General features: G+C 31.0%; 5 protein-coding genes across 11 annotated transcripts; 3 read left to right on the forward strand and 2 right to left on the reverse strand.

Moving 5' to 3' along the window:
* The first annotated feature begins 2,995 nt into the window (after positions 1–2,995).
* Positions 2,996–8,345, forward strand: LOC100785143 (cytokinin riboside 5'-monophosphate phosphoribohydrolase LOG1-like). Of its 2 annotated transcripts, none has more exons than XM_006595487.4 (7): positions 2,996–3,445; positions 3,925–4,022; positions 4,480–4,510; positions 4,597–4,696; positions 6,424–6,494; positions 7,197–7,343; positions 7,953–8,345. In XM_006595487.4, the coding sequence occupies exons 1-7, from the start codon at positions 3,314–3,316 to the stop codon at positions 8,016–8,018; spliced, it is 645 nt and encodes a 214-aa protein (XP_006595550.1). In that variant the 5' UTR covers positions 2,996–3,313; the 3' UTR covers positions 8,019–8,345. The 2 variants fall into 2 exon arrangements, with proteins under 2 accessions (XP_006595550.1, NP_001241594.1); NM_001254665.3 differs by having other exon boundaries at positions 3,179–3,445; positions 7,200–7,343.
* A 5,642-nt stretch (positions 8,346–13,987) lies between these two features.
* On the reverse strand, positions 13,988–17,426 carry LOC100305711 (putative disulfide-isomerase LQY1). Its single transcript, NM_001248705.2, has 5 exons — positions 17,145–17,426; positions 16,969–17,052; positions 16,802–16,853; positions 14,893–15,049; positions 13,988–14,356 (listed from the first exon to the last, which is right to left on the reverse strand). The coding sequence occupies exons 1-5, from the start codon at positions 17,301–17,303 to the stop codon at positions 14,335–14,337; spliced, it is 474 nt and encodes a 157-aa protein (NP_001235634.1). The 5' UTR covers positions 17,304–17,426; the 3' UTR covers positions 13,988–14,334.
* Positions 17,427–18,751: 1,325 nt separating this feature from the next.
* Positions 18,752–29,488, forward strand: LOC100783738 (NADPH:adrenodoxin oxidoreductase, mitochondrial). Of its 4 annotated transcripts, XM_014767183.3 has the most exons (16): positions 18,752–18,769; positions 18,994–19,042; positions 21,603–21,670; positions 24,072–24,196; positions 24,273–24,377; positions 25,020–25,133; positions 25,239–25,292; positions 25,469–25,585; positions 25,786–25,895; positions 25,981–26,054; positions 26,605–26,666; positions 26,919–27,117; positions 27,387–27,447; positions 27,711–27,778; positions 28,631–28,773; positions 28,943–29,488. In XM_014767183.3, the coding sequence occupies exons 4-16, from the start codon at positions 24,080–24,082 to the stop codon at positions 29,171–29,173; spliced, it is 1,455 nt and encodes a 484-aa protein (XP_014622669.1). In that variant the 5' UTR covers positions 18,752–18,769; positions 18,994–19,042; positions 21,603–21,670; positions 24,072–24,079; the 3' UTR covers positions 29,174–29,488. The 4 variants fall into 4 exon arrangements, with proteins under 4 accessions (XP_014622669.1, XP_006596560.1, XP_040864808.1 ...); XM_006596497.4 differs by lacking the exons at positions 18,752–18,769; positions 21,603–21,670 and having other exon boundaries at positions 19,003–19,042; XM_041008874.1 differs by lacking the exons at positions 18,752–18,769; positions 18,994–19,042; positions 21,603–21,670 and adding an exon at positions 23,618–23,976.
* Positions 29,489–34,125: 4,637 nt separating this feature from the next.
* Positions 34,126–36,946, forward strand: LOC100783207 (HVA22-like protein). The gene is made up of 7 exons (NM_001255366.3): positions 34,126–34,398; positions 34,950–34,990; positions 35,082–35,180; positions 35,383–35,439; positions 35,557–35,620; positions 35,716–35,925; positions 36,301–36,946. Exons 2-7 carry the CDS (start codon positions 34,959–34,961, stop codon positions 36,826–36,828), a joined length of 990 nt encoding a protein of 329 aa, NP_001242295.2. The 5' UTR covers positions 34,126–34,398; positions 34,950–34,958; the 3' UTR covers positions 36,829–36,946.
* A 5,000-nt stretch (positions 36,947–41,946) lies between these two features.
* Positions 41,947–47,546, reverse strand: LOC100788691 (tRNA (adenine(58)-N(1))-methyltransferase non-catalytic subunit trm6). Of its 3 annotated transcripts, XM_014767305.3 has the most exons (14): positions 47,251–47,391; positions 46,962–47,065; positions 46,631–46,697; positions 46,326–46,515; positions 46,000–46,081; positions 45,617–45,687; positions 45,073–45,114; positions 44,478–44,602; positions 44,123–44,216; positions 43,573–43,672; positions 43,323–43,495; positions 43,143–43,248; positions 42,456–42,542; positions 41,947–42,314 (listed from the first exon to the last, which is right to left on the reverse strand). In XM_014767305.3, exons 2-14 carry the CDS (start codon positions 46,986–46,988, stop codon positions 42,228–42,230), a joined length of 1,251 nt encoding a protein of 416 aa, XP_014622791.1. In that variant the 5' UTR covers positions 46,989–47,065; positions 47,251–47,391; the 3' UTR covers positions 41,947–42,227. The 3 variants fall into 3 exon arrangements, with proteins under 3 accessions (XP_014622791.1, XP_006596555.1, XP_006596554.1); XM_006596492.4 differs by lacking the exon at positions 46,631–46,697 and having other exon boundaries at positions 47,251–47,546; XM_006596491.4 differs by lacking the exon at positions 46,631–46,697 and having other exon boundaries at positions 46,326–46,539; positions 47,251–47,546.
* Positions 47,547–50,882: the final 3,336 nt, after the last annotated feature.

The following is a 50,882-nucleotide window of genomic DNA, read 5'->3' on the forward strand; positions in this document are numbered from 1 at the left end:
TTTTAATTTTTTTAATAAATTTTTAATTTTTGAATTTTGTAATTTAGATTTTAATAGATTTATAAAACATCAATTCATAAGATTTGAATTTTTTTATGGATTTACAAGGGTTCCATAAATTTTTAGAAAACATTCAAAATTATAAGAATCTATAAAAAAAATTGATAATCTACAAATTCTTCTTCCTCTCATAAAAATCCAACAAACCTTTAATATCCTTAATTTTTTTCATAAAGAATAAATGAGTCATGTGACCCTTTTTTATATCATATTCGATTCAACTTTTGAGCATGATAAATCTTATTCAATTGACAATTGAAAGAAGCCACTAAATTTGGTTTTCGTTATTACAATTATTTTCACAACAAATGATTTTTTTAAGACAGCAAAATAATGGACGGGTTATAATAAACAACATCCACAAATCATGAGGGAGGGCACACTCTAGGACAAGTGTACCATGAGGAATACAAGGTTCCTAGTTGAGTCTTGGCTTTGTATAATAACCAATTTCATGAATAAGTTTTGGCTTTGTATAATAACCAATTTCATGAATAAGTTTTAATAAATGAAATGAGTTTCAGATAATTTGATCTACCATTCTTAAAATGATACGTGTGCGGGCCTTTCTAGTGTTGAAATAAACTCACATTTGAATATATAATTGAGAATGATTGTATTTGTATTAATAATGAAAAGTTGAATAAGCCATAAGGAGTGTCATAAACAACTACATATATTAAAAAAAAAATAGAGTCCCCATGAGCCAAAACGTCTGCCTGTTCATAATACATAGCAAATGACTCTATTTTTGTTTTAATAATGAAAAGTTGTTACAAGAGTAAGAGAAAGGGAAAGCAACCTGTATATGACCGTGGTAAAAACATGTGATTGAAAATTATTAAGGTATTGAAAGTTATGAAATATTATATATGAATGTCTATATTACCTTTAAGAAAGAAAAAACAAATTATGAGTAATAAGAGAAAAAGAAACAAAAATCCAAGAAAGTCTCAAGTTTTTTGGAATTATTTGATGTATATTTTCTATTGAAAAATCACATAAAATCTACCAAAATACATACTAAAAAAAATCCATCAATTTTTTTTATATTTTTTTAAATTGTAAAAAATCTTAATTAAATATTATTAAATATCGTTGTATTCTTAATTTTTTAAAATAATTCTAAATAAATATTATAAGACTTATTTATGTCATTTAAATATCTTAATTAAATACCTTAAGACTTTTTTTATGAAAAAAAATTCTTTAAAATCCTTCAAAATCTAAATTGAATACACCCTTGTTTTTTTAAGTGTTGAAACTTGAAAGTATCTTAAATTTGAACATTTCAACTTTAATTTTTTTTGTAGTGTCATCATATTTTAATATTATAGATAAAAATTTTAAACTTAAGAGATATAATATCGTCTTATTTTGGTAAACTAGAAAGGTAAAGTTCTAGATTGAAACACTATTCTAAGGTAATGGAAACTGCGTCTGCGGCCTACTTGTGAGAAGAATGCATGTGTTTTTGACAAGGTTTAAATACGTGGAAGGCTATGAATGAAATTGAAAGCGAAATGTAATTAGATCAGTGCATCTTTTCTTTTCTCTTCAACTCTTTTCCTTTTTTCTACAAAATATTAAAACAAGGATCCAATCCCTAACTCTTTTGGAATAAATCATACCTCAGAATGAAAACAGAGGACCACAAATCCACAAAATGGAAGCATTTAACTTGGCAAGAAAATTGGAAAGAGTGATCCACACTCCTTAGCAACTGTGAAAAGATGGACTTTTATCCATTTGCCAGATGGATCATTTTTTTTAGTATGAGTTTAATATCATTTTATAAATAAAGTAAAGAAATATTCCTCAAACATTATATTCCAATATTATCCGGTTCAGTCCAATGAATATAGTTGGTAATATATGTTAAATTTGTAGAAAAAGAATTTTTAATTCTTACATAATACACTTTTGAAAAGGAATAATAAATTTTAAGTGTAACTTAAACTTTAAATGTGATTAAAACCCGATCAATGATTGATCTCATGATCGATCAAAAAATTAAAACTTAAGAGAATATCACGTGTACCATTGAAAAACCTAAGACTCTAATCACGTTGATTAAAAAATAAAATAAAATAAAAATATGTTATTCTATTCATATAAAAAATGACAGACCCATAACATGGTTAGTCACGGATGAGTTTAATATTAAAAAAAAAAAACACTCAGCTAGGTTTTAGAGATTGTTAAGTAGATTATATACTCTGACATATGAAGAAAAATAAGAAATTATTCATAATCATTTTTAAATTAAAAATTTGAATTAAATCTAATTAAAATTGCTCTTAACTCTCAATTTTTGCACAAAAGTGTACAAAGGCAAGTTGCATAAATTCCACACAGTTTATACTTAATTTCTCAAATTCAAAATTGAAATAGTTTTTTTGTTTCCAAAAGTAATAGTAATAAATGATGTTTCATTTTAACGTGATGATTTATGGATACTTGAACGGTCCAAACAACCAATAGGGGGCTTACACTAACTGTGATTAGGGTTTTGATTCTTATGTTTTCTTTTTTCTTTTTACAGAATTCTTATGTTTTCTTTGTTAGTAGATAATATGTACATTTGGCTATAAATCCTTGATAAAATTGGTGATCTTTCCTAATCTTGCAAGGGATATTTTCCGTCCTCAAGTTCACAGGACGTGTTAGGATCACCAGTTAAGGTATATATTATTCGTTTAGATGCTCGAAAGTCTACACAATTTTATTTTTGGCAGAAGATTGTTTAGTGTGGTTTATGGAAGAGGGGTATATAAATGCTTATTGATCTCGATTCTTAAATGATAAGAGACTTTGTGATTATTAAAAGTCTGGAACTGTTTGCATTTTTTAATTAAATTAGAAAAATGCAAAATACAAAATTCAAAAAGAAAAGAAAAATATAAGGATAGAGGAACTCAAATCAGTTTCATAAAATGAAGAATATGTCACGAGTGGAGATGACGATAAATTGAGAGAATGATGTAAGATATGATGCATTGCAGACATTGATATGCGATATTATTATCGTGTTTGTGTGTGGGAAGGGGGCATAGAAGATGGATCTGATTCTGAGATTTATTTATTTAAGAGATTATCTATCACTTTTGGTGCATTTGTTTTCAAAAAAAGATTGCTCCCTCTCCATTCTTCAATTCTTCTCTGATTAATTTTCAACTTCTCTTAGCTCATTCACCCACCCTCTAGCTATCCAAAATCAATAGATACAATTGTTCAGTTTTATTATTAATTTATGGAAATTGAACAGCAAGCCATGAAAATGATGAAGTCGTCTAGGTTCAGACGAATCTGTGTGTTCTGTGACACCAGCCATGGCAAGAACCCCAGCTACCAACACGCTGCAATCCAACTCGCCAAACAACTTGTAATGTCACAACATACACTTCTCTATTATTATTATTTCTCTCTTCTTCAATTCAGACAAAATCATTTTTTTTTTGTCTCCAATCATCACTTCTTCATTTATTTATTCTTTTTATCATTAGACCATATACTATTATACACAATGGAGATATAAATTGGATTAAATGATTAAGGAAAAAAAAATAGAGTCTCCTTCTAACAAAATTAACATTTTAACAACTAATATTAATCAATAAAAGAAGACTATCACACAACTTATTTTGTCACCAATCAATTCTCTTCAAACTATGTACCAAATCAGAGTAATTCCTTTGGCTAATTAAAATCTTTTATCAGTTGGAATATTAATTAGTAATCGGTAATCAGGGAACCCAATATGTATTTATAATAACCCTTAGATAATTGAAGGGTCATTAGTTAATTATTACTATGAGTTTAATTAATGAATTAGATTGATGACGAAATGAGGATTGGATGCAGGTGGAGAGGAACATCGACTTGGTTTATGGAGGAGGGAGTATTGGGTTGATGGGTTTAATCTCACAAGTTGTGTTTGATGGTGGACGCCACGTGTTAGGGTAAATATTCTTTCGCTGTCTGTTTCTTTCTGCACTTCTCATATGATGTTGAATGTGAAGAACCTTTCTTCCTTCTTATTTTTTTTTCGGATTCGCCAATCAAATCATATTTGTCTGTTTCAATTTTTATCTCTTTGAATCACACTTTTCCTTATCATAGTGATTCATTTTCTATTAGTGTCAAAGTTGTATCCTAAATGTATGAATGATCTCACTTCCCCATAAAAAAAATGATATGCCATGTATAATAAAAAAAAATTGTGACTCCAAATCAAAATAACATGAATTTTGTGTGTTAAAAAGCTTGTATCCACATAACATTTGAAATAAGGTATTTGCGATGCGATATGATTTAGTTTTTAAATAAAAAATTGTTGAAATTAAATATAAAAAAATATAATCGATTTGATTGAATTTTGAACATTCTTATCTCCTATTAATATTAATATTATTGCAGGGTCATTCCAACTACTCTTATGCCAATAGAGGTATTTTATTTTTAATAAATAATTAAATTGATGAATTAATTATAACTAGAAATGTGAATTGATGGATAAAAAAAATAAAAAAATAGATAACGGGGGAGAGTGTAGGAGAAGTGAGGGCAGTGTCGGGTATGCACCAACGCAAGGCAGAAATGGCGAGAGAAGCCGATGCATTTATTGCACTGCCAGGTTCATCTCTTTCTTTCTTTCTTTCTTCTCAATTATCTATCAATATGATGTGATTGCACAGATTCTCACCTTTTCTGCGATAACTACTATTCAATTTATCAATTTTGCCCACACATTCTTTCTTTCAACTGCCTACATCATATTATTTATTCTTTTCCTTCCTAAATATTAAGTAGGAATTGATATCTATATTTAAATAATAAAATCTATAAGGTATGGCCATATTGATATTTTTTATTTTTTATTTATATTTTTACATTTATTTTTCTTTCTCTTTCTCTATATATATTTTATTAGTATTTGTGTGATGAATGATATAAATTTTATGTTTTTATTTAAATATATTTAATTATAATTTATCTAGTTATTTATAAGATAAAAACTCTCAATAAAATCGTCACATGGAACTTTTTAAATTTTTTTATCTTTTAAAAATAATTTAATTTTATATTTCATTTAGTTTCCTATTAAAATTTTATTTTGATGTGTATATTCCTTAATTATAATATGTGGATATGTTTCTTAACCATCTCAAAGCATTTTATCCTTTCACCAGTACAAAAAGTTCCTGTTATGAATATTTCATGAATGATCAAGCTTCTCATCAATGACAGAGCCTGGATGATAAATACTTTTCTTATTCTTATTATTATTATTATTTACAAAAATAAATTTCTCAAATTCAAAAGGTGAAAGGTTAAAATTAAAAGTAATTGAAAGACTAATAATAACGAATGCAGACATAAAACGTAACTTAAAGGAAATTAAGTTGAACGTCGCACTGGTGACAAGTGCTGAGTTTGAACTGTTTATGTACAACTAATATATAGTAAATAAATTGGTTTGGCCTTCCTCTTCATCTAAGCTTAATTAAAAGCCTCGTATAATAATAATAATAATAATAATAATAATAATAATAATAATAAAAATCCTCTTCTCGCCTTCTATTTTTGAAGCACTTAAAAAATTAATATATTTATCAAAGTATTAGTCAATTTTTGTGGTCCCTTTTTATATTACGCACTGAATACTATAAGATAAATTCAATATCATTTTCTTAATAAAATTTATTTTACTGATTTCCTAAAATTTTAAACATGTATTATTTTTTCCCCTTTAGTGCTTGTTTAAACTTTTTTTTGGGGTTTTCTTTTTTTAAAAGAAAAAGCAGATCAAATATATTTTTTTGGAAAACTCTTAAAATAGCTAAGTAGATTAATTTTTATAAAAATAAAAATAAAAAACGAGTGATTTTTTTATAAAAGTAATAATTAGGCGAAGAAACTTAATTTAAAAAAATGACTTTTCTTTCTCTATCTTTTCTAAGATCTTCATCACTCTCTCCTTTCTCTTTCTCTCTGTCATCTGCACTTTTATTTTCTTTTAATAGTCTCTTTTAAGGAAAAAAAATTATAAAAATAGTCAAACAATTTAAATTTAAATTTTGAAGTTCTCATCATAATTTAAATAAAAAAAAAAATGGAGGCAAATATCTTTTGTTGTCCCGTGTTCCGCGCATAGAAAATAGCTTCTCAATATATCCTTATCAATAACGGATCATAACTACCAACTGTATGCTACAATTAATAAGATTCCTGCAGCGGTTCTGAAGTTTCAATTTATGCATTTTTATTGCATTTGCATATATAGTTATAGAAAAAGCCTTTAATGTACAAAAAAGAAAGAATATAATATACTGATTTTATTGAAAATTTGTATTCCTTTAGGTGGATATGGCACCCTGGAAGAACTACTTGAAGTGATCACCTGGGCTCAACTAGGAATCCACGATAAACCCGTAAGATATTGAAAATCAAATCCCTTCATGGGTTTTCTTTTTAGCATATTAAATATTAGTATTTAAGGAAGAGCTAGAAAATAGAAAGTGCAAATGTACCTAAAGTGACTAGACTAAAACTTTCATTATTATAAGTTCGTATCAAAGAAACATTACTGTAAGCTTGGGCACGTATCGAAAAGACTAAAACCCATTACAAATGTGACACACACTATAATCACTTTAATATATAATTTAAGGTTTAAATCTTTTTTCTTGTAATTCAGCATTTTTTTATAATTTTTTATTTTATTTTAATCCTTATAAAAAATTTATTTTATTTTTCATCCTTAAAATACTTTTGATGATATTTTTTCAAAGTGTTATATGAAGCATTTTCAAGAAGAAAAAAATAAGACAAACACAATAAGGATTAAAATAATTTTTTTCTTAAAAAAACACTAAATCATAACATAAAAAATATATATATATTTAAGTCTATAATTAAACCCTATGTGAAGGAATATTTTGATTTCTGACATGTCCTATCCTAGCTCTCACATCACATGTAAAATACAATAAATTAGTTTTGAAATTTTAAGTATTAACTAATATATGGCATATGTATATATTTATAATGGGTCGATGATGATAAAGAAAAGACAGAACTCAGGTCATAATCATTGGAAATGAATGATTAATGGGGAAAATGGGAAAATGAAGCAGGTGGGGTTGTTGAACGTTGATGGCTACTACAACTCGTTGCTGTCATTCATGGACAATGCTGTAGACCAAGGTTTCATTACACCCGCTGCCCGTCACATTATTGTCTCTGCCCAAACTGCCCAAGACCTCATTTCCAAGCTTGAGGTACCTACATATATAAATATAATACAATCAATTCCCAATTTTTTCCATTTTCAATCTCATACAGCCACATGCTCTAACTAAATTTATTGTTTTGCAAATCATACCTTCTTGAACTTCATTCAAATAGCTCACGATGTTATTTATGATAACACACATTCATACCTAACATAAGCATTTCATTGTTTTCCTTTTATTTTTCTTGTCATTTGATGTGACTTTATGTAAGAATTAGGAGAATAAAAAAAATGTAGGAGATAAAGAATAAGAATATATATGTTTCGATAAGTTTTTCATTGAACACTTAATTATAGGAAAAAAAATAATAAGATAAATAGAATTGAATTTCTCACATAACTTAAAAAACCAACTTATACATTATAATTTTTAAGAAATTAGATGAAAAAACTTATACCTTATGAGTTAATTTTAACTTATGGAATAATTAAGTTCAACTTATTTTATTATAATTCTTTTACTACAATTTTTTGTTCGTTTGTTTTTGTTTGTTATAATATCTATAGATGTGGCTAACATGTGATAATTAACATATATATCCAATTTGATTTGATGTGAGTTGTTTATTTGTTATCTTCTTGCTGATTTTACCAGGAATATGTCCCGAAGCACTGTGGCGTGGCACCAAAGCAAAGTTGGGAGATGAACCAACAGTTATAAACAGTTAACACTGCAAATTGCCAAATTCAGACACTTGAAGTTAACCAAGTCGAATCTACATATTTTCTCTGCCCCATTAGAAAATAGCTTTCTCAATACAAATCAAGCCTTATGGCTGACATTGTGTTATCGCGGATCGATCAGAATCTGATCTGTATGATCAAAGAACGTAACACCAGAAAACTTCCATCATTAATCGTCGGTGCTTATAGATTCTGTGCTATATAGTAAAGCTTGCTTCAGTCAAGTGATGGGTACTTTCTAAATAGCTATTTCAAACAATTATTCAGTTCTTAAATCGTTTAGCTATTTTTCTATTTTTGTTCGTTAACAAAGTACACCCGTTTATATAAACTTTTGTGTATGAATCACTTCTTACGCTTAAAAAGAAAATGTAATATGCAATCACTAGTGGAAAGCGCAATTTCTACATCAATAGAAATTCACATTCAAAAACGGTGCATAGACGATGCAAAATGTATAGTCGATGATAGATTAACGTTTCAACAACGTTCGTCAATTGCCCGATGTAGAAAGCCATAATATTCTAAATCGGTGCCAGCATAATGACCGATGTTGACTGGATCATTATGTAGGTATTGGATATTCAACACATGTTTAGGTTAAAATAAAAAGCACTTCCAAATTAAAAAATGACACACAAGCAAGAGTAAAATAGTTCTGACTCCCAAATCAGGAACAACAAACAGGGAACAAATTCAAACATACATGCAGTAACTCCCAAATCAAGAACAACAAACAAGGAACAAATTCAAATGCTCTAAGACTTCTAAAAGAACCTATAGTAGTTACAAAATTTGTAGAACACCAACACTATTTTACAAATCTATACTACATTGAAGCTGAGTTCACTTCACTGTTGTAAACCTAAAGTCTCTCTTGAACCAACAGTACCTCACTTAAGTAAAAAGCTACAAACTTGGTTTACCAGTCAAATAACGGGCACTCAGCAACTTGGTAGATGTTTGGCAAGCTACCAAAATGAAGTCCTCTGACTGTCATACACATTCTAAGAGTAAAAAATCTATGATCGAGATTAACTTAGACACATAAGTTTAATACATTATTCAATTGCTCAAAATCACTCGTACCATAGTTGAAAACAAACAGGCTCTTAGTTAAATTAAATGATAATCAATCAACAATAGGAACCCTGCCATACAATACCAAGGGAAACTACCAAAATGGACAAACATAACTATGCTTCAAAATCAGGGATGACACCAACCAAGAGAAATGCTTTAACCTACGACCCAACTACTGCAAAACGCGAACTCAATATACAAGAATTTATTCCTCGAGTTCATCTCTCTTTTAGAGTTTGGTTTTAACCTAACTCAGCATCAGAAGTTAGCTGAAGAGCTTACTTTGGCGAACACTTGCAGGGCGCGACACGAGCCACAGTCAGAAAGTCAGGAACACGTGTACGCGAAGCTCAGGGGGGTGCACCTATGATTCGTTGCCGGACGTCACGATGGTGTTAGAGTATACAGTGCCAAGTCAAGGAGAACACTGAGAGCTCGAGCTAGGGTTTTCGATTTAGGAATGAGAGTGCGACCTTTGGAATTTATTGTTTAATGTTTACGACGGTGTATACGTACACACGTCGTTGTATTTTACCATTTCTACCACGGGCTTTATAGATACACTGTCTTAGATAACTTAGAGGTAATTGCGAAAATACCTTGCCTAACCTACTAAGACGGTGCTGCAACCAAACGTCCTTGTATATGTATTATATTTACAAAAATGCCACCGCACAAGCTACTACAACGTTTATCATTTGACCGATGTTGATAGTGCGTTGTAAAAATATCTTTTTTTAGTAGTGAATGGATGTAAGTTAAGAATAGCCGATGAGTTTACAAAAGAACAATTTATTGGGTTGGATTCCCGCCTAATATATTTTTAATGAGGAATAAAGGATTTTAGGTCTGATTAAATCATGGATCGATAATTAATCTAATAATCAACTCAAATAACAGAAATTTACGAGAATACATTGGAGTCTCACAAAAAGTTGAAGACTCTTTTTCTTTTGTACATAAAAGGGTGAATTGGATGAACATTTATAAAGTTAAATATAAATTATCCACTAATAAGATCCTCAAATCAACAATGAGATTTAAACTCACATCTTTATGAGATATGAGTCTAATCCTTACTAATTAGATCAACTTTTGTTGATCAAGTAAATAGTTCTAATTATGATGATTAAAAAAACAATAACAAAAGTAATTTAAAACTACTGATAAAAGTTATTATAGTAATATTTTTAAAAATTCAAGAAATAGATGCTGTAACTTTTTTTTTTTTACAGCTGCTCTAACATATTGTTATACTATTTTGGTTAGTAGCTTACATCAAATGTGAATTGCAAAAATTAAATACTTATGGTAAATTATTTTCTGTCTCCCTGAGATATTTGACAACTTTTTATTAGGTTTTTGAACTAATTTTTTTAATTAGGTCTTTAAACTTATTTTTATTTTTTAATCAGGTCATTTTTTCCAACTATCATTAAAAAAAATTAATTGTTTGAGTTAGTTGTGTGAGTTTGTACTAAGCTAGGTTGCTGTAAGGTGGAGTTTGTGAAAAAAAAATACTTGAACTGAGTTGTAAAGGTCATAATACTAGTATGAAAAAGTGAAAATACCAACTTAGAGATGTAAGAATATTCAGTGTAAACCTACAAAGGTGACAATACTATATTTATGTTCTAATTAGGTCGTGGTGTTTTCCGTAACGACTGTTAGGCAACAGGATCCAATTCAAAAATAAACATCCCCAGCAATTCTATATATAAGATCCTATCAATTAATACACCCTTTAAGAAAATTGATTAATTTAATTAATAATATTAAATTTTTCAATAATTTATAATATTCTTCTAAAATTATCGTTAATATTTTTTAATTAATAATCTCTGTTTTTATTTCATTGTTTCTCACCTAACTATTATTCATCTTTTTCAATCCTAATGCGAGAGAGAAAGATATTATCTCCTTAATTTCTAAGATTTATTATTTTTTGACTAAAAAATTATTAATTGAAAGTATTTTAGGAAAATAATAATTAATATAAGATACAATTATAAAATAATCTTATAAAAAAAGATAAACAATTTTCTAAAAAAGAGCCTTATGCAGAGATAGAGGAAGTACAAGTGAAGGACCGAAATGAAAAAAATATAGTTCAGAACCTAATTAAAAATTATCAATTATTTAGGAACCTATGAAATAATTTAACCAATACTTATTGAATAAATTTGTCACTCAAAGATTTATATTATAAAATTAGATCCATGAACAAATTATCCGATCTTAGCCCAACCCAGATAAAGTGTTTTGCTTTTATGATAGAAATATACTGAGTAACACAATTTTATACACTCTTTTAAATATACTCGTACCTTATTATTTTTTTATGTTTCTAATTATAAAACCTCTTTTAAATTTTTTTTTGTTTTTTTAGAATTTTTTTAAATTTCTAGATATATTAATTATCCAATCTTGGTCGGAACACCTTATTACTAGTATTATTCAACAAGGTTAGCTGTTGACTTTAGGCATATCAAACTATTTTTGAATGAAAAATATAATGTTTTTTAAAAATATTGATTAAGGAATTTTTTTATTGAAAGACGAAAAATTATGTTGTTTATTATTTTTTTTATAATTTATACAATAAATATTTTTTTTAATTTCTTAATCAATAAGAATATTCCTTAGCTAATTAGCCACCCTTTTCACTCATCCGAAGTGAACACCACTGCAAAAGAAAGAATAGTTATGGATCAGCATCTGAATGTGGACTCGTAAATTAATTATTTTACGTAAGTTGCAACGATTAGTAGCGGGTTGTTAAAGACAACTTTCAATTAAAAGATTGATATGGAAAGGCAACGATTGTGACAAATTGAAATAAAGAAAAAATGAATTAGAGGGGGGGGTGCAATGTTGACATGATGAACTTCCATCGGTATTTATGAGCTTGGAATTCTGGATGAAATGAATAGACATTTGCTAGTATTATTAAGTTTATGATAGATGAATATTATCTTGTAATTATTGTAAGCCACTTCCATCATCATCCTTGTTTGTTTCATCTTTTTTGTTTTAAAAAAAATTATTCAAGTACTGAGTCAAAACTACATTTTTGTGTGCCTTATTCTAATCAACGAATGGTGACCATTGAATGATCGAACCCATTGCAATTTGTTCCTGTCCTATTGGTTCAAAATGCTTTGGATCGATAAAAGCTAGATCCAATTTCATTTTATACAAGCTGAACTCCAGTAATTATATATCTATAAAAACTGACATTAGTTAAGTGTGTAAAAATTAGAAAAAGCATATCTAAGGTTTCAAAGCTCTATTTATGACTCATAATAATATTTCTTATGTTATGAGGAGTGAAATGCATCTCTGAAATAAATCCTGCGACTATGCTGCTGTCTATTGTTAATGCTTTACTATTGTGATAATATTTCTTTTTATTCGTAAAAATTAAAGATAAATATTAAAAAATATGATGTCTAGCGTGGTTGAATAAATTAAGTGGTCTTTCATGGATCACTTTTATGGACTCTTGGAGCACACAATAATATCATACGCTGAATTATGCTCCTTTTCCCTAATCTTATTCCTCTTAAGCTCCACCACTATCCATGCCAGGTTCACACTCACTCCTAATAAAAAATGTGCTATTTGAATTAATCAATATTTTTATAAAATTAATAAGAAATGACTTTTTTTAAAAAGTTAAAATAAATATACTAATATTTTCAAAACATTTTTTTTAAATAAAAGTATTTTTTTATGAAAAATAGATGAAATAAATGAACCCTAAGCAATAAATAGCCTATTTAAATCTTAATTAATAAAATGTTTATTAAACGGCCATTTATCTGTACATTTGAATATTGATTTGTTGAAATAAGTTAAGAAAATGTTTTAATAATTTCTTTATGAAATTTAATAAAATAAATTAAAGAATTTATAATAAAATTTCATGAATTTAAATAAATTCATTAGATATCCTTGATTATAATAATAATTAAGACACCCTTTGCCCCACGACTTTCAATTCATTTTGTTCTATAGCTTTTTTTTCCTCTTTAATTTCTGGTTTTGGATAAGCATAAGCATGCTTGATAAGGTATATATATCCCATGGAAATAGGAATCACACGCTTTTTGTGAGCATCAGTCTTTCCATTTTCCCTTTTTCCCCTTTTCAAAAGATTAAAAGGAAGGCAAAAGAAACTAAAAACTATCTAAGCTTTGATAATAGCGACTTTTTTTATCAGCCAAATAATTGTATTAATAATAATAAATTGGTACCAGAAATACCTAATCCAAATACAGAATTAGCATAATTCTTTCCCCAGTGAGTGGAATGAAAGTGGTTACCACCTATTAACACACATGGAAGTTATAAATAAGACATAAAAGTGACGAAATTAGTATTGGTCGATGTCCCATCAAAAGTTTGTTTGTAATTGAACGAACCATTGCGTAGCTTTTTCCTTATGTAGACGTGTTAATGAACTATGATTCCAATCTTTTCCCCTTCAATTTTAAACAAATAAACTATTTTAGATGAAGTTCCATATGTACACAAGACTTAAAAATAGTAAGACCTATCCCACTTGTTTTATTATTGATCGTGAATCTACGAATTTTACGATTCATGATATGGTATGATTCGTGAATTATTATTGTTCAGGAATTCAATGGTTCAAAACTCTTTGGCACGGTGCAAGACCTATCCCACTTGTGCATGTTAGACTCTATCATGATTCAATAGGTGTAATTCAAACCCATACATAACAGCAGGTCTTGAAAGAGTATTTTAAACTTAATAAAAACGTAATAAAGACAAGAAATTGAAATAACGAAATTTTGATAGAATCTGTTGATGAAATATTTAAACTAACATGGCAGATAAAAAAAGAATATGTTTAACGCAAGTGATGAACTATCCTGAGTTCTTTACATAAGCATAGACCCGCAATAATTTATGAAACTTTACCAGACCTGTCCATTTTCTTACAACACGGGACATTGAACAATTGAATAAACTAATGCCTAGAAAATGTCAAAATTTTACACACATAAGCAACGAAAGTGAGTGGCCTAATATCACCGAATAAAATGTAAACCAAATGAAAGCATCAACATGATTTTGACAGTTTTATTTGTATTACGTGTGTACACAAATCAAAGAAATTACATGAGTACAATATCCTCACAATTAGAAACAAAATCGGCACCACTTATTCTTAGCTTGCCTCAGTCATCATCTTTGAACTCTCTGATAAATATGAAACAAAACAATGGTTGACAATACAATGGAGAAGACTTCAACAAACTTCTATAATTATCGTCAGTTTATAGCCAGATGTGATTTTACTAGAAGCTACACACTAACCTAAGCAATGCTCAAGTTTTTGTTAAAGAAACTTATATGATGCAGTAATTTAAGGTTTCTCATAATCATTGATCCTTTTAACCTCTTATATGCTGAATCATTCCTTATAGTCTCATTGCTATTGCAAAATGAGTGCTTATTGACAAAATTGTCATGGTATCACTAAATTTGTTCAATTGATAAAATTATAAACCAAACTTAGATGAAGTTCCTTATGTTCTTTTGGTACAGTTTACAATCAAAATTATAGTTTCTATTTGGTAATCTATGTAATAAAGATTTGCATTAAATGTCAACCTAAGCTAACGAGATGAATAATCTAATTCTGATTAGCGAGCAATACCGAAAGCACTAAAGAACTGTATATAAATTTTGTCTTAAATTACAAAGGGGAAAATTTAGTCTGCAGAATTCCATACCTGCGGTCAAGGTAACGAGGTTGAATTCCTGATCCCTGACAAGTTGTGCAAGTCAATGAACCAACAGCATCACAATTTATGCATCGAGACACCTCCTTCTCACCCCCACCGAGTTCAACTGTCACATTGCCACTTCCCAAGCAAAATCTGCATTTTTCTGGAAATAAAAGTGTAACAATTTCAAACAAGATTGGTCAAAAAAGACTCAACAATTAATTCTCAGTTTTAAAGGAAAGAAGTTTAAACTGGTAAATATATGAAATAGCATATCCCTAGCTAGCTGTATTGCTGAGACAATCAAATTGTCATAACTAGTGATTTCTTCTCTTCTTCATTCTTATTAATTCAGCACAGTTGAATTGTTTGCCTTTTTCATTCTTATGTTGTACAGTATAATTAATTGTAAATTTTCGCTCAGTCACTCATGGGGAAGACAAAGTGTCTCTGAGAGTTAATTTAAACTACCTAAACCTTAGTCATAAAAAAATTTAATTCCCAATGTGCATACATCTTATCTTTTGACTTGAAACTCTACAAATTCACACCATGGCACATAAAAAGATGACATACTTCAAGGAGATAATAATTATTACCTTAAAGTGCAACTATACAACTTCTTTGCATAAGCAAGGGTGAGCCTTGGCGCAGCAGTAAAGCTGCGCTTTGATGACTGACTGGTTGGTCATAGATTTGAATTTGGAAACAACCTCTTTGCATATGTAAAAATACACTAATTTAGTTTACTGTAACTATACAACCAAGTACTTCACTATCTAGAGTTGAACTGATTACATTTACAGCCTATTATCTGGCACAAATTATGTTGTATTTGGATTTGAGGGGAAAAAGTTCAGATTTTGTCTCATTGTAATAAATACTGATTGACAACATGGAAAACAATGTTGTTTTGTGTTAGCAATTTAATGGGCAGCAATTGGGGACATGCAAAGAGAATGGTGAGGCTCAACGCCCCAGATGCTATCCATTTCAATTTCCCTATCCACTTATAAGAACCTTGGGTCAACTACACCAAAAGAGAAAAGCTAGCAGTTGAGGCCAAGACTTTATAAATCTCATACTTTCAATATGGGACTTTATAATGCATCACCACCCACAACACTCATTTGTAGCCGAAAAACATGATGAAATGCTCTCATACCAATTGATAAGAATCTTGCAAGAACCACACCACAAAAAGCTACTTGCTGTAGTTGGAGAGCCTTAACACTGGAATTCCATATTAGTAGCACCCATTTGATATGGTCACACATCATACAACTCAAAGAATAGTAGAGGCGTTCCAATTCCATAGAAAACACCCATATGGAAATATAAGATGGGTTGAGTAGTTAAGGGAGAAGGAAAGAGGAAAAAGATCACAGGCTTGATTACCTCTGCTAACATAAACTAACAATACTAACAATTAACATTTGACAAAAGTAAATAGAAAACACCCATATTGATTGAAAAAGGATAAAAGATTATTTACAGTAGGTAAGTGCTCTCTCTATATAGAGCTTATTTCTAACAAGCTAGTATTAGCCTTAACACTTCCAATTTGAGACTCAAGTCTCACACCTTCCAATTGAATTCTAACACCCAAATGGGGGGCTCATAAGAGCTGCAATTAAGAAGTGTTTGGACCTCAGCAAGTGAGTGCCTCCACCTCCTAAGACCCAGGAGGCATTTGGAAGAACTTATATCAACCTTATGAAGTTAGCTCATTTTAGCAAGTTTCATGGTCAAAATTTTGACATAATCTCTTATGTGATAAGAACTTATTAACACTTGGAGGTATTTAGCTGAACGCATCCTCATTCTACTACAATTACTACTTGTGACCTGCTTTAATAATGGTCAACATGGAAAATTTTCCCTATAGAGAAAAATAAAAGATACTAATACTTACGAGAGCCAGATCCATTGCATGGGAAACAGGGCTGCGTGTTGTCTCGCTTAGCCTGCAACAAAGAGAAGCTGTAATCAAAACCCAACTAGAAATGCCAAAACATTAGATTAGATGATAATTAAAATAAGGTAAAATCAATGGTATAGCGTAAAGTCAAAACACTTCACAGCATTATCGATTTGGGTTTCATAGAACACTGGAATGCCAATCCCAACAGCCACACTAACAAGGCCTACACTTATAGCCACAACCTGAAATTAAAAACATTTACAATGTAATGTAACAATTCAATCTGACTAAAACAACAAAAAGAAAGAATATGATTCTTAAATAAAGAACCAACCGTGTTTTGATCAAGGTCCAAAGCTCTAATGCGTGGATAAGAAGTGGGTTTTTGTTGAATTCTATTTGTAGCTGATGATGATAGCTTGGATTTTAGAGGGCAACAAAGAAAAGAAGAATGCAACTTTGGCAGAGAAAGAGAAGGAGACAGTACTGTCATCTCTCACTCCCTTCACTTCGGTTTTCTGGTATCTGAACTCAACTCAAAAGGAATCGTTAAGAATGAGAAGTGAGGCAATGAAACTCCCAACAGCATCATCCAACCAAAAACCAGTGGCAGTAACTAACGACCACATAGTCATTGTCCCATCTTCCACGTGGATTTATCATCATCACCATGCATTCCAATTCCTTAGCGGAACTCGACTAGCCTTATCACCCCCAAAAGCCCATCATTTGTGGAAATTAAGCCCATGATCCAACTCCAACAAGCCCATCATTTTCTTTTGCCACACTTTAATAAGATTAAGAAAAATAAGTTCAAGTCTATAGTATTTTGTTTGAGTAAAGAGGTAACTTGATTTTCAGAATTATATTTTACTTATATTTTGAAAGTATTTTTTTATTGTTCAAAACACTACTCTTGTGTCCAATTAGCTCGTTTTAAAAAATTTGTTTATCTTTTTTCATAAGATCATTTTCTAATTTTTAAATGCATTAATTATTTTTTTCCTACTTATTTTAACTTAATTATTTTTTCTCCTAACATTCATGAGAAACAATTAGGCAGATAAAGATAAGAAAATGATAAATTCATAATGATAGTATAAATAATTAACATATTCAATGTAATTAATTAAATTAATTACTTTTTTTAGTGGGCAAGAATTAATTGAAAGAATCTTATAATTAGAGTGGGATGGAGGATCTAAACCACTTAAAGGAAAAAAATAAAATAAACATAATTTACAAGAATTAAAAAAATTACAAGAACAAAAAACAAAAAAAACTGATTACAATGACAAAAAAATATTTAAGCTCATAATTAATTATGGACTATATATTAACAAAAAAGAGTTAGTTTAGGCGTAAGTGCCTAACACCTTATTAATTCTTCAATTTTAATTTTGGGGCAGATAATTTTCCTAACTTTTTTTTTGTTAATATAGATGACTATTGTTATCACTTTCTTAAAAAAGAGTTAATTTAGGTACAACGTCTTATTAATCTTATGTTGTAATAAAATATCTTTGAATTGTAACAACTAAGTAGTAATAATATCAAGAAACTTTATGTTTTAATTTATTTTGTTTTTGGCTATCCTTGGCTCTTTATTATACATAACTAGATTTTTAATTCAATCAACAAGATCTAAATTTTTTAATAATTGAATTTTTTAAGATATGAAGATTTTTATGTTTGGAGGTTAATCTTATGAGTTTTGACTATGGAGATATCATATTTTTAGGAGAGAAAAAACTCTTAATTCTAAGATTTTTTGTTTCCTTTTAAAGACGCAGTCGGTCGTGCGTCTCTAGTTCGCGTGCTACCAGCAGTCATCCCGTGCCTGAGTTCGCGCGCTTCCAGCAGTCATCCCTCTCTAGTTCGACGTGGTGTGGCTGGGTTTTTTGGTGGCCTGAGTTCGCGCGCTACCAGGAGTCATCCCTTGCCTCCGTATTCACACAGGTAACGAAATGTCTTTACCTTCTATTGGTTCGCACAAACCCTGTTCGCAAACAAACAATTTTTAGTGTTTAGCTTGAATGTTAGGCCTGGGGTTTAGGCATATTCAAAATTTCTTAAAAGGCGCTACAAACTTAGTCTGGGGTTATTAGTACCATGAAGAAGGTATGCAACAAGGGTTTTGAATGGCTTTGACTGACTTGCATTTACTTTTCAATCTCCTGCAGCTCAATACTTAGCGAGGACAAAATAGCTGTAGAAAGTGCTTACTTTAAGGTAACCTCGATAGCTTGGTTTTATTATTGTTCTTTGGATTGAAATTTTTAGTTTTAGTCTTAGAAACATTGCCATTGTACCAAGTTTGTGTTTTTGTTGGCATTTTCATTCCCGTATAGTGATTCACTTAGTTAAGCATCTAAACCTAGGTCTTGAATGACATAGGGTCTTTTTGGTTTGTAATTGTCAGTCGTACCTCAACACTTTCAGGAACATTTTCCATATACTGATTCAGTATAAGCATGTACAGCTATGTCTTGAATGAATTAATGGTGTTTTTCGTTTGTAACTGTCAGTCCTATGTCAACACTTGCGGCTTAATTGACAGCATGGAAGCAACACTTGGTGCTTTTAGTTGAGTCTGATGGTTGTGGGAATTCTTACCCTATATGATATAGGGTCTTTTTGGTTTGTAATTGTCTGAATAAGCTGCCCTTTAGTATGCATTGAGAGTTTTTTGGGTAAGGCCACAAGGTGTGTTGAGACCCTTTGGATATGGGAGTGTTTGAAATGGGGCATACATAAGGAAGGTTGTATCAAAATATAGATTTTTTGTTTGTCATTAGAAAAAGCTGCAATTCGTACATGGTTATTGAAGTAGGAAAACCATTTAGACTGAACTCTGCTTTATGATTTTGTCATTGGCAGACAATAATGTTTGATGAATGACTGTGTTCCTACAACCACATTGTTGGTGCAGAAATCATAGAGGATTCCTAGAACCAGATTGTTATTTACTAGTAGTAGAAAGGTGGATCTAAAGTTATTCTACTTACATATCCCTATACTTTCGTCGGTCACTGTGAACTCCTAAGCCTACATATTCAGAAGACAAAGGACCCTATCCAGAGGCTGAGCATCAGCAATATAGGATTCCCTCGATCTGGTTCTTTATTAGATTCTGGATCAGAAATATAAGAGAAAATGAATGTATCTCTCTCCTTTTAGAAATTTTCAGTATTACCGAGTATTAATGCTACTTATTCTAAGTATTCATCTCAAATTTATTCTCAAACTCAATTACAATAAGTTTTCCTAAAAAATCATTAATTCTTAACACTTACTTGACTGAGATGCACACTAGATCCAGTTTAAGAGAATTATGATATCTCCGAGATTGCCTTACACATAAAATCAAAGCATCAGTCTAAGAAGTATCCACGTGTTATATATCTAAAAAAGACCTGACACACTCCATGGCCGTTGGTCTTGCCTAAAGGTTTCAATATCCTTAATTTCAGTAAATATATGTTGATTGCAAAAAAATCATATGAATTCCCCTGTAATCTACATTAATTTATGTGATGAGTTAAACCATTCTTCAGTCCAAATTAATTTGAATGTGACTTCATTAACAATAGGCTTTCCCAGCTCAAACAATTAAGACTTAGAGACAGAGTTTAGCTGAAGAGTTTAAAAATTAATAGGAAGGGAAAATAATTTAAAAAGAATCACTTTCCAACTGTTATCCTCAAAAAACCTAGTTTTTATTTTTCCAACTTAAGAGGTAGAATATATGGAACCTTGACGAGAAAAGAAAATGCTGACTTTGTTCTGTTATGTTGTTTCATATTCTAACTTTTAAAATCCTTTTAAACAAGGGAAATTATAGCTTTTAAACAAGGCTGAGTTAATTTTCTACTACACATTAATGTCTTATGCTACCAAATATCACTCCTACACTCACTTGCAATAAGGAACACTCAAAATCACTACTCACCAATCTTAAAGCAAGTTGCTAAATTGCTAATTATATGTATTGTGAAACTTTGAAGTTAGAATTTATAAGTAATTGCTAACTTTCTTTGCTACATTAGGAGCTAAATTCAACCTCATGTTGTTATTAGCTTCCAATATTGTTATGATTCTGAAATCTTTGAGTTGCTGGCCAAATCGTTCTTCTGCACCACCTTATTAGTTTGTCCACGTTTCCCATCACTGATGGATGACCCTGTTGGTGTTAGTCTAAACAACAATTATGTGAGTTCTATTTTATGGGAAAGAACTCCATATATATATGCAGAACATGAACCTAGCTAAGAAATATGTATGTAAAAAGTGCTTAAGTTGACCATATTTATACACCTTGTTCATACTTTAGAATAAGTAATTTAAATGATGCTCTCTCCTGTTCCAGGTTAGTAATAGTATAATATTAGTAATTAGATATTTTTGATAGTATTGTGTGCTTCAAAAGGAATTTAGGTGTAAGGTTTCTGAATAGGCAAGGCATGATGGGTAATGAATGACTAACAAGCAAGTGCAAGTGATGCTTGTTAGCTAATAATCAATTCCTATTTTTCTGTTGAAGCACATCATCATCCTATTTATCATTCTGCCTGCACCCTCATGCTTTCTTCCAAACACCCTCACTAGTCACTACTACATCCTACACACTGTCATTGTTATAGTTCATTGAAACAAGATTATGTATAATTTTAAAATTTGTAACTGAAAGGCAGGCGTTAAAGTTCCATCATTTATAAACAATTTTAAGAATCGAATATAACATATTGTAGTCAGTATGAACAACATCTGAGATCATGGTTTGTACCTTCAGGTATAATTGCTTCTGAAGGAAACTTTTATTCAGTGTTTCCCATATTGTGATCGGGCTTTTATTCAATTGTAAGTTTCTTCTTGACCTTACACCATACCTTCTGCTAAAGTAAATATGAAAAATTTAGTAAAATTTTCTTTTATAATTCAAAATGATCATATTAGACTGCATAATCATGTCTGACTTCCTGTCAGTTGAGTGCTACTCTAAAATCTGCACTTATTATGTAAATATTTTTCAAACTTTCAAATTATTAATTTGTCTGATCGCAACTATTTCACAAAGCCCAATTTTCACATCCAACTTAAGACTGATATATGACTAACTATCTTCATTCTTTCACATCAAAAGAAATTCCAAGAGATCCCTGAATTAAAATCCCATGACAACCATTGACTAAAAAAATAGAAGGCTAGATGCACATGGAAAGTGATGATCATAGTCCCCTTCAAGTATTGCAAATATAACCAGCAGCACTAATTACATACAAGAGGGCATCTTATATACCAATGACTTAGATAGACTGGACAACTTGACAATTACAAGAGTCAAGTGTGCAAGGTCACATTAGTTATGCATATGCCCATAACCAATGTAACACCTCTGCTCACTAGTTATGCTTCTTTTAGCCTCTTTAAAAGTTGTCACTCTAGTACTATCCACTATTTCATGGTAGAATGGTTAAATGCAAGGAAAACTAGGTTAAGAGATCTAGTTTAATGGACATGATAAAAAAATAATTAAGCAAGGAGATAAAATAAACTTACTGTACATTGATACCATGCATATTCTTCTCCATTTGGACCTCAAACAACATAAAATGGTTTTTGAATATTTTTAAATTTAATATATTTCACATAAAAGACCATCTTCTCTGTTTTACATTGTAAAATTTCTATCAGAACTTATTTACTTTAACTAGAAATCGAATTAGAAACTAATTCCCCTACTGCATACTTGAGCACATTTCCTCCCCCAACCTCCACCCCCAATACCATAATAGAGTACTGTATACAGCTGAATATGATAGATTACAAACATAAGAAGCCCCTACTTCAAATTCAAACAATTAGTAGGACAAACTAGGACTAACTAGATGTAACAAGCAAAATTAGTTTATTAATGTTTGACGTTATCAGTTTAGCTAGGCACAAAATGCTTGAGTGTCTCACATTCAGCAGATATATATATATATATATATATATATATATATATATATATATATGTATGTATATGTATACAGAAAAGGAGTACAAGAGAGTTCCTAGTCTACTGTAAACACTAAACAAGTAATACTAGATACAACAAAAGTCAGCTCTAAAGTCTGAACAGACATAATAAAACTTTTCCAACAAATATTCCACCTATAAATAATTCATCATTTTTAATATTAACACTGCTATTATTTGTTGTATCACTTTTAAGTTGTGTTTGTTGTTTAAGCAACCAATCCCTTTCTTTGATTTTCCTTCTCGTGGAATTAACATATGGACTAAAATAGTCTTGCTCTCTAACAATGTTCATAGTTATTCAGCCTTCATTTATTGCGTTAAAATAGACTCTGCCAAAGATATTAGTTTTTTTTTTTTACAGAACGGTGTAAAAGATTTTAGTTAGAGCATTTTTATCTTCATCAATTCAAAATATTGTTAATAATTTCTTGATTTAATAATCTTATACTTTTGAATTAAGTGCCAATTAAAACCACTTTTTCATCAATGCCAATTAAAACCACTGTTTCTCATAAAACCAATACCAAAACAACCTTCGATGCTTCACTTGACAGTTAGAACTTTGAGTTTGTCTGCAACTTAGTTACCTTCTTAGGACAAATGCGTGTTTTTCTGTCTGACCACTCCTTCGCAACCTTGATTAAGCTTGTTCAATGGGTTGGCCTTTGAGTATGCTCTCCTTCTACTCCTCATCATGTTCTGAATATTCAACTTTTAATTAGCCTTGTGTGTTGTGTCTCCTGAGTATACAATCAAAATCTGATATCATTTTAATTAACAAAGGGATTTTCATTGAGGAAACCTGAACCACTGCCGACCCTGTTTGTCTTCACTTAAGCCCCCCCAACCATCTCCTACTCTTCCTTCATTTCCAATCATGGAAGCATGCTGAGTCAAGAATTTCTGAACAAGCCATTAATTATACAACTAAAAAATAGTCATGGGTGGATTGTTGTTTATTCTTCATGAATTTTTGGGTCACAGTCAGGCCCAATTCAATTGGACTTGTAAGGCCTAAAATGTTAGCCCAAAACGATCTATCCACCATACCGATCCAGACCCGAAATGAATCAAGCCGGACCACCTCCGATGATGTTTTGTTTCTGTTTGTGAGAGACACAACATAACACAACATAGAAGAGGTGATTTCCGTCCCCAACAGTAAAACCTTCACTGCAGAAAAAACCGAAATTCCATTTGTGTATTTCTTTTCCCATATTCTTTTTTTCCCTCTCAGATAATAAAATGCAAAAACTGGGACTTTTGGGAGCTAGAAGGTGGCTCTGTAGGAGCATTTCTTCAAACCCATTGCGGGTGTGTGTTGTTGGAAGTGGCCCTGCTGGTTTCTACACCGCCGAGAAGGTAAAGCTCTATTCTTTATGCTTCAAATTTGAAAATGGATAACTCTAACCGAATTGGGTACTTGGTTGGTTCGTAGATGTTGAAGGCTCACCAACAAGCACATGTTGATATCATTGACAGGTTGTCCACGCCTTTTGGGTTGGTTCGCTCCGGTGTTGCACCCGATCACCCTGAAACCAAGGTCTATTCTTGTTTTTTGCACCTCAACTCCTAAATTGATTAGCACTAGTATAAAGAAGTTCTTAGTTAGATATTTTGGTGTTGTAGAGAACAAGATATAGAGTAAAAACCCCAGGTCACACTAGTCCCTAAAATGCAAAAAATTCAACCTAGTCCCTGAGAAGTGAGAGCCACACATGTTGTCAAACTGGATTGGTTGCATTTGTGCGAACCATGCACTCACACCATCCATAAATTGGATTCTGTTGGTTGAATAACGGACAGCTCAAATCTCGAGATAAAATATGAGCTGTCCAACCTTTTTCCAATGGTTCCAATACGCTGACTGCATAAATGTAATTCTCACCACTGCAGCAATATGGATCTCTGATGTCTATGTATTTGGTCTTGTGAGGGACTAATTTGTCTGGTGTGTCAGGACTAATATATCTAATATTTGTGGTTCTTAGGGACTAGAGTGGGTTTTTTGCATTTCTAGGATCTACGGTGTCTGCTGCCAATTTTTTCAAGGATGGATTTTGAGGTTTACTTGAAGAAATATTTCAAAACTTCAAATTTTACTTTTTTGGGTGCCGGGGGTTTCAGTACATTCTTTGGTGAGAGTAACACTGTTGAACTTAGTTTACCAGAAAACTTGCAACAGATTGTCATCAACCAGTTTTCAAGAGTGGCACATCATGAACGATGCTCATTTTTGGGGAATGTGACCCTTGGATCCAGCATTTCTCTCTCTGAATTACGCGATCTGTATCACGTGGTGAGGCTCTCTGGTTCTGGATTTTATGTGTTAATGGTAACATGCTGATGTAGATATTTGTCAGTTGTACCATCTTTTCAATAATCATTTTATGAACTTGAGCAGGTTGTCCTTGCATATGGTGCTGAAAGTGATAGAAGTCTTGGTATTCCAGGGGAGGTAAGCTTGATTTATTAAGCGCTTTTCGTGAATTTGCTAGAATTTTTGTTGTTTCATTGGTTTTGCCTGCGGTGTAAGCAATGGCTTAATGTTCTTTTATTTTGTGATGGCTATGCATTAACTGATAGTTTGAGTTACTCTTGTTTCATTTCTTTTAATATTCCTTTCCTTCTCAGAACTTGAAAGGGATACATTCAGCTAGAGAGTTTGTTTGGTGGTATAATGGGCACCCAGATGGACGAAATCTTGAGCCAGACCTAAAGAGCACTGATACAGCTGTAATCCTTGGCCAGGTAACTATACCTATTGTGCTCCTAGTTCCTATACTGCCCAAATTTTATAGTGAGACTTAGTTGAGCAATACTGTATTAGTTTCTTTCTAAGAAAAGACACCTGTGATGAATGTTAAGATTAAAGAACATACTTGTGCTGTGAAAATGAGTTTCCCGAATATATAGATATGACTTTTAACTTGGATTTTGTTTAATTTCAGGGAAATGTTGCTTTAGATGTTGCAAGGATTCTTTTACGACCTACTACAGAGTTAGCAACAACTGATATTGCCAGTCATGCATTGGCTACTTTAGAGGAGAGCTCTATCAGGTTTTTATTTGCATTATTTGAAGCAACCAGATAATCTTATTGATATTCCATATGTTCTTTGTTTGTAATATAAGCAATATTGCAGGGTGGTTTATTTGGTTGGAAGACGTGGTCCAGCCCAAGCAGCTTGTACTGCAAAAGAACTACGTGAAATTCTTGGTAACTTCTGCATCAACTCTTATACCAAGTTCAATATACCTGTCCATTTTTCTTATACATATCTGTTTGATGCACTGATTTGAGTTTGGTTTTGTTCTATGGAATTGTTCAGAAAAGGGGGCATGCCTTGGCTATATGATTACTCCACAATTTTATTAGACTTAAAAGTTCCCTTTATGAACTAATACTTCTTAATTTGCATCCCAATTGATCACCTAGCTTGTCAGTTTAGCTTCCAATTTTCCATTAATTTCCATGATTTCAGTCTTGTATGATTTCATTTCCAAATACATATTGATGCTTCTTACTTTGAACCTGTTTCTAGTTCCTCACAAGTCAACAATTTCAAACCATTTCCGACCTTAAGATTCGGTTTGAACTGAAAATGGAACACTAATCATGAATTTCCCCCTACTATCTGACATGTTATTATCAGCTTCTCATCTTAATCGGACTTCCAATTTATTTATCAATTGTCATATACTATGAGTTATATGCTATCCCTCTCTCACACATGATGCTAACTGAAGCGTTAACATTTATTTTACAGGTATTCATAATGTTGATATTTTCATTCAGGAATCTGATCTACTTTTAACCCCAGTTGATGAGGTATAAAATGAATATAATTTTAGTTCTTTTATCTCTGTTTTTCAATAAAATTTGCCCCCCAAAACATAAAATATAAGGATTACCCAAATACATGTTTTCTAAATTCTAATTACTGTTCTTTTAGTTTTATTTTCCTGTTTTTTATCTAAATTAAAAATGTTAACCTCTATTTTTTATAATTTAAAAAAACTTTGATTCCTTTTCACTAATGTTATCTATGATTCTATGTGTTGATGCTGTCACTTGGCAAAGGAAGAACTTAAGAGTAACCGAATACAGAGAAGAGTTCATGAGTTGCTCTCTAAGGCTGCTACCTCAAAACCTAAACATGCTTGTTTGAACCAACGTGAGCTCCATTTTGTCTTCTTCCGTAAGCCAAATAGTTTTCAAGAGTCGAAAGACAGAGCTGGCCATGTTTCTGGCATGCATTTTGAGAAGACAGTTCTTCAAGGTAACTTTTGTTTGTCCATTTTTACTTTATTACTTTGAAGTAAGAACCTTACAACATGGGCAATAATGTGAAGTATAATATTGTGAACAATTGTAAATTGTCATAATTTCTTGTATAAGTGCAGATATGTGCACTATTGGGCTTTTCTAAAATGTTAATATAAGCTATTCATGAAGCTTTGCTAAACACTAGCACATTTAAGTCCATAGTAGCCTATTCTTGTGCAATAAATTATTTATGATTGCTGATTAGTCAACCAAATATTGCAGGTGTTAGCCCTGGCAAACAGATTGCTGTTGGTGCTGGAGAATTTGAAGATATAAAATGCGGGTATCATCTTGCCTTGGAAATCATATACAGTTACTAAGATTCCTAGTTGTAAAAATTGTCATTGCTTGACATGAAATCGTTTCTGCTTGTAGCATTGTAATCAAAGATCCATTTTTTACAATACTCCATATCCATCATAAAGAAATTGATATATGCTCCTCAAATGACTGATTGCAGCCTCTGAAGATATTTATTCTTCTGTTGTTATTACAAAATGTTGAGGGTAATTAATGAGTATGGTGCAACTGGCTGGCTTTTTGTAGGATGGCACTTAAGAGCATTGGTTACAGATCAGTACCAGTTGATGGCTTACCTTTTGATCATAAGAAAGGTGAATGAATACTGGATGCTCTCAATTCATTCAGAAGTCTCCATTGTTTTAATTAATTCATGTTTCATATTTTCTGGTGGAGAAGCCATGTTTAAATCAATGCTTGTTTAAAAAATATGACTGATTCTAGAAAAATTTCTTCTGGTTTTTGAAAATGATCTGTGTAAGTAAAAACATAAAATGAAAATAGAAAACATTTTCTCAAACCAAACAGCCCTAGAGATTTGGAAATAAGTGATTTAGTTTTGTTGATCCTAGGGTTTTAATTGAAAAATGAAAAGGAAAACAAAAATAACATTTATAATATTTTTTTAAAGTTCTTTTAGATGAAGTTTATGCTCTCTTGAAATAGTCTTTGGCATTTTTTTTTTCATGACATGGTTTTGTTTAATATTAGTAGATCAGAAGTTTTTACATGACTGCAAAACAGTACATGGATTGCTTAACTCTTAACCTTAAAAAAAGAATTATAGATTCTAATGGAACTAGTGTGTTGAACTTGTGTATTTGTGTTTTTTAAGGGTGTTTCTAGTCAGGACTTGTAAATGGATTGTTTTGCTCTTTTGTGTTGATGTATTTTTATTTACTTTCTTTTCTATATTCTTCTCATTGTAGCTATAGGTTAAGTAATTTGGAGGATTCCTAACATTCCTTCTTCGTAGTCTCTCCTCTCCTTTTGTTAATAAATTATTCTTTATAAAAAAATTGAATTGGTGTTTTGAAGACATTGGCCAAGAAACATGATGTGTGGGTGTATGTAAATGTGTCATCTGAATTCTGACAGGAGCTCATAGTTGTATATATATATATATATATATATATATATATATATATATATTGGCTACCTTTCAGGTGTAGTTCCAAATGATAGAGGTCGAGTGTTGAGTGACCCTTCAGATCCTTCAGTTCTTGAAAAGGGCTTGTATGTATGTGGATGGCTGAAGAGAGGACCGACTGGAATTATTGCCACAAACCTCTATTGTGCAGAAGAAACTGTATGTATCTCTTGCTTTTTCTATTCATATTCTTCCATAGCAGTTAAACTGACAGAAGTAGCTAGATGATGATTAAATCAGTCATACTAAAATGTCTTCTTAATTGTTATACTTGTGCAATAATTTACTTATGTTAGTATTGTATTTTCTGCTGATATCCACATGATAGGTTTCGAGCATATCAGCAGACCTTGAAAAAGGAGGGTTGATTTGGTCATCAACCTTGCCCAAACCTGGCAGGGACGGACTTCTCCAGCTTCTGCATGATAGAAATATCAGAGTAGTTTCATTAAGTGATTGGGAAAAGATAGACTCTGAAGAAAGGAGGCTTGGAAGTTCAAGGAACAAACCTAGGGAAAAACTAGCCAGCTGGGATGAACTATACAAAACTACCTCATAATGAATCAATTATTTCACATGATACTTCATTATTTTAGCTTGATAAACATCTTATCGTACACCAAGAACAGTAAATAATTTATACACATTTGTTGGCGAAGTCATCCTCTTTATCTGTTGTAATGCCCCCACTTTATTTTGTTATATTATTTTTTAAAAGGAGAAATCCCTTTGAAGAGTTCTTTTAGTTTTAATTTTAAGTTCTAATCTTTGTCGTCATGCATACCTGCGGACAGAGGCATGAATTTTTGGATTGATCACAAATCATGTATCAAAGAACCTGTTGAGCAGTGATAATTGTATGGTTGTTGCCTCACTGAAACGCTCAATTGTTTATATACAGCTATTTATTATGTTTTAAGTTTCTCAGAATACTTTTAAGTACTGTTTAGCATTATGTAAGTAATAACACATCATTACGATAATTTACAATAATTTTTTTTATAAAATAAATCAAACATAATTTATCAGCAATGACCAAGATTGCTGATAAATTATCATAGTGTATTGTTGTCTCATGAGTCAATTATCAGCAATTACCAAGATTATACCTGACAAAATAGATAGTTTAGATTGCATTGAGATATACAAGGACATTGTTGGCTTATTAGATTGTTATAAGTATGGTTGTTAAAGCACAATATAAAATATTAAACTTTACTTAAAAAAACATAATGAAATTATGATTCTGTTATAAAGGAAGACAATTGCACAATAGAAGCATGATTCTGTTGTGCAATTGGAGTGAGATCAAATAACAAAATGGAAACATCATTACGTTGTGTTATCTCCAAAGCACAATGGTGTCTTTGTTGTGCAATTGTACAATAGAATTGTGCTTGCTTTTTTCATTTTTTTTCACCCTCCACCCCCATTGCACAAGGAAAACCTGATTCCATTGTATAATTTGTCAAGGGGTAGTTTTAGGATTTGGTTAAAGTGCACCCACATGAGTAGTGTCATTAGCAAAACTGGGGATGCCAATAGCAACTTTGGAGTAGTATTTGTTCCATTGAATTCGGTTTCTAACAGATTCGAAGTCCAGAAATGAACTTTCCCACTCCAACCCACATGAAATCGATTTTTCAACCCTCTCTGCCCAAAAACTCACCCAAAACATTTTTGTCGAATTAATTAGTCGGGTTCAGATTCACGTACACCCTTATTTTTATCACCATATTTATTTATGGTCATTATTTGAATATTCCACGCTATTTAAGTGAGAGATTGATCTAATTTGGAGAAATGAAACTGCTTAATTTAAAATTTGGGTCATGTAGGTTGAACTCTAACATTTTATTCAGGATCTCAGTCACATGATTTAAAGTTCGCCATTTAAAGTCTGTTTAGAACAGTTTTTAAAGAGAAATAGTAACTTTTTTTAAAAAAAAAATTTTAATCTAAAAGCGTGATAAAAATAATTGCTATTTTTAAAACGAGTTAAACTAAACATACACTAAATTAGTGTGTGATGTATCCATGAAAGAAAGAATATAAACATGTTTCTTTTCTGAGATTCTATACAAGGTAAAGCAAGAAAAACTGCGAACGAGTTATGCGTATAATAAAACGAAAAAGGTGGAAAGAGAGGATAGGCCTTATGTATATAAAAATGAGAGCGACAGGCTAACAAATAGACATAATTAGGTGGCACATGAGGGAATAACCAACATTGAACATTGATGTTGAACTTTGGCAATTGGTATCATGCTACATGATATCTATATTGAACATTCGCATGTCCCATATAACATGCAATGGAAATGGTCACTCAAACCTTTGAGAAACGCAGAATCCAAGGCTTTCCTTCTTTTTCTTTTTTTCATCCCCACTTTTTTTTTCCTCTTGATGAGGAAACATCAACTTATCCAATGTCCACATGGCTCCCTTTTCGTTGGGTTTTCTTTACCTTTTATAATGTATATATTATTAATTATACCCTTATAGTCATATCATCTTATAGGGTCCCTTTGCCTTTCTGAAATATACTTAGCCTTTTATTACATGAGAGTCTCTTTCTTCTAACCTTTTACTTTTGATGTCAATAAAATCTACCATGGTTTGTTGCTCTCTTAGCTTTCTTGTGGTTGACAAAACCTCTCAAGACCCGTGCCCTCTACTCCACCCCTTAAAGATAATAATGATCCCAATTGCTTCTCTATGCAACTTCTTTCTGAAGGGACAATGGCAAAGCATGCCCCCCATCAAGGGCAGAAATTTACATGAATGGAGATTAGGCATAATTAACTAAATGTCAACGGATTTTTAATTCATCGTACCATATGTATTCAAATGTGACCAGGAAGTAAAGAGATAGTACAAATTGTGGATAAATATAAATGGTTTAAAATAAGTGTTCTAGTGCACTATACATATACTACTAGTGTATATTGAAACAGTTTAAATGCCCGACTGGGGATTTTTGAAGGGTTCACTAAACTATTTGGCAAAATTAATCCAACTTTAAAGTTGAAAAGTTAAACTATAAAATTATTTTATTGAACGATAAATAGCATTTTAAAAAAAAATTTAAAAATTATTTTAAAAAATCATTTATCAAACAAACAACAAGTTTTTCAACTAATAAAAATAAAAAAATTAACTAAAATACCTTTTTTAAATGTACTCTTGATGCTTTATCAGTACAGTTTTGGACACGTTAATATTTTTTAATGCAGCATATAATTTTGTGTTGGAACATATTGCGCCACGCATCCTAGCACAAACAAAGAAGAGGCCAAAAGCCATATGCATGATATCCCACGACCACGTGACTATGGGGCTTCACAAATGACTTTATTTAAAGCAATGCGCTGCTAGCTTAATTAGTTGCTTATTTGTAATTAAGCAGTGGTCCAAACTCCAAATTAAATGTGTTCTAGCTTGCATTGTTTACCTTTTTAGTCTGATCAAGATCCTAGTCTTATTTTTTCATCTATCACTACATGCATGTTGCACAAAGAGAAAACCACATTTACCCGTCATTTCTAACTAATCTATCAACAATCTGATTAACTTATCTGAAGATAGGTTTTCACTATCAGATATTTCTAAATGATATATATAACTAATCTATTAGCAACCTGATTAGCTAAAATTTAAATTTACTAAGTTTTTTTTTTATGTTTGTATAATTTTTAATAAATTTTAACTCGTAATAAAACATATATAAGAAAGAGTATTATTAGGGAATATATTACAATGCTCCTTTATGCTAATATCAATTACTAACTCGATTGATCCAATTTTCACATATAATATTCACACTTTAATGGAATGTCAGTATATTATTCATGCACTATGCTTTTTCTTGGTTATAATGGCATTATTACTCCTAAAATCAAGGCAAAACGATCGCTTCTAATTGTTGACAGTTTTTTTTTTTTTTTACAAAATTTAAATACAGTATTATAAAACTTTTTAATATTACTCTTTAATTAAAATTGGAATATTACTTTCATTACTCATTAGTGACGGGTTGAGATTGATTTGTTTACTGTCACCAATATAAAGAATAAACAATTAAATTTATAATTTGTAAAAAAAAAATTAAACATACGAGGAGGGATAGATTAGACCAATGAAAAATCATTTGTTATCTTATTCATATATAGAGAGAGGGAAGATAAAATTACATCTATATAACATGGAAAACTATTATATTATTTTATAACTTTTAATTGAATAATATTTTTTTAAGACTTACCATTTAATTGAAAATTCATCTCACATATATTACATAGATAAAATTTCATGTTAATATAAAATTATTTGTTATATTATTTATATAAATTAAGATCGACGTAATATAAATATTTTAAAATATACCAAAATATGAATAATTTGGTTACTTCTTATTATTGTTCAATTTTTTATAAAATTTGACACAAACAATCTTAATAATATATAGATATAATTCAATAATTGAATCAATAAAAATCACATTATATATCAAGTTATAAAAATTGTATAATAATTATCAAAACTCTTATGACAAATTAATTATAATAAAATTTAAAAATAAAATCTGTTAAAAAATTAATTTAACAATTTTCTAAAATAAATTAAATATGTTGTTGGACAAGTATACACTCCCTATGTTTTAAACACCGTCTTCAATATTAAGAAATATAATGTTTTTACGTGAAATTAAAAATTAAATGAACTTAACTAATCAAATGATAAATGTGAAATGAAGTATTCCATTTGTTCCTATTTACAATAAGACATACTAAGTAATTATTTTTTCTCTTATTATAAAGTTTGATTTCATTTCTTTTGTGTACTAATTATTTTTTAATTAAAATATCCTAAGATTTCTCTCGAGATTGGAAAAGACGAATAGGTTTTCGATAAAGTTAAGATAAATTTTAAAAAACATTATAATTATAAACATATTTAAAATTAATAACTAAATTAACTAATTTTTTTAATAAATATGAATAGTCAACTGTATCTTATAATTAAAGACATAAGAGTACTTTTCTTATATTTGACTTGAGTATAGAAGGATTAAAATATAACAAATTCTAACCAGTGCTCTTAGGAGATTAGTTAAAAAATTAAAAAAAATATTTTTATTGAAATGCATAAAATTATACTAATAATTTTTTTATACTCTCTTATAATCTTTATCATAAATATTTTTTAAATTTCTTAATAATATCCTAAGTTAGCAATACGATTAAAATAATAGTGACTTACAGGATAATATATTCTAAGTTCTGTGATGATTATTGATGAGGCACAGAAAAAGGTTACAGGGGCTCGACGCACAGAATCGTTTCCCATTGCTCCATAGAGTGAGTGTTATAGTCCATAGTGTATGGATTGTTGCAGTGATGGAAGCAGTGATTTTGGCCATTGGATTTAAATCTAATGGTTATTAAAAATAAGAATATAAAAAATATATTTATATGTCCATATCGCTATGAACAGAGCAAATGGGATTTTACAAAATGCAAAGCTAAACAATAATTTTCATTTCATTTAAAACGCTTCTTCTCTTTTAACTCCAACTCCTAATCCTCTTTCTCCACCCCTCCGCATCTCGCCGACAACGTAACGGTTTCGCGGTGGCCGTTTCTGCCGCCGTCGCCGTCGCCGTCGCCGCTCTTTCTCAACCTCCACCGCCAGATTTACCTCAACTCCTCTACTCTTCTCCTTTCGGATTCGCATTTTACTTTCCTTCTCTCTCTTTCTCCACCGCAACTCACTCACCTTCAGGTATATTTCCTTTTATTATTATTATTATTATTATTATTATTTCAAATGTTAGTTTTCTTTTTTGTTGATTTGCAAGTCAAATCAAATCAAATTAAATCTAAAAACGGTTTCAATGCATTAGATGTTTCTGTTAATTGGCGCTAGTGTTGTGGAGTTTTGATCTTTACTTTTTCACTTCCGCATTGCTTTCGACCTAGTTCTTCGATTCACAAGTTTCTGCCCTCTGCATTCCTCATGAGCATTATTTCTTTATTTTTTGTTCTCCACTACTTACGAGATGAGAACACTGCACTTGCTATTGTTCTAGTTTCGAGAGAAAACCCGAAATGAATTGTGGCTTTGTAAAGAAAAATAAGCTATAGGGATACTCTGTAGGATATTGTCATGCTGCATTTTTAATGAGCGTGGAATTAGAGGAATTTTGGCCTTCAATTGTAGAAAGTTTTGAAATATATGAATCAAATTTTGGCCTTCAGTTTCAGTTGCTTGAATGTTATTACGGTATACTGTTTGGAGTAAAGTAACCTTTTCTTTTATATTTTTAATGCCAGGGATACAAAATGATAGGATCCTTTCTTACCTGGGCGCTTGTGTATGTATTTTCTGTCTTCTTTTTTAAAATGAATGGTGCATTGTAATATTTGAAATTTAATCGTTTTATTTGGCATTTGGTGTAATGGCAGGATGGTTTTTGGCTATGCTTATCCAGCTTATGAATGCTATAAAGCAGTTGAAAAAAATAAGCCGGAAATTGAACAACTCCGCTTTTGGTGCCAGTATTGGTATGCATTTAGCATGTTTGGTTCTGCTGTTTGCAAGAGAGAGAATCGATTTTTGGTTTTCCAAAAGCTTTTTCAAGAGGTTGCAGCAAAAAAAAAAGATTTTTTCCCCTCAAACACACATTATATAGATTTGTTGTTTGTGCTTAACATGTAGTTCTAGTGACAAATACTGATACCAACTTTCTTCTTCCCTGTGCTGCAGGATTTTGGTGGCGGTTTTGACAGTATGTGAGAGGGTTGGTGATACTTTTATATCATGGTAGAGGACTCTAAATTGCATGTATTCAGAGAATGTTATACTTATATCTGCTTATTGAAAATAAAATAAAATAAAAAGTTTACGATTTCTTATTTTTGAATTGATTTCTTCATGAAGGGTCCCAATGTACAGTGAAGCTAAGTTGGCATTTTTCATATTCTTGTGGTACCCTAAAACTAAGGTATAAAATTACTTACAATGGTAGAAAATCTGATATTACTTTCTTCGTTGCCTCTCTTTAACATGAGACAGTAAAATTTAATATTGATGTGTTAGGGAACAACATATGTGTATGACTCCTTCTTCAGACCATATGTAGCGAAACATGAGACAGAAATTGATCGCAACTTGTTGGAACTAAGGACAAGGGCAGGAGATATTGCAGTTTCGTATTGGCAAAGAGCTTTCAGTTATGGTCAGACTAGAATATATGACATTTTGCAATTTGTTGCTGCACAATCGACTCCAGCTCCTCGACCTGCTCAGGTAGTTGATTATGATTATGCATATGTTGTGTCTGCTATTATGCTCGAGTGTGACTTAAGTATGCTAGAATATCAATTGTCAGCTTTCTATCATGTGGCATTGGATTGTGCCGCCTATCCTTGTTTATTCTGTTTTTTATAATGCCATGATACTTTTGAAGATTCCACTATTTCCTTCTATGTTTGTATGTTGTTAAAAGTTTTATACAGTTGATATTCATTTGTAACTTTTAATTGGTAGATTAATTAATTGCTGATTGGTCATTGAGAGGATATTTTGTTCTTTGCTATGCTACCTTTGAGGACTTTATCTCATTTCCTTCTCATTCTTTATGCATACTCTCATGAACTAACAAATTGTCTCTTGAAACCACAGCAAAGACCTGGTGTGAGGGTTCGTCAACCGGCACCTGCAAAACCAGCAGCTGCTGCTGCAGCAGAACCTCAAGTTGAGGAACCTCCATCTCCTACCTCTAGCACATCTTCGAGTCTGCTCCAGAGGGAGGTAGAAGAGGAATTGGGTTCTTCTCCACAAGTTCCTAAAGCACCCCCCTCATCTGTGGCAAGTTTAAGTAACCAGAAGACTCCTGTAGCAGGTTTAAGTACTCAGAAGTCTGCTGGAGCAAGTTTGAGTACTCAGAAGTCTACTGGAGTAAGTTTGAATATTCAGAAGTCTACTGGAGCAAGTTTGAGTACTCAGAAGTCTAATGTTGCACCTGAAACCACCAACCATTCTGCACAAGCAGAGGCAGAGCCTAAACAAATTGAAGTAGCACCATCTTCATCCTCTTCAGCAAATGAAAATGGGAATCCTTCTCCTTCCACAAAAGAGACCTTAATGGAAGAAAGCATTCGGGTTACACGTGGTAGACTAAGAAAAACCCGATCAGCAGGAACTCGTTAGCAAATGAATATTGTCAATTTTTAGCCTGAAATAGGGGTAGGTGGACAATGATGGGCATTGAATTGTTGTAAAACTGGATGTAAATCTGTTTTCCTAAGTTTCCGTTCCATTTGTTGCTTCATTTTATATATATATATATATATATATATATATATATATATATATATATATATATATTTACAAATTTTGTCTTGGCATGGAAGCATTTGTAGCCTGATGCCACTTCATGTGGACTTAGATTTCAAGGGGGTGTTTGCATCGGCTGCTTTGTATAGCTGGTCTTCATGTTAGTGCAACAGTATTACCAAGTTTTAAAGGGAAGGCAGAACTTCATTAATGAGGCAACTTTTCTCCATACTTTTTGCATGCATTAGGTGAAGCAGGTTGGTTATTCACCTGATCAACTAAAAAAGTTGATTTGACATTTTTAATATAGAATCTGCTAGGCAATCGAGTTATTGATAGCTGTGATCTACATACAAACAATATACTCAAATAGAAACATTGGAAAAAGGGTCAATTGCCCTCCATCTGATATTTATATAAAAAATTCTTTATGATAAAGTCCTGGGTAAATGAATGAAGAATTTCAAGAGAAATTTTATTTATTACTGGATTTAAAATACTATATATCAATATCAAATGACTTGTTTAGGTACTAAGCACAATTTTTTAAGAAAAATGATTAAAATTTATGTGATTTTTTAAAAGTAAAATGAAGGGATTTTAATTAGTATTTGCAATGAAAGAATTTAAAAATTTCTTTTCTTTTAGTCTTTTTGGTATATTTACAAAGATTTTTTTTATGTGAAATGAAGGGATTTCTTTTGTCAGTCTTCCTATTTTGAAGCTTTTATGCACACTATGTTATTCTTTTCCTCTCTACTCTTCCACTCTTTTGTGCACTTATTTCTCTTCCTCTCTCTCTCTCTCTCTCTCTCTCTCTCGTGCCTATTTCGTTATTTGTTTCCCTTGCTTTGCTCTTTCTCTCCTTTTGCATTTCCCTTTCTCCCTTGCCCTCTATCTTTTTTCTACACCTATCTCACTCCTTCTCGCTCCCTCTTCCTCCTCACTCTCTTTCACAACTCTCTCTTCCACACGTCTCCCAACCCTTAATCATTAGCAAATATATAATTTTGTAGTAATAAGATACAAATTCACGCTTTTGTCTAAATTAGAATATACGACTTTATAAGTGATCACTCTTGCTATCTTAATTAAACATTTTCAATATTCTCTCTTCTCTCTTTTTTAGGTACAATCTCTTTTTACTTTTAGATGTGCATTTTACATAGAAGTTAATTATATAAAAACAAATATTTATCGCGTTCAACGCTAGAATACTCGTAAAAAATATCAATGTTTAATTTTTTTTTCTTGATGATTATGAAATTATATTGAATTAGAATATCAAATACTTAATCTTGGATTTTTGTAGTTTTTATCATTTATGATAAATATTTTTTAAGTTTTTAGTATTTAAAGATTAGCTCATTTATTTTGGTAAATTTTATATTTAAAAATGAAATTTTACATAGGAAATGAAGTATTTTATGCAAATAGATAATATGAAATTTGAAATTTTTTATCCTAATAAAAAAATTAATTGAAATATTGGAATTTTGAATTCGTGAAAATTTTGAATTGTTTTTAATCTAAATACTTCCTTAATGGATTTTCTTTTTGCCATCATGTGAATACTTTGATAAGCTTTTAGGTGCAGGACACGAAATATGAGTAAGTAGAAAGTTGAATTACATGGTTTCGATTTTCAAACGGGAAGTGTAAAGAGTATTTAGATTTTGACGTTAAAGCAAGGCAGACGTGTTCAATATATTATTTAACTTAAGTTTGACTTGGGATTTTGGAACAAATTGTACCGTTACAACAAAGATTTGGTTGTTTTTTAATTGACTTGATTTTAAATAATTTTAATTAAATGTGCATTTGCATTTTTCAATGAGATAATTTTCATCGTGATACTTAATTTTGGTTATAAATGTTTCAGACGTAATATTAAAACAACTACTTTCTACCGCAACTTAAATCGTGATTTGATGCTAAAAAAATTTTAGACACCACTAATTATTTTTCAAACATTAGTTTGTGGATAAAGCTCAGTTAGCATTATCTATATCACAGTTTAAGGTAAAGGATATATAATCCAAACATTGTATGCCGTATCTTAGATTTTTATAATCTTGTTCTTATTTTGTTTTTAATGTTCAATGATAGTACAATAACAAAATATAGGAAACTATATATAAATAAGTTGGAATCTAGTTTGCCAAAAATTCTTGTAGAACCAGAAATTCGTTGAAAGGTTTATACATATTTGGAATGGAGAATGTTGAGGTAAGATGGGTAAGGTGTACGAGTGTTTAATATCCTCACATTTTAGTCTGACAATTGAAAACAACCTTGCAATCTTAATATTGTGCAATAACACAACAGACTGTAACATCAATTATAGCGTTTTCCAACTCCAAATGGCAGCACATGCATGTGATGTACAAAGGGTTAAAAAAGAGTTTTCAAACCATGACATGATATGATATGGGTTGGGACAGGGAATTTCCTCTAGCCGTTAGCATTAGCCTTGACCTTTTGACAATCTTATCAGGAATCTATCATTGTTGAGAATTTAATTAGTTTGTATTACATCTTTGATGAGAAAGGGAGCACCAAAATGTATTACATCTTTATTTTGTTGGTCTTTAGAATGAGATTAGCTTTGAGTCATCGCAAATATATATGATGTCATAACCAAAGTGGGCCTATAAATGCAGTTCCTTCTCTGTGCCAGTCTCCATGAGCGTGATAGCCCAACCAATCCAGCAAAAGTAGCACAACCTCAATCCACTCTGCATTCCATATACTTGGGATAAATATCTTAGTGTTAACAATAAACTTTAACATATTTCTTTTAAAAAATATTTTAATATTAGTTAAATTATATTAAATAAGGAAAAAGATTCATAAAAATTTATGATTTTCAATAAATTTTAATCGATAATAAAAATCGTATTCAAAAGAATAAGCTAACTAGTGTGATATTTCTAAATATTTTGGTTACAACTCTAATTTGGCATCAGTCTCATCACTTTCATTGCACTCAGTTTAGGAGCACAATAAGACTCCCACTACTTATCTCTTTTACAAGAATGGAGTGCTATACTTTACATTTACGTGCCCCTACATTTTTACATATCTCTTTCATCTGTTTACCAACAAGAGAGATGCTAATAATACATAATGAATGTTTTTGGAAGAGTAAGTTCACTCCATATACCTATGATTATGAACATGAACTTGGACCAACTTTAACAGAAAAAACAAGTTCATCACCATAGGCTGTTCTTGGAAAATCAACAAAAAAGTAAATTGAATAGTTATTTGACACCACTGGAGAGCGATCCATCACCAGTTTCGTAGAGCATCCATTGCTAGTGGAAGCATCTGTTGCTCTTCATACATAATGGATGCCATAACAATCAACAATCATTATATAACTGTATCTTTTTTTTTTCTTTTTTTGCCTAATCTCACAGCTATTGAAAAATATAAATAAATAAAAAATATAAAAATGAGGTAAATTGTGAAGCTCATTTAAGAAAAAAATTATAGTTATAGGATTAGAGTAAACAGTTGATTAAATCGTTGAAAATAGTAAAAATGATGTAATATTGTGGAGAAGTGTGAAAATTTATATAAAATCATTTTTAACATGTTGGAGTTGTTTAGTTGGTTTTTCCCTAATATTGTGGAGAAGTGTGAAAATTTATATAAAATCCTTATCTCATTTTTGTTATATCTCACTTCTAACTTATTGTTAGGTCCCACAGTGGCTTTTAAATTTTAAAACTCCTTACCAACTTTTTTAATTGCATCTTCGTAACACAAATTTGTTGTAGGGCCTAGCTGCCTATATACTAAACTACAACAACTAATTCCTCTTATTGTAGTGTTTGGTTAGTTTAGACATACATTGTAATTGCTTTCAACAATTCAAAATTAATTCTATCAAAATCCTTCCTACCAAACTCTAAAACAAATAGATTTGAATTAAAAGTTTGTGGGTCAATTAAAAAAAACTTTTAAAATTATTGGGCTGGAATAAAAAAGTTGATTGTGTGATATTATGAAGTGTGGATGAACAATGGTTGCTTGAATGAAGTTGCTCAAAAGTCAAAAGTACACACGCACACTAAAAGATATTCCGAGTACTGTATGGATATTTTTAATATGATATTTTTAATAAGTATAAATATAAATATTTAAAATTATAAGTGAAATATACACAAGTAATTCAAATAAGTAAAAAATATAAGTATTTCAGATTTGTGTACCAAAAAAAGAATCATAAAACCAGCACTTTATAGAATTTCAATTTTAGCCTACAAGAAATGAAGTTATTGTTAAGAGTTTTTTAATAGAAAATAAAGAGCTTAAAATCAATGCCAAGGATCCAATTTTCTACCAGCCTCATACTGTCTTTCTCTATTCAGGTGCTTGTCACACTGGCGACAGTGGCACAATGCCAGCTGCATTTATAGCTTTCAAGCGAAAATGTTTGGTTGATTAAAAATTTGTTTATTATTATTATAATTGGAAATTGGTTAGGCAAAACGTCACCCAAAGTTAGATGCAACAAAGTACCATCAGAGTCACAAAATTAAATTCGTCAGAGGCTTCATAAACGGATTGCTAAAAAAGAATTTAAGCAATTTGGGATCTTCAGTTATTCTACTACATTGAAATAAAAAGGAGAAATAGCAATGAAATAAAAAACATTACTGAGTTTTAGCTTAGTTGGGGAGGTAGGTGATAAAAAAGGCTTTAATTGTGAGTCTCCGTTTACAAAACACCAAACATATGCTCACAAAAATAATCCTTTTGAAACTTTGGAACTCAATTTTTAGAGGATATCGAAACACAGGCTTCATAGTTTGATTTAGCATTGGGAGCGGAATTAGATAATATTAATTTTGAAAAGACAAGAAATTGTATTGAAATGTGTTTTACTTGGAAAAGAATTAGAAAATGCATTTCTTGTGATAAAACAAATACAATCTGACTACTATTTAGATATTAGGATAGGAAGAAAAAAATATCAACTAAAATACAAAATCTATAAGAATATCATTACAGCCAAAAATAAAATTTATGCGTCAGTTAAAAGTGTACATTGGCCATACTTTTCCTTTGGGCGACCACAAACTTGTCAGAAACTAAAAAAAATGTTGAACTGGTACATTATGAAGCTCAAAAGATGACACAATTGGTCATTGGGATTCATGTGCTATTATCCAAAGGAGTGACGTAGCAAGAGTGAGGTTGCAAATGGAGAAAGTCAGTAATCAAAGCAAAACTGAATATTCATTCTGATAGAGCTGGAATTAGGTGCTGCATATCTTAGTTCCACTGAGAATGTAGCCCCCAAATGAGCTCATTTGCATGCATGGGTGAGTTCTAGATGGAAGTACCTGCCATATATATATATGAATAAATTGTTAAAGGGGGTCTGTATTTTGTACCATAAAAAAATTGATATGAATAACATAAATAATGTAACCAAAGGACTTCATAAAACTTGTCTAATTTCATAATATTGAAATAACTTATACCTGGTATTCACGCAGCCAAGGCTCTGTTATTTGCAATCCAATAGCCATTTTCTCAAGCTGTAAATTGTGCATGCAAGTTGCAAGAGGCTGCATTTTATATAGTGAACAAACAAGGGAGATTTTGTTAACAATCTGAAGGGAAATTCATCCACATATATAGAAAAGGAAGGAAACAGAAGAATGGGCCTAACAATAGTAAAGGCCTGTTGGTCTATGAGATAAGAAGAAAAAAAAGACAAGGAAATTTGATAAGACAAGGAAATTTGATGAAACAAGGGAGTGGAGAAATCAGTTGCAAGAGAGATGGAAATGCACAACAGACTGGACAGCAGCTAGAGCCATGAGGAGATTGAGGATAAGAGAATTGGAGAATCATGAGTGTTGCCGGAACAGTCCGAATAGGAGTTCCTTGAGCATTGTTTTCATCATAATTTATTTAGTATTTAGTGGCAAATATAAAGCATTTCTGCTTTAAAGTTTAAACTGCCCAACCCCTAGTCCCCTACCCACCCCCAAATTTTTCATTTTCTACTGTCTCCATGTGTACTGGATTACTTAGTTTGGATAGTTGATCACTACATGGTATTGTTTAATCAATTGTCAATAAGCAGCACTCTGCTTCTTTAAATATGCATAAGGATTTGATTAATGTAAGTCAGAAAACAATTGAAATGTGAAATAAATTACCTGAAGATATTGGTGATAAATAGCAAATGGAGCAGAGTTTGCTAAAAGGGGCAAGACATCTCTAACCAATGCCCAAGTATCCAACTCCGGAGCAGCAATGATTAGACTGTACAAATGGAAAATAGAATGCTTAATTCAATGATTCTTTGAACATGGAGGCAAATATTTAAATTTATATACCTAGAGAAACCATTTTCCTTCCACAAGTCAATGATTTCTTTGTGTGCCCTTTCTCCAGCCTTTGGAGCTTTCCGAACTTTAGCAGGTTCAGTATTCTCAGCCCCAAGATCAGAAATTCCATTTTCCAATGAATGAGAGTTATCCTCCATGCTGGTCGATGCAGACATTTGATCCTGCACACTTTATAACTTCAGATAGTGTGCAAACAACAAGATAGAACTGAGCAGGAGATGAAGGAGGTCCTACTTACAGTTGACCGGCTTTCCACATTGCATGCATCATCATGTTGCAGAGTTTGTTCGGGTAATTCTTTTTGTGATAACAAGTCAGAGATGGGAGACCGCACAATTCTGCAACAAATAGGAGATGATAAGAAAGCCAGAGGCAAGAATCAAACATACGCATTCAAGTGATTCTTTTTGTGATTTGAAGTCATTTTCTTTAGTTCTCAGATAGTAACATGGAATTAATTTAATTATATCCATAGATATCTCTGAAGAAACTTCCATAAACTTTTTCTATTTTTCTTGGGCTTCATAAATTATTAAATTACAAGAAAAAATGTGTCTAAAAATACTCAATTGAAAGAAAAAATAATTGTATATATTGTAAAAAATACCAAGGTCAAAACAAAGAACATCCAAAACTATCTTTGAAAAATTAAAGCATAAGAAAATGCTAATCGTTTCTCTTTTAGTGTAATCAATACTGCAAAAAGAGCAATTAAAAAAACATTTAGATGATTTTAACAAGAAAAATTGTTTGATGAAAGCAACAAAAGTATAAAACACATATCTGACCTCTTGCAGATTTCATCACTTAAGTTAAATATCCTCACAATATCCATGGAATATGGTGCCTGCCCAGAATATGAGTTGCATACAAAACCGGTACCTGAAAAATATTAACATTGTTTAATACTTCACATATAATGCATGCAATAGCTGCTTAACTAGGAAAATTCCCAATATCACTAGCTTAGTCAGAAGACTGTGGTAAACAAAAGTGAATGTAACTATATATCAACATTAAAGTGCTATTTTCTTTATATCTCAAGTGTTGTCTTGGGATCATTCACAGTTAATTACACATTTTATTGGGGAAAAGAAAAAGAGCAATATCTAAATGGCCAACTTAGTTTAATTTATACCATACCTCCTAAACGTTCTGCCACAGCACCAGTAAGAAGGCCGCCAATCATATCAACTACGAGAATGTCAGAATTTGAAGAAACATTACCCATGGAAAGCAGAAGGGACAACGTGTCCACCCGCAAGAATCTGAATCATTAGTAGTTAGTTAGAAACAATATCAAGGATATATGCATCACTTATTCTAGATGTAATTTTGTATGTATGTACGGCAAACAGGATACACAAGTCCAAAACAGAGAAAAATAAACTAAGAATATTTACATCCTGACACTGATAATAAATTAAGAAGTCTGGTTTCTTCTCAAACCCATATTTCAACACAAAATTAAGTTCTTTGTTTACAAAAAAACCACAAAATTAGCAACTCTGCAGCCAATCTATCTAACATATCCAATGTTTGAAATTTGCTCTCTTCTATTCTTTACCCTATTCTTTGATTAAAAATTTAAAACCACACACATTAAACATATTATAATGCATGTTGCTCACAATTTACATCATGCTCCAAAAGAATATCTTCATACTAATAGATAATAAATGAAAATGGTAAACATGCAAAGAAAAATAGCATTCATATGCCCAAGATAAAGACTCACCCAATTTTAGATGGATACTTCTTAAAATAGGCCTCACATATACTGGAGAAAAACAGATAATAACAACCGTAAGTAAGAGAGTAGAGACTCAAAATATCAAAAAACTGATACGGTATACATATTATATCTACAGATATGCCAGACAAAAATATAAGTCACAATTCACAAAATGTTTCATAGGAGAAAAATATTATATTTCTGGATATTTTCAGGAATAATTTATTTCCAATGTTCAAAGAGCATGCTATATCTATTCACCAAAAAAAAAAGCTCTTGACATGATTCTATTGTTTGTTGAATCAATATAATGCCCCTGGTCCCACCGCCATCAGACAGTTTGTAGTACAGTGACAGAAGGCATAACAGCATAATGTCATTTCCATCAACAGAACAACACCCAGAATGTCCAAATAAGCTAGATTTTTCGGGTAATCTTTTATATTCAAGGCACAGTTATTGGTTGCATGGAGAGAAAAATGTGAACCATTTATCAATATGTAAAAATATAGTGATAAAAACAGCAGAGGAAAATAATCAAGGTCACCTTCGAGCAACAGGGCGCCTCATAAGTACTTTTGGCGCATATTTCTTCTGTTTCTTAAGTCTATATTTCTCCTGCAAAAATAGCATAAGATTCACTTCGATTTCATTCCTAAATTACAATACACACACACAATTTGGCCTCCAAAAATTTCCATCTATACAAAGTAGTCCCCAAAGTTGTCAGCATGCTAACAAGTTCAACCTTAGCACTAAGTGATGAAAGTGTTAGCAAGTTGGTAATTTGAGCAAATACATTGTGTGGACAGAAACTTTTTCGAACCAAAGCAAAACAAATGATACAAGCAATATTTTTAGGTAAACAAAATTGTATATTTAGTATTTACTTCAAAGTAAACAATCTAAGCTTTTCACACGTTGAAATACCTGTGAGAATGATGTTTTCTTTTCAAATGTCACGCTATTGGCAATGAGAGCTTCAATTATTTCATTACCTCCCGCACCCTGCCTGCACAAAAGATACAGTTTATTCTTTCACTACTGAATCCCACAAGATTGGCAAAGAAATAATAGTTCGACAGTTCATTTCAGAAAAGCAAGTAGAATTCACACGAACAAAGAATGGCACTAAAACCACATTCAAATTACATCAACATGTAAAATCAAAGTAACGAAACCAAAACATACCAAAATAACGCATAAAAATCTTCACTACTCATTTCATTTAATCCCCAAAATCTTCACGTACTGACCTTCGCATGGCTTCTATATCTTCACCAGTCAGTCTTTGTGCCGTATTATTGTCAACCAACTCTCGATTGTCCCTCGAATCAACATTTGCTTGAACATCTCTCTCTTCTTCAGGATAATTATCCTCAACTTTGTCCCTCGACTTGACACTTACTTGAACATCTCTTAATTCTTCAGCATTATTACCATTAACTAAATCGCAAATAGAGAGGCACCCTACATGTTAGAGTGCAGGGAAGTATCCCAATTAAACTTAAAAGAAACAAAAATCAATCAGAGAGCCTCCCGCCCTAACTCTCTCACTCACTTAGAAATAAACATAGATAAATAGCCAAATTTGTCCCCAAAAGTGTGATGCAGTAACAAATTGGTCCCTGAAAGATGGAAAATACAAAATTAGTCATTGAACATGCAAAAAGTACTAAATTTGAATTTTTCATTCAGGAACCAATTTGTCCATCCTTCACACTTTAAGAGACGAATTTGACCATTTACCCATGAGCATATAATGAACAATGTGGTTAGAAACTAACAAAGGCAAATGAAACATAATCACTAGTGGATAATAACATAACAACAAATATTAATAATGGCAAAAAAGTAAAAAAAAAAATGAAAAAGGGAACATGCGTGCGTGCCTTGTGCGGGAGAGAGATAAGGTCCATCGACTTGAAAAGCAGTACCGAAGGGACGACCGATTAACGGTTGCAGAGAGCAGTTCTTATTCCCAATCTTCAATTTCCTGAACAAGAAAAAATAAAGACAAAGAAATTTAGAAATAAAATAAATAATAGTTTTTTTTTATCCGCAAATGTTAATTTTTGTTAAGATGAGGATTGAACCGCAAACTTTCTCTCCATTCCAACCAATCTCATATCGCCTAAAATAAATAATAGTAAATGAAAAAGAAAAGAGAAGAAAACTGACGCAGAGGGGGAGAGACGAGCGAAAACGAGACGGTCACCATCGTTGATATCGAGCAAGACGCTGCAACCTTCCCATGTGACTCTACTACCACTTTCACACATCTTCGCTATTTTATTTTATTGATAATAACTTGAGTGAAATTCAGAGAAAGAGAGAGAGAGAGATCTAATAATATGAATGAATGAATCTTTGTATAACGTATCTATGTTGTTGGTTTGTGTTGTGCAACTGCAACAACATGCGTCACAAGCCCAGAAATAAACATAAACCCCTGACAAACATGACTAGGGTATTAGTATTAGGATTTAGGATCTGTTTTAACCGTTGCGTTTTAATTTACACCACTTGGGCTCAGAACTGCATAATGCATCTTTTTTCCTTTACTGGGCCTCAACTTTATTTCAACTATTGGGCCGTCCCTTTCGTATGCTTGACCTTTTAACTTTTGCACCATTCTTTTTTCTCTAACCACATTGGCTTTTTTAACTATTAGTTGGAAACTAGCACTACGTGCCTCAACTCAACTACCAATTTATTTTTTTTTAGTTTTAAATTTAAAAACTAGAAAATAATTAAAATATTTAAATAACTTTCATATTAGAGGATTTATTTTTTCTAATAACTGTTTGATTTAAAAGTGATTTTTATAATTAGTTAGAGGACAAAATAGTCTAAAAAATATGTACATCAAACATTGGTAATTGTCTTTATTAATAGTCAAAGATAATTCTAAAATTAATATAGAAATTAATTCCAGTAATTTAGTTTAAGAAAATATTGAATTTAATTTCGAAATGAATTAACTTCCCTTTCAAAAAAATTAATTAGGAAAGAAACACCAACAAATTTATTTAATTTAAATGAGAATAATTTTAAAATAATAGTTAAAACTAATGAAGAGGTGCAGATAAGAGTGTAATTGTTACGAGTAAATATTTAAAATTTAATATGAATTAATATCACTCATTTATAAATAATTAAAATTAATAACGAGGTGCAGAAACTAAAATGTTCTAATATTCTAATATTTTGAGTAGCAAGCCTCATATTCATGTTAGTTGGTAATAGTGGATTTGGAGGTCTTCTTCATTACTCTTGTGGTCAGTGGCTCGTTGGGTATTATAGTTTTTGTAGTCAAACAACAAATGTTCATGCATAATTAGTTGTCATTTATCAAGGTCTGCTTTTAGCTTGGAATTATGGTTTTACTCACATTATTTGCGAAACAAATTTCATGACAGCTTTGAGTCTCGTCATCAAACCAGATTCATCTCTACATCCTTATGTTGTTGTGATAAACCGCATTCGATCATTCATTGACAAGCTTTGGTCTCTTTCTTTTTGTCATGCACATAGAGAGAGTAGCAATGCAAAACAAGGTTCTATGTTAGGGTTAGTTTGAGAATTTAGGATGTTTGTCCTTAAATGCTTTTTCCTTTTGGTGACAGATGTAGTAGGAGCTTCCATTGTTAGAGTGTAGTTGTTGAAGAAAGATAACAGCCTGTGAGAATCAATCTGTGCGTTATTTTAGGAGTGCATGTTTGATCAATATTATTTTAGGATCATATATATTTCATGTTTTCTAGTATAAATATCTACAATTATTCTTGTACTAAGGGAGACATCTTTTGTTTCCTAAAACATGTGCTAGGAACTTTGTATATATTTCCCGTTGATCTGATCAATGAATTATCCATTCAAACCATAATAGTTATTGCTCTTATTTTTTTGAGTGATAAAAAATAAACAGAGAATGTTTACCCTGACATAGTTTAAAAATAGTAAAGAGTTATAATGACGTGTCAACTTCACTACTTTAGTTTCAACTTTTATATATTATACATAAATAAACAATAATGAGATATAAACTTAAGATTTTGTGTAAGTTTCGTAACATACTTTTTGTAATTGATTAACAAATAAGTGTTTACTTACAAAATAAGTAATAAGTAAGTTACTTTTTTTTTTCAATTTTAAAATTGATTTTACGTTGAGTAGAATTCAATTAACAAATTCCTTATAATTTGAAATTTTATTTATATTAATATTTTTTAAATAAAATTAATTCTTATATTTTCTAATTAGTTTAAAAAATTAATTATTTTATAAATTTAATTAAAATATACTATTACTATAAAGATTTTTTATATTATCAATCAATAGTAAATTGTTATAGCATTGAGAATTGTTTGTTTTTATGACAACTATTTTAAAATTATTTCTAGAATATTTTTTAATTAATTCGTAGTGTTAAAATCTAAAACAAAGAAAACAACTAACTTCGTTCAATATTGTTAAAAGTGACAACTATGCGTAGTGCAAAGAAGAATAATTATGCAGAAAGCAGAGAAAATAAAATTGTATGGAATATGTATTGTTCAACTCATCATCAGATTACATCATGTATATAAATACAAATAGAATGTTATCTAAAAGATAAAACTATTATTAAGTTAAACTATTCTAAGAGATAAAAGATAAATTAATCTTATCTAAGAGAAGAAAGATATTCCTCCTCAAACTAGAACATTGGGAGATTATGGGCGTAACTATTTAAATTTAAAATACGAAAACAAAATCCTTATATTTGTCCTACCCAAAAGATCAAATAGCAAATTAGATAAGCAACTAATTATCTACATCTGTTATTAAATATGAATTTGGATAATAAGTGATTCTAAACTGATTTAACTATACATACTTAGGTGACTGACCCATAATATAGTAGGGTGGATATCATGACGTCTTTTCGTCCTAGTTGTTATGTTATGTTATTTGTGTATTTTTTTTCGTTGTAGTTGTTAAATGATTTTATTTCAAATACTTTGTATGGAATATGATTAGTTTATACTTTTTCTTTATGCTAACGTTGCTAATTGCAATGGTTGGCCAAATCTATGTCTGACTTAATAACTACTCTAGTACTAATTCCATATGGACTTGTCCCCTTTTACTAAATATTAAAATTGATTTCTCATCCTTTTCTGTGTTGTACGTTGAACCTCACAGAAATTCATGGAATATGACATATGTAATAAGACGAACTCCATGCTACCTAAGCTTTCGTTAATCACATTATGAAATGCTATTTCCCCTACCAAACTTGTGTGTGTGCTGCGAATCAAGTCCATATGCGAACGTAGGCTGGATCAGAATTATAGTTCACTTCTTAGTGTGTGTGGGTGTGTGTTTTTTTTCCGAAGAAATTAAATTATTGATGCAAATGAAACACATGCACTATGTTGTTTCTTGCGAACTATAATACATCATGAGCAGCCTTTAAATTAATCTCATTGTTAGATACATCATACAAACTATAACTAAATTAATAACTAAATGTGTTTTTTTATTATTTATTTATTATAAGAAACGGGTTTTAAGAGGCCAAACACAAACATTACCAGCTAGTGCGAAAAATGAACATTTGACTCATCTGCTAACAAAGGGATGGTAAAAAGCCCGGAAGGGAAATCATCATAAATACTTCAGCCAAGACAAATTAAGACAAATAACTAACCATCAAATTAGCATACTAAGAAGATTATAAGAAATTTATACTTAATTCTTAAACGGGTTTTTTAAATTATTTTTTGTGACAATGTCATATTATTATAAGAAATTTATACATAATT

Source organism: Glycine max, chromosome 14 (genome assembly GCF_000004515.6).
Source record: "Glycine max cultivar Williams 82 chromosome 14, Glycine_max_v4.0, whole genome shotgun sequence".
NCBI classification, from domain to species: Eukaryota; Viridiplantae; Streptophyta; class Magnoliopsida; order Fabales; family Fabaceae; genus Glycine; species Glycine max.

What these genes read in the sequence shown, in the direction of transcription:
- LOC100785143 (XM_006595487.4), top strand. Translation starts at nt 3,314, where the DNA reads ATGGAAATTGAACAGCAAGCCATGAAAATGATGAAGTCGTCTAGGTTC. An exon ending in GGTGGACGCCACGTGTTAGG is followed by an intron (nt 4,023 to 4,479) that starts GTAAATATTCTT and finishes ATATTATTGCAG; the next exon opens with GGTCATTCCAACTACTCTTA. An exon ending in TGCATTTATTGCACTGCCAG is followed by an intron (nt 4,697 to 6,423) that starts GTTCATCTCTTT and finishes GTATTCCTTTAG; the next exon opens with GTGGATATGGCACCCTGGAA.
- LOC100305711 (NM_001248705.2), bottom strand. Translation starts at nt 17,303, where the DNA reads ATGACAGTACTGTCTCCTTCTCTTTCTCTGCCAAAGTTGCATTCTTCT. An exon ending in TGGACCTTGATCAAAACACG is followed by an intron (nt 17,053 to 17,144) that starts GTTGGTTCTTTA and finishes TTTTAATTTCAG; the next exon opens with GTTGTGGCTATAAGTGTAGG. An exon ending in CCTCGTTACCTTGACCGCAG is followed by an intron (nt 14,357 to 14,892) that starts GTATGGAATTCT and finishes CATATTTATCAG; the next exon opens with AGAGTTCAAAGATGATGACT.
- LOC100783738 (XM_014767183.3), top strand. Translation starts at nt 24,080, where the DNA reads ATGCAAAAACTGGGACTTTTGGGAGCTAGAAGGTGGCTCTGTAGGAGC. An exon ending in AGAACTACGTGAAATTCTTG is followed by an intron (nt 26,055 to 26,604) that starts GTAACTTCTGCA and finishes TTTATTTTACAG; the next exon opens with GTATTCATAATGTTGATATT. An exon ending in TTTGAAGATATAAAATGCGG is followed by an intron (nt 27,448 to 27,710) that starts GTATCATCTTGC and finishes GGCTTTTTGTAG; the next exon opens with GATGGCACTTAAGAGCATTG.
- LOC100783207 (NM_001255366.3), top strand. Translation starts at nt 34,959, where the DNA reads ATGATAGGATCCTTTCTTACCTGGGCGCTTGT. An exon ending in TGTGGTACCCTAAAACTAAG is followed by an intron (nt 35,621 to 35,715) that starts GTATAAAATTAC and finishes TTGATGTGTTAG; the next exon opens with GGAACAACATATGTGTATGA. An exon ending in CAGCTCCTCGACCTGCTCAG is followed by an intron (nt 35,926 to 36,300) that starts GTAGTTGATTAT and finishes TTGAAACCACAG; the next exon opens with CAAAGACCTGGTGTGAGGGT.
- LOC100788691 (XM_006596491.4), bottom strand. Translation starts at nt 47,351, where the DNA reads ATGTGTGAAAGTGGTAGTAGAGTCACATGGGAAGGTTGCAGCGTCTTG. An exon ending in GCTCGTCTCTCCCCCTCTGC is followed by an intron (nt 47,066 to 47,250) that starts GTCAGTTTTCTT and finishes TTTCTTGTTCAG; the next exon opens with GAAATTGAAGATTGGGAATA. An exon ending in AAGGAAAATGGTTTCTCTAG is followed by an intron (nt 43,249 to 43,322) that starts GTATATAAATTT and finishes CCATTTGTACAG; the next exon opens with TCTAATCATTGCTGCTCCGG.